Source organism: Arachis hypogaea, chromosome 11, assembly GCF_003086295.3.
Source record: "Arachis hypogaea cultivar Tifrunner chromosome 11, arahy.Tifrunner.gnm2.J5K5, whole genome shotgun sequence".
NCBI classification, from domain to species: domain Eukaryota; kingdom Viridiplantae; phylum Streptophyta; class Magnoliopsida; order Fabales; family Fabaceae; genus Arachis; species Arachis hypogaea.
In genome coordinates this window covers 130,632,962-130,705,050 of record NC_092046.1, presented here as the reverse complement: position 1 = coordinate 130,705,050, position 72,089 = coordinate 130,632,962, and the positions used below count along the sequence as shown (strand labels likewise).

Genomic DNA, 72,089 nt, shown 5'->3' with positions numbered 1-72,089 from the left:
TGAGTTTTTGCGGAGTTTTCACAAAATTTAAGAAAACTTGCAATTCAGGCAAAAACTCAAATTCAAAGAATCATCCTTATTCGAAGCATAAAACCAACAAACAACCTAGCAACCAAAACAAAACATACAAAAGAATAAAAGGAAAGAACAACCTAACGATGGCAACTCAATTCATTCATTGATTATATCTACAAGATAACAGAAAGAGTTTACCATGGTGGGGTGCTCCCACCTAACACTTTTATTTAAACTCCTTAAATTGGACATTTTGGAGAGCCCTAATCAAGGAGGCTTGTGCTTGAATTCATCCTTAAACTTCCACCAATGCTTGGACTTCAAGTGGTTGTCAGAGTTTCCAAACAAGCGCATCAACTTTTGGTGGAGTTTTCCATAAGCTTGGAGCTCCCACAATTTATCCTTATGTATGCCGGGATCCCAAATCTTATTTCTACACCCGTCTTCTAATTGATCGTCATTACTCCACTCGGGTGGCAAGCACATGGAATTCTCCTTTAGGCACCAAATTCTCCTCCTAGATCTTCTCAATTTAGTATTATGCCACCATTTATACTTAGAGCTTGAAAACTCAACCATAGTGAACCTTAAATTGCGGTGCCGAACACTAACCAACTTTCTCTTACTTCCCATTCCACAGAGAGCTCTAAGTTGACAATCCGTTTCAAACAAATCATATTCAAGTGGGATGATAAAGCTTAGAGATAAGAGGTTTACCCACTTGCATGATGTAAGGAATGATGGTGACTTAGGAAGGGGGCCTCCTCACACTTTGACAATGCAAGGTCCACTCCCTTGTGCTCTTCTTTAAATTCCTCCACCTCTTGACAAGCATCTTCAATTTCAATTCCTTGTTTACCAACTTCTTCTACACATTCCTTATTGCTTAAGTCATGTGTCGGAGGTTGTGCATTAGCCTCCTCAACATCGCTTTCTAGTCCAATGGAAGAAGGCTCAATAAGATCATCAACGGGATTGATCAATGTGGACAAAAAATCACTAATGATGGAATCCACTTCTTGATCAATTTCCCTCAACTCTTTATCCACTTTGTTAACATCAATGACCTCAACTTCCTCCTCTTAATGCAAATTCTGCTTTAGCTCCTCTTCTTCACCTTGAAGCTTCAAATTCACTCCCTCACTGTGCTCTTTGGTTGATCCTCCACATTCATCGATGAGAGTACTTAGGATGCATGAGCTTAGCCGGGAGGCCATGTGGTTAATGGCTTCCACAATGGTAGCAACCATGACTTCTAACTTCTTTAACTCCTTTTGCTTCTCTTCTTGCCTTTGGATATAAGAGCTAATATCTCTTCGTTGTTCTTGTAAGAAGGTTTGGAGAGATTCATCCATTGGAGGAGGTGGTAGAAGAGAGGGTTCATTTTTTGGGAAAAAGGGTTCATAATTGGAAGGTGGTTCATCTTGGTAAGGGTATGGAGATGGTGTATATCAAGGTGGTTCTTGGGAGTAATTGTGTTGGAATTGTTGCGGTTCTATGTATGGTTCATATGGCTCAAAAGGTGGTTTGTATGGTGGATAAGGGTTAGGGTCATATGGAGGTGTTTGGTGGTATGGGGCTTGGGAGTCAGGTTGTTGAGGCCTATATTGAGGGAAAGAATTGTATGCATGTGGTGGTTGTGGTTGACAACCACAATTAGGATCACCACATCCATTGGATTGGTAAGCATTAGGAGTTGGATTATACCCATAAGAAACCGGAGGAGGTTGTTGTCAAGAAGGTTGTCTATATGATCGAGACTCCTCCCACCTTTGATTTTCAATTCCTTGATGCATGTTGTCATTGTAGCTTCCATTCCCTACAACATAGTTAGAACCAAACTCATAGCCAAAGGGGTTATAATTCATAGTAGCAAGGAAAAATGGAAACAAAAACTAACAAGAAACAAAGAAAGCAAAGTCCTACATATTCACAATATTCACATATATACAGTAACCAATAACAAGCACACATTGCAATTCCCCAGTAACGACGCCAAAAAACTTAAAAGAACAGAACCGTCGGCTAAGAATTTCTTCTCGGTTAAAGAGGAATTAACTTCGTTGCAAGTATAGTTCCAAGCCAACAAGTAATGCTAATTCAAAATTTAATTTGTTTGTCATGAGTGCAAACCAATAAAAATACCGAGAGTATCAGATCTCGGATCGTCTCTCAAAGGAATCGCAGTGAGGTATGCACATTATTGGTTATGGTGTCCAAGGGGGTGGTTTGCAAATAAGGGGACAAGAAAAGTAAAGCAAACAATTAAAGAAAGCAATTAATAAAGAGAGACATTCATGGTAAGGATTGAGAACATAGGCTTTCTATCCTAGTCATTAATTATGATACAATGATTAACAAGAGCTAATCCTATTTAGTCATCTCCAACAATGGAAGAAGGTATAATGTTATCTTCACATGAGAGAAAGTCAAATAAGACTAGTTAATCCCAATCCAAAAGTCCTAATCAGCTTACTAATTGAATTAGCAAGACATTAGAGTCCATGGAAACAATATTAACTAACAACTCTAGATCACCAATCTAAATTGGGTATTAATGACTCAAGATTGCCTAATTTCTCTTTCCAAGCCAAGAATGCTAAAAAGAAATTACTCTAACATCCAACCAACCATTTTGTCAAACACTTGAAAGGCATAAAAGGAAAGCATGTTAAATTGCAAGAAATATAAATTCTACAACTACCCAATTGCCACAACAACTCAATTAAACAATAAAGGAACATAAACATGAATTGCATTAAAAGAAAATCCAAATCCAACAAGAGTTCATCAACACAAAATGGGTATAAAAGAAAAATTAACAAAAGAACTAAGAGAGCAAATATGTAATAACAAGAAATTGAAAGGAAAACAAGATGTAAACAAGAAATTAACCTAGATCTAAGAGAAATTAACCTAATCCTAACCTAATTCTAGAGAGAAGAGGGAGCTTCTCTCTCTAGAAACTACCTAAAGCATGATTCCTAAGCTAATCTAACTGCCCCCCTTGATTAATCTTAAATTCTGCATGAAATAGCCTCATAAATGAGGTGGAATTGGGCCTAGGCAGCTCAGAAATCGCCCCCAGCAAATTCACTTTAATGGGTCACGTGCTGGCTGTGACGCGTACGCATGAGTCACCCGTACACGTCGTCTAGCTTTTTCTTATCACGCGTACGCGCAGTGACGGACCCAGAAAATTTATGGTGGGGGGGCAAAAATAATACACATTATTATCAAAATATATATTAATTTAAATTTAAAAATATAAAAGTGCACATTAATTATTCGAATACAAAAAAAAACCAAAAATTACATTAGCTGCTAACTTTCTTCGCTTCAAATCTTGAAGGTACTTCTCTTCTTGTTTTCATATTTTGAAAATGTTGAATAATTGTTTCATTATCAACTTGATTGAATGTCTCTCTTTCTATATATGTAACCAAACAATCATTCAACCACTCATCTCCCATTCGATTACGAAGTCGACTCTTTATGATATTCATAGCAGAAAATGTTCTCTCAACTGATGCTGTTGCCACAGGTAGAATCAAAGCTAATTTCAACAGAAGAAATACCAATGGATAAACAATATGCTTTTTTGTCTCAACTAACTTTTGAGATAGTCCACTGATTCCATTTATATTTGAGAATTGATCATCAAGACGCATATCCAATATAAAATTCTCAAGTTGACTATCAAGTGCCAAAATTTGAGTAGAAGAGAATTCATGTGGATAAAATTCAGCTAAACGAAGCAACTTCTCCTTATCAAATGCAAAAAATGAGTCACTTGGATTCAAACAAGCTATACAAAGAAGTAGCTCAGTATTTACCTCTGTAAAACGATTGTTAAGCTCTTGAAGTTGTCTATCAATCACTTGATAAAATAATTCAACTTGAAAATGATGCAAGTTTGAGACCTTTTGGATTTTGCGCCTTGATCTTCCTTGTGTTACAAATATATCATTCATATTTGGAGCAAGAATATTGTGACTATCACAAAATAGTAAAACTTCGTTGAGCAAAGAGGACCAACCATCGTCTCTTATACTTTGCAATCGTTGCTTGGACACTTTAACCAATGTCATAGCATTTATAATGTCTTGATCACTTCTTTGTAGAGCTTGAGACAACTCATTAGTAACTCCTAATATACTTTTCATCAAATGTAAATTGAATACAAATTCAAAAGATTGAATATGATTCAATAATTGGCATGCTTCAGCTCTTTGTTCAGGATTATTTCCATCTTCCTCAATAACTTCAAGAACTTCTACCACGGAAGAAAAAATAGAAATCAAGCTAAGTATTGTACCATAATGTGAGCCCCATCGAGTATCACCTGCCCTTTTCAATGTTGTTTCTTGATTTAAGCCACGCCCACTAGAAACATCTCCATTTTGTAATGCAACAATTGTCTTTTGCATTTGACTTTCACGAAGCATGTCTTTACGTTTACAAGAAGCTCCAACAATATTGCACAAACTAGCAAGCAAATTAAAAAGTAGTGCAATTTCGACCTGTTTCTTTGCAACAACCACAAGTGCTAATTGAAGTTGGTGAGCAAAACAATGAACATAAAAAGCACAAGCATTTTCTTTCAAGATCAAACTTTTTAAGCCATTAAATTCTCCCTGCATATTAGTAGCTCCATCGTAACCTTGTCCACGTATTCTTGCTAAACTTAAATTATGCTTTGTTAATAAAGATTCCAAAGCTACTTTTAATGACAACGCATTTGTGCTAGAAACATGGACAAGGCCAAGAAATCGCTCCATTACAATCCCTTCTTTGTTCACATACCGCAAACAAACAGCCATTTGCTCTTTAACAGAGATGTCTCGAGCTTCATCAACTAAAACAGCAAATAAATCATCTCCAAGATCATCAATAATAACTTTAGTAGTTTCACTTGCAGCAGCTCTAACAATATCTTTTTGAATTTTAGGTGCTACTAGCTTAAGGTTTCCACGAGCATTTTTGAAAACACGATCAATCTCTGTATTATGTTGAGCAAGAAAGTCAAGAAGCTCCAAAAAATTACCTTGATTATTTGAATTGTGCGATTCATCATCACCACGAAAGGCCAATCCTTGTCGCAATAAGAACCTAATGCACTCAATTGTTGCTGTTAAGTGAGTTCGGTAATCTCTTTTAGCTTGGTCTGAATGCTTTTGAAAAACAACTTCAATATGTTGTTTTTGCTTCATGAGTGCTTCGCATTTTCTTCGAGCTTGATTATGAGCACTATCATGATTTCCAACATGTGTTTGTAATCGCTCCTTCTTTTTCCAATTTGAAAAGCCCTCTTTTACAAAAGCATCACCACTCGCACCATCAGGTTTCATAAGATAGCAACAAAGACAAAATACAGCATCTTTTGAAATACTATATTCCAACCAATTGCCAAATTCATCAAACCAATCAGCATTAAATCTACGGAGAGAAGTTCCAAAATATGTTTGTGGAAAATCATGTTCTCTTGGTTGACAAGGACCTTTTTGCAAATAAGCTCGTCTAACTTCATCTCTGTCATTTGGATCATAATTTGAAATTTTGGGTCGTTGTCCAGGATCAGCTACCAGACTTTCCACATTGAATTCTAAGAACTTTTTATTAGAAGAGACTAATGGAGTGACTTCAGATTCTAGTGGTAGCTTTCTTTTGAAATATTTCTCCATTACTATTTCTAAAAATAAAAATATATATTCTAAATTAGTAAATTGATCAATTCACTTTAAAAATTTATATGCAATCTAATTACATATAATAGAATAGAACGAAAGATAAACAAATAAATAATAAGGATCACTAAATTGAGAATAAAATAAAATATATAAATTCATGAAAAGAATAAAAAATAGATTAATACTTAAACTATAATTGTTTGAATTAAAATTTGCAATTGAAAATATCAAAAAGAGAAACAATGAAATTGAAAGATACATAGAGTCATAGAGAGCTATATAAAATAAAATAGAGAATTTAAAATTTACCTTTTGATGAAGAGAAGATGACCACTAGACAAGGAATAGAAAAAGAAGATTGAAAATATGAAACTAAGAAAAGGGTTTAAGAGAATAAATGAGTGACGGCTAGGATTTAAAAACAGAAGAAGACTAAATTTAATTAGGTTAACTAATAGTCAAAATTATAAAAAGATAAAATGGACTTAGACTTTTAATAATTGGGCTTAGTTTATTTGTAGTGGGGTCATTTAAAATTTAAAGTGGGGGCATATTATATATATATATATATATTTTTTTTTTTTTGGGTTTAAAAATATCAAATGTCACTGGGGGCAAGTGCCCCCCCATTCATGAAGGTGGGTCCGTGCCTGCGTACGCGTCATGTCACGCGTACGCGTCGCCTGGATGATGCACCTCTTCACGCGTGCGCGTCTGTCACGCGTGCGCGTCGCTCTGAATGCTCCAAATCCTTGTTTTTCCATGAATTCTCCACTTTGTATGCTTTTCTCTTCACCTCTTCTATCCAATACTTACTTTATGAATCTCAAATCACTCAACAAACATATTAAGGCATCGAATAGAATTAAAGTGAATTAAATTTAGATATTTTAAGGCCTAAAAAGCATGTTTTCACACTTAAGCACAAAATTAGGGAAAATTACAAAATCATACTATTTCATTGAATAAATGTGAGATAAGTTAATAAAATCTCCCAAATTAAATACAAAATAAACCACAAAATTAAGTTTTATCAATTACCATATACGTAACTATACCATTTACAAATTTTTAATTTTTTTTAAATTTAAAATTCAAAATCATTAAAAATTATTTAAATTAATTATCATCATATTTTAATTTTTTTTTTTAAATTCTATTATTCATATTATTCACTAAACTCATTACCTCCCTATACTTTTTGTACTTAGCTTTTTATATATACATGCCGGGACCAGTGAGACAATGTTTCATAATTTACCGTATAATTCAATTTTTAATCAGCACTACTATCAATTATATAAATCCACCCAGCCTTTTGCTGCATCCATATAATTGAACAATTTAATAGAATTTGATATGTAAAGCATAACTAATGATTGAGATCTTCGTTATAAAAAATTATATATTCAAACTAAATTAACAACTATACTAGAAAAGTGCATTGCATTACAGATGAATTATATTTTAGAAACGTCACGTTCTATATAGCATCTTTTCTTTTTCTTTTCTCTAGTTAAAATAATATGATAATGTAATTCATCCGGCACTAAAGTTAGTATATCATTAAAGAATAGTTAAGCCGGTATCATCAAATATTTATAAAATAAATTGTGATTATAAGTTATGGATCATGCACGACGCGAAGAAGGAGGTGTTTAAGCAATTCAATTATAATTTTATGTTCAGGAAACATCGTTTGTATCCTGCGTACATGAACTTGGTATGCTCTTTATGTATCAGAATCTTTACTTTTTCTAATGTTATAAATATAAATATAAAACGCACGCCATTTAATTATACTTTGAATAGTGCTATAGCGTGATAAATCATAAATGTACTAGCCTCAACCAACATTAACATTGGTTATTATTATAAAAAGAGTTTAACTAAGAAGCTAATTTTTCTCAGTCAATATCAACTAAATTTTATCATTTTAAATTATAAATTTTATATTTTAATTTTTAAATCTTAATTTTTATATTTTAGATTTTAAATTTTAAGTTTCCCAAAATAAAGATTAAAAAAATAATTTGACAATAAAAAATGGTTAATGTTACTTAAAAGTTAATTTCATATATTTTTTCTTATAAAAATAACAAAAATCAACCAATAAATAGTTAACAAATAAAAGCTACACAACTAAAGTTCATGTTAATTGATTTTTATTATTTACCTACATTTATCTAAAAACCTATATATACACTATCAATGTATTTAGATTAAATCATGAAGTTTATGGTATACAATATTTACTAATTAAAATTTTGGAAGAGATTATTTGGAAATGTAATTAAGCTTGGCATGCATGATGAAGCAGCATGTGCAAAGCCGCGTATGAAAGTGTCAATTAGGAGGGTTTATACAACTAATAAATGTTACATTTATCATAGATGTGCAAATTTTTGTTCTTTATTTTCTAAGCAACCATGTAGACGACAAAGTTTTATCCCTTGGAATCCTTTTGTGGTGTGTGGTCCTTGCCGTTTTGGAGATAGATACCGCAAATAAAACTTCAACAGTCAATTTCTTTGCTTGCATTTGTCAATCATATAGAAACAATATGGAAATAAAACATATGTCCAATAAGATGGATTATATATATATTTAAGAAACAAAAAAATGTTTACAAAGATGTCTCCTACAAATAATGATTAATCTCGTTTCTCGAATGTTAAAATGTTCTGGAAAAAATAAAGAATAGTGTTTTATAAATTATAAATTTTGAATTCTATATTAAATTTTAATTTGAACTATTTATATAAAATATTAAATTTTTTTTAATTAATAAAAAATGAAACACTCCTTATTACTTAATAATGAGGGTTGATGAGCCATCATACTGATCCACCAAGACGATCAGTATTAGTATTTTATACATGGTTAATGTTCAAACCGATCGTTATATATGAATCAAATTAATCATTTTAAAAAAATTTGTAATAATGTATCAACGATAAAAGACACATTTCACATTAAGAACGTGACACGTCAGTAATTTAGGTAGCGTTTGCTTTCGGAGACATGACACAGAGACATGGACAGTACATATTTAAAATATGTTTGGAAGCAGAGACATGGACACGGAACACATTGTCTCCAAGACAGTTTTTTATATTTTTGTGTCCACTCTTTTACGGAGGACAATGATGGACACAGAATTTAGAAGAGTAGACACAGACTTTTTTATAAATTTTATTTTCCTTTTTGTCCATAGATATTTTTTATTATTCCACTATTATTCTTTCTTATTTTTTCTATAATTAGTCTTGAAACTTTTAAAAGATAAATATTATTAAAGGTAAAATTGATCTTTTAAAATGTTAAAAAATAATTTATAAGTTGTAATTGATTTTATATAATTTAAAAAAAAATCAGTTTTTAGATAAAAAAATTGATTTTCTAAATAAAAATAGATTTTTATGTGCAAAAACTTTTTTTTTTCATGTAAAAACGGATTCTTTTTTAAAACTGATTTTTTATTTAAAATAAATTTGAATTATTAACCTAAACAAATTTTTTTATTAATCAAACTCAGATCTATTTTTTTATTAATTTTAACCATATGTATTTTTACATATTAATAATAAATTTAAAAATAAAATAAATATATTTATAATTTTTATTTTAATATAAATATTATTATATATTTGTTATTAAAATTGTTGGTCTCTTCAAATATTTTTTTAAGTTTCGTTTGTACTCCTACGTATTCTCATGGTCTATTAAATTAGTTTGTACTTGATGTATAAAATTTGAAATCATATGGTTATTTTAGTAATTTCATATAATATTTTAGTCTTGTCCATGTGTATCCAAACATAATACTGGACATTACATTAGTGTCTTGTACATCATATCCAAACACAATACATAAACAATAATTTTTAGTGTCTCAGTGCCATGTTCTTTCCTGTCTTTGAAAACAAACGCAGCCTTAGTGATGAACAGGATCAGATCGGATTGGATATGACTAAATTCGATCTGATCCGCACTAAAATCATCGGATCGGATTCAATATCCGTCGTTTTTAAGTTTGGATCCAATCCGATCAGCACATATGTAGATTGGATCGGATCGGATATATCCGCAAAACATAAAAATATTTTTAAGAGCTTATTTTTATTAAAAAATATTAATAAAATTCTTTTTTTCTATTCTTTTAAATATGTTTACTCTTGCCAATGAGTAATAACTCAAATGGCATAGTCTCCTCATACTCAATTAAGAAGTTGCGGGTTTGAGTCTCATAACTTTGGTATATATATATATATATGTTTACTCTTAAAATAATATTAAACATACTTTTCTTAAGTCACAAAAAAAAAAAACATACTTTTCTTAAATAATAAAATTAAAATAATACAACATATATTATAATTATTAATTGAAATAAAACATAAGAAGAATATTTAATTATTTTTTATTTATTTTGCAGATTTGTAAATATGAGGATACCTACATAAAATTCGTAATCCAATCCAATAGCCTTGTAGATCATATTTATATTCGCAATTTTCGAATCAGATTCCAATAAATACCACAAATATGCGGATCGAATCTGATCCATGAATATCCCTACATCAGTTAGTAGTGACACATTAATAAAATGTAAATGAAATGAGAAATTTGACTAATATTTTTGGAAACTAAATTGAATTGGTAAATTTTCCAATTGATTTACACATGATTTTTTAAGACAATTTTAAATATTATCCTTAAAAATATATAAAATAGGCTCATATATACACAAAGATATCTGTTCCAAAGTGTTTACTCAAGCTTCTTGTGGAGATTGGATTTGAGTTGATGGAAGTCCAAATTTCTAAAGTGCTTCTCCATATGTGTTTGAATGGTAGTTGGAAATATCTGTAAAGGACTCTCTGATACCAAAATCACTTAGTATCTTAATAGAGTGTGGTTCTAGATTAAATTTACGTGCTGTATGGAGGTATTTATAAAGTAATTGAAATAATAACTAACCATTTCAAAGTGGGGGCTTTTTCCCAAGTTTAATGCAAGGGTATTTTTGCATGGTGTAGAATACTCCTCTTACATGAGTAGAATTTATAATAGTGAAAAACTTTAAGCTTTGCTCCTCAAGTTGGATTACAACAAGACTTAAAAGGATAGATGATATGTTATTCACTTTGAATATTATTTTTAATATTTTATTTTTTTTTAATTTAAATGTTGGAATATCTTTATAAGTGTCTATTGTCATTGTTTTTTGAAGAATCGATTTGTATTTCGTTTTACTCGAAAATAAGCGAGTTTAAACACGAGTAGAACGAGTTATATCTCGAAACTAGTTAATTTATACCGGAACAGAAACAATATTATTAAGTTTTTTAATTTTTTATGATATTTTTTATTCTGACAAGTAAATAATTAATTTATCACGAATCTGAATTTCATTAAAAATTTTGAGTTGACTAATAAGTTATTATATGTATAAAGTGAGATTTAAATTTTTAATGCTTACTTAAACGAACTCAAGTTAGCTGGAACAATATTATTTTAACTACCTTTCCAATTTAACCTTGCTAAATGTTTAAGTGGAAAAAAAAAAAACGATATAAATATTTATAGTGAAATTAACATCTATATATGATAGTGTGGAACCTAAGCTTGGTCTTAAAACTTCCTATTGGGGAGGCAGCAGTAATTTTGTATGTGGAATGGCGTTGTTATATATTTGTATGAAGGAGAAAATAACTGGAAAATTGTGGGGACCCGTGACTTAGTCTATGATAGATGTATTTTCGCAATTGCAAGTACAGTGTTAAACACAAGAGGGTACTACCGGTTAGGGTTAGGTTATGCCGCTTCGTGATATGCACAGTCCTTTCTTTCTTTCTGCACGTGATCTGGGGGGTCAACTCACGTGGCCCCCATACCTTACCAGCTTACCTACACTCACTCACTCACACAAACCCACCCTTTATCACCTTTTCACGTTTTATTTTAACGTTTTATCCTTCATTCTCGTCAAATTCATTAGTGATACCTATTCCAATCATGGCATGCCACAGTATAAGTATTATATTTAGATTTTATATCAACTAGTTTGAATATTAGTTTGTCAGATATATGTCATCATATTGATTTGATTATTGAAATAAATTCATGGCATCAATTTAATTTTTGAAAATCGTAATTTTATGTATCATTAATTTCGTCTTTACAATTTTTTAATATATATATATATATATATATATATATATATATATATATATATATATATATATATATATAACTTTGGTTATTCTTAAAAGATTTATGTGATATTAAATATAAATTACTAAAGTCATATCTTTTTCTTTTTTTAATAACTACAGCTAAAGTGACAAAAAAATATTCTAGAAAGTGGGATCAATTAAACTAATTTTTAAAAACTAAATTAATATCATGTGTATTTTTTTTATGTTTTAAACAGTTAATATGTATTAGCCTAATATGTAAAACAGGAGAAAAAATTTGCAGAAAAGTAAATACAGGTGAATAAATTAAAGCATTATATTAATTAGATAATATCATTTGCATAAGTATAATACGGATTCTTTTTCATTGGGAACTACTTTTTTTCAAAATATATTTTTATAAACTAAATTATTACACCGTATATTTTTTAATTTAACTAAAAATAAAGGTGAGATTGACCCTGTTTTTATTAAAAAAAATTTTAAAATAGTAATTTTTAGTAGTTTTAGTCATTATTTAATTTTTCATAAATATTAAATTATTTTTAATAAATAAAATTTATTAATTCATGTTATAAATTCTAAAAATTATGAGTGTAAATTATATTAATTAATGTATATAAGACTAATAAATATAATTATAAATTATATATTTTTTACGTATAAAATATTTATAAATATAAATATAAATTATTATTGACTAATAATAAATATTAATAAAAAATAATAATATTTGTTAATTATCTAATATTACTCTTTTATTAATTTTATATTATAGTGTACAAGTTTTGACCGGTTCAATTTGAATTAGTTTATTTTGTATGTAGGGGAAAAAATATCTACAATTGAAATGTTTAAAATAACTAAAGCGAAAACATCTTCTAAATAAAAAATGTGAACAAAATCAAAGACTTGTGATTCACTTGCTTAATTATATTATTTTTGGAAATTGAGGGTATATTAATGACTCCAGGGAAGATGTATTCCTTTTTCTTCTTTCTCTCACAGGTCTCTTTGGTGGCCACGCCAACAAGGAACTTCAATATGCTTGCCTTTGCAATCAAAATGAAGTATGATTTAGATCTGCCCCAAAATAAAGATAAAATATTACTCATATATTTATAGAATTTAAATTCACATATTTATCACGTAAAACCGTTTTATATAAACAGTTAGTCGAGTAGCCGAATATTATCACATTAATTGAAATAAATAATTTTTAAATTTAGTATTTGTTAGTATTTTTATCCGTAATAACATTACGGAAATATAAATATTTGGATTAAGTTCGATTTTGGTTCCCAACGTAGAGGCCGAAAATCAGAATCGTCCCTAACCTTTTTTTGTCACAAAATGATCCCCAAAGTTTCAGTTTGTTTTAAAATCGTCATTTTTACCAATTTTATTTTTTTATTACTAAATTACTCCTCAATAAAAAAATTATAAAATAAAATAAATATAAAATAAATAAAAAAAAGAAAGAAATGGATAACAGAAGCCCGGGGGTGAGGAGAGAGAAGGGGGGTGAGAAAAGAGGAGGGGGAGGACGGGGAGGAGGGGGGAGAGAAGGGGGACTGCCGCCCTGCCGCGCTGCTGTCCTATCGCTTGCCGCACTGCACCGAACCACCACCGCCCTGCCGCCTGCCGCATCGCACAGCACCACCACCAGCTTCTTCTCCGCCACTACTCTTCCTCCTCGCCCTCACCGCCCACCGCTTCTTCTTCTTCTGTGAACTAGATTTTTTGTAGAATTTCTGAATTTTTTGTGAAATATTGTTGTTACTGAATTTGGCTTGAATTTGGAATACTGTTGGATTGGGGGGAGGGGGAGGAAAGGGAAGAAGGGGGAGGGAGGGGGTGTTGAGGAAGAAGAGGGGAGGGGTTTTATGCGTAAAGTAAAGGGAAAAAGGGGAAGGGGTTATGCGAAGGGAGAAGGGGGGAGGGGGGAGGGGGTTCGGGAAGAAGAGAGGGAAGGGTCTTCGCCGCCGCCACCGCTGCACTTCTCTGCTTCTGCTTCCATCATTCTTCTTCTTCTTCTTTCATTCTGCTTCTATTATATTTGTTGATTTTTTATTATTGTTGTTTCTGGTTGATTCTGATTCTGATTGATTATATTGTTTCATTGTTATTGTTGTTCTTCTTCTATTTCTACTTGATTCCATTGTTGAATTATTGGTGATTTATTGTTGTTGTTGTCCTGTTGCTGCTTCTGTTTGATTAATTGTTGTTGTTGCTTTTGGATCTGTTTCTGCTTATGCTTCTGCTGGTGCTTCTGCATAATTTTGGAAAAGAAGGGGAAGAAGAGGGCAGGGAGGTGCTTCTGCTGGTGCTTTTGCATAATTTTGGGGAAGAAGGGGAAGAAGAGGGGAGGGAGGGGTATTTTCGTCCGAGGGACGATTTTAAAACAAACTGAAACTTTGGAGACTATTTTGTAGCAAATAAAAGTTAGGGACGATTCCGATTTTCGACATCTGCGTTGGAGACCAAAATCGAACTTAACCCTAAATATTTTGAAATTATGGTCTATTTTTTATTCTGATAGCATAGATTATATATGGCACGAAATATTTATAAAATCAAATTATTTTTACAACAAAAATTGTAGGTTGGCAAAAGTCTCTAACTAAGAAGACCAAGATATCTGTAGATAAAAAATCAAATAATAAGACTTTTAGTTATTATTTTTATATGAAAAAGTCTAATTTTATTTAAAATGGTGGAGTGCATCTGGTTTTATATGCGACAAAAAAGTACCTTTAAAACTTAAAGGTAAATTCTATCGCACCGCTATAAGACCGGCTATGCTTTATGGTACGGAGTGTTGGGCGGCTAAAGAGAGCACGAACATAAGCTGAGTGTGGCAGAGATGAAGATGTTGAGATGAATGAGTGGTCATACGCGATTGGATAAAATAAGGAACGAATATATATGGGAGAGAGTTGGGGTAGCTCCCATTGTGGAAAAGATGGTTGAATCGCGTCTCATGCGGTTTGGACATGTGAGAAGAAGACCGATAGAACATCCAGTCAGGAGGGTGGATGAGATGGAAGATGGACAAGGGGCGAAAGGCAGAGGAAGACCTAAGAAGACCATCTATGAGATGGTCAAACGAGATCTACATGTAAACGGTCTCTCTGTAGACATGATACATGACAGAGCATAATGGCGTCGTTTGATTCATGTAGTCGACCCCACTTAGTGGGACAAGGCTTTGTTGTTGTTGTTGTTGTTGTTGTTGTTGTTGTTTGTTATTTAAAATTTAAAACAATTTAACGTGTATAAATTTACATTTAATTAGGTATTAAATCTGTTGCACAAATAGAAATAATTAATTTTTATACTTGCTATTCAAAAATAATATTTTTTCTCTCTATGTATATAAAAATATAATTAGATATTAATATAAAAAAATTATACTGATAGTTATAAAATTAACTCAAAATTAATTTTTTTTAAAACAATTGAATCTTGATTCTAACTTTTAATTATAATATTAGTATACTCTTCAAATTATATGTAATAAATATTTGAAAGAAGAGAAATGAAAATATAGATTAGAAAGATAAGCAGTGAAAATTTAAAACTAAATAAAAAACTAAAAAATTATATAATAATAATATTTTTTATTTGAATTATATTATTTTGTTAATTTTGTTTTCTGTAGAACAGAAAGATAGAAAAAATAGAGAATGAGAGAAAAGAGAGAAAGATAAAGATGAAGAATGAGAATGAGAGTGAGAATTTGTTAATTTTGGAAGAAAATTTTTTATTTTAATTGTAAAAAAATATCGGATGACATATTTTGATTTGTCAAATTACTAATATAAAATATAAATTATATATAGAGTAAAAATAGTAGAGAGAAATAGAAAAAATGGAGAGAGGTAGATGAGAGAATTTAGGAAGGGAGTTTATTAATTAAAAAAAATATTTTCTCTCAATTTTAATAAAAGAGTGTTATGTAACACATTTAATTATTAAACTAGATAATAATATATGATACATAATATAGGTATATTTTAATTTTAATTTTAATATTTCAATTTTAATTTTAATGCAATTAAAGAATGACATGTTACACATTTTAATAGTCAAATTAGTAATTAATCATTGATATTGATAACGATATATAAAACAGATAAAGTGGTTGAAGGAATGAGAGAAATAGAGAAAGGAAGAGGGAGGATGGGAGAACTCTTTAATTTTGGAAGGAAAGATTTGATTTCAATTGTAATGAGGGAGTGATATCTGACATGGTTGTAAAATTAGTAAAGAGGAGAAAAGAACTCTTTAGTTTTAGAAGGAAGGAAATATTTAATTTCAATTACAATGAAAGAGTGACATGTGGTACATTTTGGTTGTAAAATTAGTAAGGAAGAGAGAAAAATTCCTTAATTTTGGAGGAAAAATTTTGATTCTAATTGCAATAAAAAAAATGACATGTGGTACATGTTGGTTGTAAAATTAGAGATATATAATAGATTTAAAAAGAATGCTAAAAAATCATCAAAATTTATTATTTTTGACCATCAATTAATTAATTATTAATATTTAAAAATATAGAATAAAATATATTATTAAATTATTATTAAATTAAAAGAATTAAATTTAAAAAAATTAAATTAATAATTAAGTGATAATTAAAAATAATAAATTCTATTAATTTTATAATATTTATTATTTAAAATATAAATTTAATTATATAATCATGTAAAATTTTTTAATTAGTGATATGGTAGAAGAAATTACATATTTTAATTCAAAAAAATCATATGAAATTATTTTTATATAAAATTGACATAATTATTAAATAATTTTAATATATTTAATAAAAATTATTATCTAACCATTTTTAACTATTAATTTTAGATAACGAACACTGTACGTAAAATTTTATCATTTAAAATTGTGTTATACCAGCTTGGCCACTTGTTTAATATATAGTTATGGAAATTAAAAGCGAAGTGATGGGTCGAAATTTGAGTAATTATGTTTAGTGGAATATAAGGAGAATTAGAGGGGGACGTGTCGCTTTCGCTCTTGCAAGGGATTATTTAATCAGGAGATATATTTTAGGGTTACATAATTAAAAGTACATTTATGGATAAATAAATAAATAGAGAGAAGCATATATGGGTGAAAAAATTATATATTCCGAAAAGAGAAAGAAGAAAGTTAAAGATATCGTCACGCCAAGCTGTCTCATTGTATCTTTGCATTACAATGTAAATGCTTGCCATGATTGTCGGAGTGCGAAAGAATCCTTTCATTAATAAATCAATATCGAACTAATTGTTTAGTTTTGAGTGTTAGTAATTATAACAAATCACGCTTAATTAATTAAATTAAGCTACTAATAATACAAAACAAATTTAAAGAAGGTAGGGGGAAGCTGCTGCCCATGGAAAGTACATACATTGTAATTAAACTCACATGCCAGGAGGACATATTAAACTTAAGAACGTGACAAATTTGTAAATTTCCCGTTAATTGCAGATCATATAATGAATTATATTTTATGGGCGTATCAAAAAGCATTTTTCTTATTATGACCATGAGTTAATGTTCCTATATTCTGAATTATTATACCAATTCAATTACCATTGTCAGTATATAAATATAAATTTAAAAATATTATTTATATATTAAAATTAATCATTAAAATTAATCACTGTAAATTTATATATAAATATATGTATTATTTAATTTATTTTTAATATATATTTTATATTTTAATAAATTTTTTATATTAATAATTAATTTTAGTAATTAATTTTAATATATATCCGATATAATTGATATAAATTAGTATATAGTCCATGTATATGTATATGTACATAAAATTAATGGATAGGTTGTATATATAAGCGACCAAAACAAAAACTGAAGAATTTAAGCAAGCATGTTTGTAAAATTTTATTGGCCAGCTATTAATACTATAGGGCAAGAACAGTTGGTGGAAGTATATATATCATAAAATAAAATGTAAAATAAAATAGTTTTTGACTAAAAATGGTTGATGTGGGTGTTAGGAGAGAGAATCTTGAAGGAGCATGCACAATGCACATGGAGAGAGGGCATGACATGATAAAAGAAAAGAGTAAAGAGCAAAGAGATTAAAAAAAAAAAAAAAGAAACCATAAAATAATTCCGCGTTTTCCGGCACAGCTCAAAAGTTCACTTCCACGGTATTCACAATTTCAGACGAGAGAGCTCGCGCCGCACGTGACATTTCCTCCCTTACCCCCAGCACCAATTTTCTACTCTCTCTCTTTTGTTTTAAAAAAATATTTGTTAACAAAATAGAAATAGAAAAAATAATATTCTTATCTTTTTAATGTGATGTTCATTAGTGGGGAGAAAAACAAGGAAAAGAATTGTAAATATGTTTTGTGGAGATTAAAAAAGGGAAGAGTTTCAGTTGAGTGTAATTTGGTCAGATAATATTGCTAGGGATCTGTGCACTAATCATCAGCTCCGTATTTATTCCCTTTCTTAATTTCATGGCTAATGCCGTCGTCAACTGCCTACTGTTCCTATGTCAACGCTCTCCTTACTATTCCCATTCCTCTCGTAGTCACGTGACCTTTTTTCCCCACGCGACACTCTTTTTTTTTTTTTTAAATTTTAAAACTCTACAATCTACTGTTTCGACTTTTACACCGTAAAATTATGTAGCAAGTTACTGAAATTGAAGAGGAAAAGTGATTTTTTTCCTTGTAGAACTTTGTGTTACCCCAAGCTATAGATAATAGATAACAATTTCCGAGTTCTCTACATGTCAATTATGTTCTTTTTCGCTTTCATTTCTAAAAGTAGCAAAGCTGGTGATTACGCTCATACAGTAACATAATATATCTTTATCTGCATCTCTCTTATAGGTGCGGGGAGGAATTTTAGCTGTTAATTTTAATTATATAATATATTAATTAAAATTAAAATACTAATATTTTAAGAATATTTAAAGAGGTTTTATAAATATTTAGGAAAAAAGTGTTTTTTTAAACAGTGTTTGAATTATATAACTAACTTTTAGTTGGCAAAAAGGTAATTTAACATTTATATTCTTTAAATAAAATCTTAAATTTATAATAGAAAAGACTAACCTGAAAATTTTTATTCGAATAATGGACTGGCTTAATTAGTTTAAGTCTTCGAGCAGAAAAAAATAGGTTAGACAAAAAAAAAGTTTTTTTCCTGGTAGAATTTATTTTGAGTAATTAAAATATCCATATGTGATTACAATTCCTACTACTCTATTAATTAATATTTTCATTTTTTAACTTTTCATTAATTGCCTTAAAAATTTTAAGTAGGTGGAAAAAATAAAATATTTATACACTAAAATTAATCATTAAAATTATATATATGTTATTTAATTTATTTTTAATATATATTTTATATTAATAATTAATTTTGATATACACAAAATATGATTAGTAAAAAAATATTTGATTACATATTTTTTAAGAATAATATTAAAGAGTTAGTATAATTTATTATTTTTAGTTAGTAATTAATTAATAATATTTAAAGTATTGATTAAAAGAATAATGTTAGACTAATAGACTAAAAATATTAGATTTATAATTAAAAATACTTGTATAATGTTTTTATTTTTTTATATTTAAAAAACAATAAATGGAGTATATTGAGTAGTACGTGATCAGCTGCTGTCCTTAATTACCGTATAAAAACGGCGACGTGTGGCACTGCATAAACCGTTTACATTGGGGTGGGAACTAACGGCGTTACCCGCCGCAACGACGTTTGTAAACGGAGTTTGCAAGTTGACGGATTAGAAAACCAAAAGCAAAATAAAGGAGATGAAAATGGATGGAGAAAACACAGAGAAGGCGGAACAAAACTATATATAAAAACAACTTTCATCTCAAATTCTCAAATCAACAGACACACAAGAGAGAGAAAGAGAAAGAGAAAGTGAAAGAGGAGGGTCCGACCCGAAGCCTTCTCTTTCGCCGCAGTGCTTGTTTTCAGAGCTAACAAAGGAATCCACGGAGAAAAAGGAAAGAAAGAAAGAAGATATCTCTCTCTCTCTCTCTCTCTTCTGTTTCGACGCTCTAAGATTCTTATTCTTCACTTCAGGTGTGCTATTTTACACCGGATTCCACTTCAGGTGCTATTCCAATTCATCCTTAGCTTTGATTCTTTCACTGTTACACTCCACAGTTTTGTTTATGGCGATTCTTACTTGAAATTAATTTGAATGTATTTTTTTTCCTGTTTCGTCTTGTTAAAGTTGCTGATTTCTTAATTTTGGTGTGTTATAAGCTGAATTGTGGTAGCTTGCAAGTTTAATTTCTTCAGCGACAGTTACTTTTCTCGGAAATTGAATTTATGTGTAGTTCTGATTTCAGATTCGCTAAATTCTCATCACGATTGACGATTTTGGAGCCAAACCGCTTAATTCTTCAAGTTTCTTTTTACGGAAATCAATCATGCGAGTTTCCTTTGATGTAAACAAGCTAAGCCATCTATCGTCTCGTGCAGAATTGTGATTGTTGATTACGAACGGAGAGCTTAGATTAATATAGGAACTTGGAGAAGAAAATTGAGTAGGTGCGATTGTGATCTTAAGCTTGCTTTGGACTTGAATCTAAACCAAGGAGCGAAGAAAACAACGGTTTCTGTTAAATTCGGATCTGAGGATCTTCCATCAGCGAGATAGTGAGATCGAAGCTTGAAGCTCTCAATTCCAGCGCTGTCTTACGAATTCAAGCCTTTTTCACGTGGTAACGGAATTGGATTCTATGTGAATTGAGATTCTGGAAGATTGAAATTCAAAATTCCGTTGAATTACCAGGAAGGAATAAGAGGACGACACGAAAGAGACGGAAAAGAATAGCAATATTTTTCTGGTTTTGATGATGGAACTTCCTCAAGCGCGGTCATTTGGAACCGAAGGTATTTAATATTTATTTCCACATGGAAACTGATCCTTACTATATTTTTTTCGTTAATTTTGTTTTCTGAATTTCCGTTCGATATGTATGACTGTGTGAGATAGTCTGATTTATTTTTCTTTTTTCTTTTTTTCTCTCCCTTGCTGAAAAACGAGCAGGAAGAAAACCTACGCATGACTTTCTGTCACTCTACAGTAATTCAACTTCCCAACAAGATCCACGACCACCTTCTCAAGGTACTCCCGCTTTTTTCATATTTTTTTATTTTTATTTTCTGATAATTATGAAGGGGGAAAAAGATGATATACAGTGAGTGTTTCTCGGTTTTGGTTTAGCCATGTTTTTTTTTTTGACGTGGGATCGTGGTGGCGTAAATATCGTATGAAATTATGCATCACGGTGTGTTTTTGAAAAATAATTGAATTTTTGAAAGCGGTTGTGTATACATCATGGTTGTTCGCGCACGTGACTGCTATTTAATCAGGGATCTGGGCCATGAATCTTATGGCCTATGGCATTTATTAATTTAACAAAATTTCCTATGGTCCTTTTAATTCGTATTTGGAACCCGATCGATGCTTTCACGATCCATTGGAAAAGTGTCAGTCACGATGTAATTAACACCGTCAGATAACGGGGCCCAGTTCGGAATTGGACTTGCAGCTGATTTGACGTTTCACATCAGGCCAAGCCACATAGCATTCCTGTTTCTGTTTTGTTTACCTTTCCTTTTTTCTTTTTTCTCCATTTCATGAATCACGATTCACTAACACATCACCCTCAGCTCCAGGTAGCTTTTTTAACCTTTGAAATTTAAAACGAGAGACTTTGTTACGTTTTTATGTTCGTTCTTTGGGCGCTGTATATTTCTTTCACTTTCGGTTTACTCAAAGAGGAAGGTTCGTCTTTTTGCTGAGATAAATGTGTAGCCTTGATTTTGGAAGAGTCTGGTAGCATGCAATGTATTTGGGACCTCTGGGCTCTGGTTTTGCTTTCTCTCAGTTTTGTCCTGGTGTACATCTCTCTTCCTCTATCATACACTGACGCAAGTAGCTTTTACCTACTTTTAAGTTGCATGCGATAAACTTCGTTATGAATAATGCAGTTTTTTTTTTGGTGTCTCTGAATAATGCAGTTTGGTACTTTGGTTGGCCTTAATTATTTCTCCTTTTAGAATAAGTGATAATTTAACAATATGTTCGGGCTGATACTATATTAAAGAAAAGAAAACGGTTGTAGTAATTTATTTTATTCTATTCTCACGTATATTTAAACTTTTACTACACAGTTTAACAGATCGAGTCGTCCTCTCCAAAAAAAAAAAAAAAAAAAACAAAAATAGATCGAGTCGTAGACAGGACTTAAAAAATTATCAAAACTAGCTTTGGATAAGTGAGAAAAGTAGTAAAATAAAAATATCAAAGTCTAATAATCTTTATTATTATTTTATAATTTTATTTATTTTGAAAGATTTTTTTCTGTAATTTTTCATCCGAAGTACAACTAGGTAATAGCTAAAATACAAGTGATCCATATTATTATTATTATTATTATTATTATTACTATTATTATTATTATTGTTATTATTATTTCATTTTCTATCCCTTTTTAATAGTTTCTCGGATAAACTCAACGATAATATGGATTCTTATGTTTTTATTAACTTTCTGTAAACAGGAAAGAACTTTCATTTTCTGCTTTTGCCTTTGAAGTAGTACTAATATTTTTCTTCAGTTAAAAGTACTTTTTAAAACGTAAGAGAAGCCGGCTTATATTAGTTATGGCTATTGTGTTCAGTTATCTGTACTTGGTTCTAGCTCCATTATTGCTTGCCAAAATAACCATAATAGAAGCCCTTAAGAAGAAATGAATACGATATATAAGAGTTTTCATCATAATCTTCTTTAAGCTCTAGTTCTTTGCTATGACATTCGCTTTGTTTAAAATTTATCGTGAATGCGGGAACGAGTTACAGCCTTGTGAAAATTCACGCATAGGAATTACTCTTAACACTTCCTTCAAAATAAACCAACTTTATTATGAGGGTATCTTAAATACTAAATTGTTAAACATGAGTTTATTTATTGGATACTTTTTTACTCTTTTAGACAAGGAAAGTTAAGAAAGCTTACTTTTAACACATTTTAATAGCCCAGTGTCCTAATAAATTGCCTCCTTCATGTGAACAGGAAGCTACCTCAAGACCCATGATTTCTTGCGAGTAGAAACGAAAGCCAATACAAAGGAAGAAGCCTCGGACGAGACATCATCGACGGTTCAAAAGCTACCACCTGCAGCACCACAACCGCCACCTTCTGTTGAGCACCACCAGCACCTCTTGCCTGGAGGGATTGGAACTTACAGTATTAGCCACATTTCTTATTTTAATAATAATAATAATAATAATAATAATAATAATAATAATAATAATAATCAAAGGGTTCCAAAGCCAGAGGCACCCCTTTTCACTGTGCGTCAAGCAACTAGCACGGATAGAAACGATGAAAACTCCAACTGCAGTTCTTATACCTCAAGTGGTTTCACTCTATGGGATGAGTCTGCAGTTAAGAAGGGAAAGACAGGGAAGGAGAATAATATTGTGGGCGACAAGCTTATTCCCGGAGGTAAACCATAAAGTTTCCTTCTATTATACGTGTCTTATATTAAATGTTTCCCACCAATTTCCTGAGAATAATTTCCCCCCGGGGGTTGGGGCTCTGTACAATGTAACTGCCATTTACACGTGCATGAAACCTAACCCCGGCCCATATTTTTACGTTAAAACAAGAATCAATTCAACCAACCACCTTTCTTTCTCAATTTTGTTCATTTATAATATGAGGAGTACTAGGGGTCAACAATTTTTGTGATTTGTAGCCATCAAATAATTATCAATGATGTTTTTAATGGTGTAAGATTTCATCTAATGATATAAGAATACTTATTTTTCTTTTACTGGTTACACGGCCAGAATTTAATAAAATTATTTACCTTTGATTTTTTCTTATAATATTATATACCGTAGTTAATGAAGTGCATGTTGTCGTTGTGTACTGTATGTTAACTGAAAAATTTGTATATTATTACTCAGACAAAAATGTTTCTCGCCTATGTGCTTTCGCATTTATTGTTGAAGAAAACAACTAGGCCAAAACTCATATATAATTTAGGTAATAATTTAGTCAAATATATTAAATAATTTTAAGGTTCTCAATTATTTATCACTCATTCAAAAATTATTATGTAATATAAATTTTTCGAAACGTTGACTTCTAATTCAATAATATGATTCCAAAGATACAAAATTAGGTAGAGTAATAATTGTCTTTATTTATATCCATAACTTGAAATGTTCCTAATGAATAATTAATATATTTCTTTTCAATTTTAGTTGTTCATTACTTGAAATTTTGCATACTTACTTTCGGTATAAACTGGGTAAATCAGGTTACATTGTTTCAAGGTTTTTAGAGGAGATACAGTTTTCAAGTGTAATGGTTTGGCTAATAGTACTTGTCTTCATATAGAAACAATCATCACTTTCCACTTTGTGTGTATATATATAGGCATCACCTAGAGCTGATGGATCTATTAATCTTGGTAAAATAGTATACTAAATATCAAGTTCTATATATGAAATAATGGTATTAATGCTTGACCACTTTTCTCTCAGAGACACAGTCTGCCAAGCAAGGGCATTGGACGTCCACGGAGGGAACGCCACAGTCCTTTTCTAACAATCGTCACAACAGCTTCAACTCTCGCTCTTCCTCTCAGTAAGTCATTATGTCTCTGCCTCTTCTCCCATGATTTTGAGTTTCTATTACTAACACTATTTGAAAAAGATTATTGAATAATATATACTTGGCTTTGTAACTTGAGTTGTTAATATTTGTTGTACTGGATTTATGGGTTATGATTCAATAGGACAACGGGACAGAGGAATCAGAGTTTCATAGAAATGATGAAGTCAGCAAAAGATTGTGCCCAAGATGAAGAGCTAGACAATGAAGAAACATACTTTCTTAAGAAAGAGTCCTCGAATCCTGAAAGAGGTATGTATATAACTTGGAATACTTTAGCTGGCCCAGTTATTGTTTGTGTTGAATTTCTCCTATTAGCTAATACAACTAACGTAATACTTTGTAAGTACTCGAAAATAATGTTGATGTGTGCTTTGAATTGAAGAAATAAAGAAAGGAAAAATGTATACAGTACTCGAAAATAATGGTCCGCCGCTGTCTATCTTCAAATTTCTGAACAGTAGTGTTTCTTTCTTCTTCTTGGGACTATAAAAGACTGCTTGGCTGATTTCTTAGAACTCAATTGAGTAATTGACAATTAAAATTAGGTGATGGCTTCCGTTGAATCTCTGTGACGGCAACAATTTTCTGTTTTCAGAATAGATTTTATGATATAGATTTAATTAATATGTGCTCTGAAAACCATTCTTAGTAAAAGTTTTACATTTTATTTTAATAAATACACAATAAACATATTAAAAATTTAAATTATATATTTTTTATTATAAAAAATTTATTAATCAATAACCTTAACATGTGTCCTCCTTAAACCCCTGTTTTAATACAATTATACTTCTTGTTTTTTCCATTATTGTCCCAGGTAATGGGATACGGCTTTGTTTTTGTGTTGTTATGTATGCCATGCATTTTCGTTGTTTCTGATTTTTATATTACTGCTTACAATCATAAGTAAGTAAGAAGGAATGATCAATTGACAATTGCACACAGCTACATTTTATTGTCCACATATATGTCTGCTTTGGTTTGAAATTTTCTGACTAGGGGATTAACGTAAGCTGTTGTTTACAGCAGAACTCAGGGTGAAAGTTGATGGAAAGAGTAGTGATCAAAAGCCAAACACACCAAGGTCAAAACATTCAGCAACAGAACAGCGGAGGAGGAGCAAAATTAATGACAGGCGAGTATTACCTATCTTGCATAAGATGTCTACCTCTATAATAACAATAATAATCTCATGGAACAACTGAATTCAAAATGCAGATTCCAGATGCTACGAGAGTTAATTCCACACAGTGACCAAAAGAGAGACAAAGCATCTTTTTTGCTCGAGGTGCATTCACATTCACATTCTTATGTATGTTATGACAGATTTTTCTTATTTATGTGTTCTATTTATTATTAATGCTTTATTTGAACTATATGTAGGTCATTGAGTATATTCATTTCTTACAAGAGAAGGTGCATAAGTATGAAGGTTCATTCCAAGGATGGAACCACGAGCCAGAAAAACTGATGCCATGGGTAAATAACATACGAACTGCTCTTATATGGTGTGAGGGATTTTAATTTTTGACCATGGTTGTTTGTTTTCCAGTGGATAGAGTCATTAGTATCATATAGGCAGTTTAATGCATATGCTTCTGAATTCAGAAATAACCATAATGATCGTCACATCTTTTATCCAAAAACTGATTTTCAATTCTTCATTCAACATAACGCAGAGGAATAATGACAAGCCAGCAGAGAGTTTTGAAGCTTGTGGCACAAATAGCGGGTCAGGTCCATCACCAACCTTGCTCTTTGCTTCAAAGATCGATGAGAAAAATATCACTCTCTCCCCACCAATTACTGGTAGTTCTCAGAAACTAGAACCTGGCTTGAACACAGCAACTCCCTTCAAGAACATGGATCATCCTCCTGGAATAACAAACAACACTTTCCCAATTCCTATTTCTTCACCGCCAAACTTCTTCCCTCCTAGAAAAAGCATTGGTCTAGGCGAAATGCCTCACGTCACACATAGACTTCCATCTGATGCAGGGAATGGCATATACCAACCTTCAGTGGAGTGTCAGACTGTGACTGCTACTAATGAAAAGTTGAAAGAGAAAGAGCTCGCTATTGAAGGTGGTGCCATTAGCATATCAAGTGTATACTCAAAAGGGTGAGTATTTACATTATTATTTGATTGTGTTCATGGATAGAGATTGGATGACTGTATAAACCTTCAACCACAGCTAAAATTACACTTGACTCTGGCACGGGACCAAATAAATGATTAGCAAGAGTTATATTTTACAACCATAATTTGGACTTATTTCATGTCTGTTATGTGATGAAATTTTACACTGTATAATTTCACTTTGATGTGGTGCTGCATTTTTTTTATATAATATATTAAAGGAAGTATATTGAACATGGGCCAGGTTGTTGGATACACTTACACATGCACTACAGAGTTCGGGAGTGGATTTGTCACAGGCTAGCATCTCAGTGCAAATTGAGCTTCGTAAGCAAGAAAACATTATCAGACCAACTCTGCCAATGTCAATGTGTGGCATTAAGGTAAAGCTCACTCTCCAGTTCCCCTTTCCATTTTCTAATTTGAGTTCCATACTTCCATATTTCTAATTTTAATGATTTTTCTGTCTAGGGCGATGAAGTTCCTTCTAACAATCAAAGGATGATGCGCTCTAGAGTTGCTACCTCTGGGAAATCTGACCAACCAGTAAAGAAGCTAAAGTCTTGCAAAACCTAATTCTGCCCTCATATTATTCATTCTTTCCTTATTATAATAATCTTTATATTAATTATTATTTGGGGTAACTTTTTCTAAAATTAATTTTTGGAAGGGGGATCAAATGATTTATGTCTTACTGCTGGCTTATTATCCAGCAAGGGTGAGATAGACTGTACATGTCGTGTCTTGTTAGTTTGATGGGATCCATAGGCTCCCCCCCCAAAGGAGAAATAATATCGCATTATTTTACTATCTAAAATTATATCAATTTCAGAGGCTTCCATACTAATTGAGAAGCTGCTTTTTTAATCAAGGCTTCGATTCATGTAAAGTTTGTAAACCTTTGGTCCTTTATCTGTTGTGTATTTCTTTAACTTCGATATTTGTGGTCCAGTGGTCTGGTTATGATAAAGAAACTTATTGTACTCTGATCTTTTTACTTTTAGAATATTTCTGTAGTAACGTAGGGTACAAAGCTTTGTAAAATTGTACATGACATTTACAATTGTGTAAAATATAAATAACTTAAGCATAAAATTTGAAGAAAAAAGCCCTTCCTTCTCATGTCTACATCCTACAAGCAGGCAGAACCGCAGAATTTTTCTCCCACCTTCCCCTCCCCCTCTATTTTAAATATTCATAATTAATATTCTATTGATATTCTGTTTTGTGTTTACAGCTTTAACCTTATGTCGTGGGAAGATTGCTAATTAATCTTCAAGCACCAAACATTTTTGTAAACAACTTGTATATTTAAATGAAAATTTAATTTTCTACAATATATGCAATTATGCATCATAAAAAGGTATAACTTGATTAACTTAATGTTAGTGAGCAAACCTTTTCGCGAAAAAAAAAAAAGAAGAATCGCATTGGCTTTGCGGCACTACTTATGATTACTTTAATAATTAGTACTCAAATTACAGGAGGTAACATGTCAGAGAACCATCATCAATTCATCACTAACTACTAAACTTAAGTACTTTCTAAGTAAAAGGAAGATATAGTATATATTAACGTCAACCGTACCATCACCGTCAGATTAAGGTAAACAAGATTGTCACTACTCGATTTAAGAAACGCTTGGAACTGAGCAACATTCAATCGCTTTAAGATCAAGCATTTGAAGTTTGAACAGAAAACCATTAGTATTATGGTGAGTGGTGACACTATTTCCTGATTCCTAAGTGAGGTTTCTTGGATCACTCAAGCTGATTATAGTTGTTGAAATTTTTATTGGGATCTACTTCAGATTCAATTTCCCAAATAGATTATTCTCTCGCGTTCGACTCCATTGTTCTCTGTCCGAAATGCGTTGATTTGACAAAATCCATTAATTGGCACACGTGCTCAAATAATATAGTTCCAAACTCCAAAGTTTTATTGCCTCAATTTTAATTCAATCTTTCTTATTGAATGTGTAAATCCTAATTTGGCAACCACCTACTGGATTCTCAGTTTCGGGTGGTGGTGGTTGTCTGCCCACCTTTTGCCTGTTCAAAAATTAGGAGTTGGAATTATTCTAGTAGATTGTTTGATCTGGTGATCCACTAGTACTACTAAATGAAAATAAATACAATGGACTACAAACAATGAAAATGACTTGAATTTGCTACTTTCAATTGTGCTGCTAACAGGAAGGTAGAGCGCAACAAATGACTCATTTACTTTTTCTCGGTTATTTGGAACATTTGGTTCGAGAGAAACAGACGAATCTTTAATAACAAGGAGGCAACTGCAGAGGTGGTATTTCAGGAATCTTTAAACAGTTATAGAAAATGGAATAGTCTAGATCCTTTTTGTTGTTGATGGCAATGTCGGAGATGACATTAAGGAGATTTTTGTCTTTATTTTCTTATTCTTGTTGAATTGTTGACTTATTTGTCGCTCCACTTTATTGTGTTGAGCTCTCTTATTCAAAAAAAATTTGACTATGTTCAAAATGGGAGAATTGTAGAGAGTTTCCGTAATTACATAAAATATGAGTTTAATTTTGATTCGTTTTAACATTTTTAACTCTTACCATATATCAAACAAAGGATATGATCTTTGTAGTAACATATGAAAATAAGGGAATTAGATATTTTAAAATAGAAATGGAAGGAACATTAGAAAATTATCAAAAATTTATTATTTTTTATCATCAGTTAACTATCAATATTTAAAAGTATGAGATAAGATACGTTGTTAGATTATTAGACTAAAAGCAAGGTTAAGAAAACTGAATCAGTCATCGAACCATTCTAACTATTAATTTAATAATTTATTGGTTCAACCAATTCGATCGTGGTTCAACAAAAAAAATCGTTTTATAATAAAATAATAAAAATATAAATAAACCCCCTAAAACATAAACCAATAGTATCATCTCATTTAAATACAAACTATAAATATGCCTACAGAGAAGATAAAAAATACATGCATACCTCTCCAATTGAAACAATGACATGATTCTTCATCAATTCAAGAGAAACAAGACATCGAAAATCATCAAGATAACAGGCGTCTGATGATTCTTTTCATTTGCGACTTGTTTGCTGGATTTTGAAGAATGACCCTTTCCTCCTACAGTATCATACACAACTAGTTTTTCAATTTGAACATAATTTTTTATCTTCTTCAATAGCATGGACATCTTTTGAACTGAGCAAGAACTAGCTCAACCTTGATTCATAGGTAGAATTAAACAACATGAGCAAATAGTGGCATTGATTGAGTTGAGTAATGAGTAAGATCACTATGATGCAAATATATACAAACCTGCTCTTTAACTTCATCGTTTTTGTGCATTAATATAATACCATATATGATGATATTATTTTAATCAGAAGGCTCTCGAACCTTTATTTTAATGTGTTACTAATTATTATTATTTTATATAGTCTAAGCTTCCCACCTCCTCAATTTCGAAGTACTTAGTCATAATTTGGTCCCTTTCAAGAACTTGCAAAAGATTAAGCCTCTCTCTGAAAATTGATGGATTATTTGGGAAAAAAAATAAATTGAATTAAAGGGGAGATTAGAATAACAAACCATGAAAATCTTACTACAATCAGCAACGAAGGTGAGGAAATCCTTGGCGGCTTGAAGAGTGTCCCTTAAGTGAAGCGTGGCTTTGAAAGTGTTGCGAGGGATAAGAGCATGATTCAAGTCTCAACAACAATTATAGTTTAAAAAAAATTAATACCTAGAACAAGATGCTAGAGCAGCGCAGATCAGCAGCAAGAAGGGGAGACGGGGATAGGGCACGACCAAAGGACTGAGGCGGTGGAACAGAGCTGGCACCGGCAGGACAATGGCTGCGCGACGGAGGCAGGAGGCGAGGCTGGTGGTTTCAAAGCTCAAGCATGGCTGCACGATGGAGGGGAACCACGTTGCGACGGTGGCTTCGAAGCTCCAAGCTGCGATGACGGCGATGGCTTGCCGGTGGCTGGACGGAAGTGAGGGAGGAGCTCGATGACGATGAGAGGAAGGGGGATGGCCTAATGGGAGTGCTGTTTTGGAGAGTTAGGGATGGGACGTTGGGTAGGGTTCCTCAACCCAAACGATGGCGATTTGGTGAAATTCAGAAAACCGGCCGAGTTGCGATTCAGTTTGACCGACCGGTTCTTAGCCGATTCGACAGGTCAATGACGATTTTTAAATTTTTCGATTTTGACATTTATCTGAACCGTTTTTTCTATTGGTTCAACCGACCGATTCGACTAATCAGTTCGAATCGGTTTTCATAACCTTAACTAAAAAAACTAAACTAAAAAAATTAAATTGATTACTAAATAATAACAAAAAAATAATAAATTTTAATGACACTGTCATTTTTCAAAAAAACAATTGCCAGCGGTGGAACTCCTTCAAGGTCCAGCTCAAAAGGAGACTAGGTGGAGAATAAAATAAAATAAAATAAAATAGCCAACGGAAGGGTGATATGCCGATATGCCGCATAAAAATAGTCAGATACTGAAATACCAGTATATCATGCTTCAAACTTCAATAAAAATAGCCATCTCGATAATACGTCAAAAGCAATTGTAACTAAGCATTATTCCTCCATCCACACATCCAATCATCAATGGAGGTATAATGGAATAAATCAAACGCCCAATTGGACCACTTTTTAACTAGTGGCTGCCTCTGGTTGTTTTTTCACCCCTCTCTGGGGATGGTGGGGGTTCATATAGTGTCTAAGGAATGAAACAATTTTAACCATACACCAAGGTCCATCTTATCAAAATTCAATATGCTATAGAATCCCAATACATGAGTTCCATATCCAAGGGCCATAGCCATAAGTATTAGACATTTAGGAAGTTATCAAATTACTAGAGTTTGAGGCATAAGATGGCATTTAGGAAATTATCCAATTAAGAATCTATTCGAAATGCCAATCTAGTAATCAATGTCAACGTAAACATAGGCTTACAGAGAATACCAAAAAGAAAAAAAAAAGGATCATGGTCCCTGAATAGACAAAACAAAAGAATATCAAATTAGCGGGAATAATACATCAACAAACAAATTTTATAGTGTGAATGATGGCAGGATAAAGAGAAAGGAGGCAAAGGAAAAAGCAAAAAAAAAAAAAAAAAGAAGAAAAAAATGGGAACAAAACTTATATATTTATATCCTAAAAACAGAGGCAAGTACCAATGTATTAAGCTTTCCACGAACGGCAGTTCCAGTAAATCCAAATTTGTATATGAATTCAATTCCTCCGTGTACAATGCAGTATAAACTGCTCTCACCCCGTAATGGCAGGGTAGCTTCTATACATGAATGTGATGGATGATTATTTGCATATGTAAAATATAAAGTATTCCCCGGCTTGCTTTGCTTCCCTTGACTAGAGCTGTCATGAATGTTATAGATCCCTCCCCAAACCCAACCATCTCTCTTTTTCGAGTCACCATGACTGACTCTTTGATACAAAAGCCGTCATCTTTGCTAAAACTGCATAGAGAACTAATTCACTATCTGTGGTAGAGAACCAAGTGCACCAGGAGGTGATGGCACAAGTGAATTCCAGCGTTTTTCTGGATGCATTACTACTACGTACTACTCAGCAGATCAACTGATGATTCTAAACACTCCTGTGGGTTCGCATAAAAATAATCCTCTTCTTTGGGCTTGTCGAGGATTACCAACCTTTTGGTTGGACTACCCATACGATCAGCGTGAGCTCTCTTTACGGCTGAAGAGAATGTATCCCAGTCCAGTACTCCATTATGGTACTGATCTATCAGATCAACTAGGAGCTTTCTGTTCAACAATATCGTCTTCTTGAACCCAAGGTATCTGCACATGCATTGGAGGTACAAGTCATGTCAATTGGCAGAGAAGTTCTGAGAATCATAAGAATCGGAACAAAACAATGGTACTAGAAAATTATGCCAGAAAGAAAAAGCTGTTTGCATCATCTCTCATCAAGTCCGATTTGTCTCCCAGAAGACGCAGATACAAAAATTGTTATTCACTACAAAGAAATCTTTATTCCTAGGATTTTAACAGCAACAGATATTCCTAGAGAAGAAATAATCTTGGAAATCACATTGCTTCAGCAGAATGTACCTGCGATGGCCCTCAACTACTTTGGCCATATTTCCATCGTATGTGGGGACAAATATATCACTCTCTAATGAGACAAGATAATCCAATGCCGCCATTTGAGATGAATGATTCTGGAAGAACTGAAGGTCAGATGGTTCCAACAGTGTTTCCTTCCTGACCTGTTTCAACAAAGAACAAAGGCAAACTTAGCATCATTAAACAATAAGAAACGTTCCAATTACCATGTTTGAACTTCAAATTTACCAATTTTGGGTAGTCCTTTGCAAGACTAGCCATTCTCCTTTCCCCGCCATATATTTCTCCAGCTGCAATGTAGATTTGAATGTTCCGATCAATGTCAAGAGCCCTAAGCGTTAGAGCAGTCTCCTCGGGTGTCAAAGGGCATAGGCCATCTTTTCTTTTCAAATCAGAGTTGATTATTTTTTCTTTCCACCAGGGATAAGCATATCTGTCAATGCATAGAAAATTGAAAATGTTTGAGACTTGCATCAATTCTCCTATGTCCTATTGATCTGCACATTAGTTAGTTGAAAATGAAATCTGAATTGAGAATTACAAAACAAATGAAGTATGCAAGTTACTGCTCACCTCATCCTTGTCAACTCTTCCACCTCATCACTGTTGCAACCTTGAGTACAGCCAGAAAACGCCAACATATCCATTTCATACCTCAGATGAAGCACCATAAATGGACCATTTTGCCTCAGAAGCTTGATGACCTTTCTGCCCAACTCCTCTATCTGAGGAGTAAATCTCAGAGCACTAAAATTAACACGGCATCGCAGCTTCTGAAGGTCCAGAGGTTGACCGTTATTTGCCAGCCTAGCATCGGTTCGATTTAAATGCACAACTTTGTACTTTTGTATCAGGGGCAGAATCTATAACAACAAATATGCCATTTGCTTTAGACTAACTGACCATAGAACAGAAAAAAACATAATCAAGTCACAAAAACATGCTATCTGGTAATGTTTAGGATAACATATGTTTCTGACCCCAACTTATAGTACCAGGGATGGTATAAGCTGACCTGATTCTTATAGTAAGAAATGTCAGACCAACTAATTGGGGGCATGGTGTAAACCATTCCTCTTTCCACTCTCAGCTTGAGTCTAGGAGGCAACTCTTTCAATATCCTGACCTCATCTCTCAAGGATGTAATAAAATGATCAACATCAAATATGTCTTGGAACTCACTACGAAATCAAAGTAAAAGGAAGAGTTATTAAGAAGTCATCCCTGTAAAGAAGCAAGCAACCCAAACAGCATTCAAAGAAAGAATGGAAGAGTCACCTAGGGTCAGCCCAGAAGGAAGTTTTATCGAGTTCAGGGACGATAAGCGTGACATTTAGATATCTGGCAATGGCCACCATGTCACATATCTGTAAAACGCAGTTATACATTAGAGGAAATCCAATGAGCAAATGGGATCAGTGCAAAAACATAGAAAGAAGAACAGTCACCGCTGCTCTCATTTGGTTGAGTCCTCCATTGCACGACACCATCAAGTATCCATTGTTCTTATAAACTCCTGCAGAAAAGAAAAGATCAATTGAGATGAATGGAAGTGATGAAAGAAGAGAAAGAGAGAGAGAGAGAGAAAGAGAAAAAGAAAAGATACTCTTGGGAGGGAGAAGAACGGGACGCGGAGACGGAAGTAGTTGGGAATCGAAATCAAGGGCACTGACAGCAGAAGAAGAAGAAGAATCATGAGTGAAACAAGAAGGCCAACCCTTCAAGACTCTTGGACCCCACATCTCACCCAGCGTCGTCAACTGCACCACGCAGGTCCAGACAAGCACCGACGTCGTCGCCCTAATCATCCACATCTTCATCCTCGATCTCGACGCTGCCGCCACCGACGACGACGAACCGTTAGAAGAGCCTCTCCCTCCCTTCTCCACCCTCACACCCATCCACACTAAATCTTGGCAATTGCTGCTGCTGCTGCTGCTGCTGGTCCTCTCCGGCCTGCACATCTCACAATGCCTCCTCCTCTTCCTCCCCCTTCATAACCCTAAAATGCCAGATTCAATCCAAGATCCGTCGTCCTTGCCTGTAACGGCCACGAATCCACCAGCATCCGCCACAATGTCACGCAACTAACAAGATCGATCTTCGAATGAATGTCTGCAGGATGCGTCGTTTAGTGATCGGCGGGAATGGCCGGCGAGTGTGTGAGAGAAAAAAAAAAGAGAAAAAATGAAATGAATTAGCGTAGGTGTGTGAGGGTGTAGGTGTGGGGTGTCCAGCGTGTGAGAGAGAGAATAAAACGCTACGCTCTTCAAAACGCATAAACGACATTTGCCATTGGTCATTGACACATGCTTAACCATGGTTCAGTTTAAAAGCCCTTCTCAGGTTGGCTGCTCTATCACTGTCTACGTGTCCTCATCTTCACTATGACACGTGTGCCTTTATCATTCTGGGCTTTCTTTCGTGTGGAGCGGCGGTAGGTGCTCCCCATTTATTCGCGTCCCTTCTAAATGTGCCGACACTATATTCTATTTTTCTACCAATTCAATGTCATAACTACTCTAATTTTTAGTTTTAACAGAAAAATATTTACATGCACTTGGGTAGAGATTTGAGAGTATATAGTAGAGCAAGGTTTTGCTACAATATATTTTCACTTTAAAGCTTGATTCCCCAAAAATAGAAAGAAATAAATGTGCGATAAATTGGGCGGAATAGCGGGAAATGGTACATTGACGATAAGGTAAATTCACAAAAAGATATGAGTCAGCACCAGACGACCGAGTCGTACATGTTGACAAGACTCGCCGTTAAGCTTCCGTCAGCCAGAGTGTCGGTTCCGCCGTTAAGATGTAGCGGATTCCATTTCCGAACGGTTCATTAATTTGGGGCCATAGGATAGGGGGTGCTGGGCCAGGTGTCAGTATCTTAAATGACCCTCTTTGAGGACCCCACTCTTTCTACGGTGAGTGCTCGATTGCTATCTTAGACTGCAATTGCTCTTGGGTCCCATTCAGATACACACCCCTTTTTAGTTTTTTCCCTTCCACTTAGTAAAAGTTATGTTATGGCCTCATGGGACATCATATTTAATTAGGTATAAACTGATAGAAATTAAATTACAATTTTTATGAGAAGCTCTAGTGAAAAATAATATTAAACATATTTTTTTAAAATTATTTTTACTATAAGATACAAAATGATATTGAGATTTAATTTCTAATTTTTAACATATATTTATATTCAATAATGTATGTACTGTAAGATTAACAAAATATTTAACTTAATTGGCTATTTCTTAAAAAAAGGATAAAAAATCTAATTAATTGGATAAAATCATAGTACAATAGTTAAAGTCATATTATTAATACTAGTGTATTACCTATAATCCACCTTTTATTATAAATTAAGTGTATGAAATATCAATATAAAATTAGCCAAAATGGTAATGTAATTTATATTCTAAATTAAAAGTCTTGAGTTCGAATTACATACCATTATATATTATATAGATATAAATATAGATCTATAAACGCATCCTGATATATATCACTTTTATTCCAAGATACTTTTAAAAGTAACACACTGTACATTAATAATAATAATAATAATAATAATAATAATAATAATAATAATAATAATAATAAAGGGTTAGCCTTACTTTCAATTTCTCTTTGTCCACTTTTATAAAATCTTTAAAGATACAAACTAAAATATCGATTAAAATGTAATGTGAACCAATGTTTAAAGAAGACGTTGTAATAAATCGTACAAACAAGATATGTATTTTTTTTTTGTTTCCTACGGTATGCTCCAATTCGATACATTAAGAATTAATTCGTCTAATTGGTTGTTGCATACACAAAGCAGGATTCAAACCTTCAACACTTACTTAAAGAGACGAGTGAACAATTCAAATTGATTTTTCTTTATTATACTAATTTGAGAATGCATGCACTTAGCCTCGTGGAAGTTGAAAGCATGATCCATCAAAATTCATTCTTGCGGTGCCATCCTTGGCTCTTGCACGTCATTTGCGTGTGATATTCTTGCCTCATTAATTTATATAGGCCATAATCTTATGCATACCCATTTCCCACTACTAAACTCTGTTATTAATATTCTCTGTGTCCGTCCTTCTTAGTATATCTTTTTATTAAATTTATTTTTGAGATATTATAATAACAAAAATTTAAAAATTACAACATTAATTTATTGATTAACTATATGTTTTAAATCATAAATAATATTTTTTTAAAATAATTAGGTCAATAATAATATATAAGGTAATATGATTGATAATGCAAAATTTGTAATTTTTAAAAGAACAAATTATATTTTTTCCTTAACATTTGGAATAAATTTTAAAATTATCTCATGTTTAAATTGTTTTATTTAAGTTTTTAACATTTCAGTCACAAAAAAAAAAGTTTTTAACATTTTAATACTAGTTCAATGTTATTCTATTGTTAGTGATTTGATAATAGAGTTACATGGTAAAACAATATTAAGACATTTTAAAATGTTAGAAATTTAAATAAGATAAAAATATTGGGACAAATAAAATATAATGAAAGTAATTTTTAATGGAATAAATTACATTACGAATTTAAAATTTTTACTCATTAGTAGATAGACTTTTGGAAAAAGTAAAAAAAGAACATGCTATATATACAGTAATGAATTATACCATTTTATCTCTAATATATTAATTAAATTTTTTTAATATTTAATTTAAATAAATTTTATTTAAATAATTTTTTTTATGATACATAATTATTCAATTATTTTTTAATCACATCTAAGTAAATTATTCTTAATCACATTATTTTTATTCTAAGTAATTTTTTTTTAATTTTATTTTTGTAGAATGGCTAGTAGATATATTTTCGAAAAAAAAAACATAGTACATGTATAATAAAGTACAAATTATGCAATTTTTTGTTTCTAATGTACCAAATTTTTTAATATTTAATTTAATTAAACTTGATTTTTATCTTTAAAATTAATTTTAATTTTACCTTTTAATAATATTAATTTTTATGATAGATAATTATTTAATTATTTTTTGTTACATCTAAGTATATTATTTTTAACTATATTATTTTTGTTTTAAGTAAATTTATTTTTTATTAAGAGTAAAATTTAAATTGAATAATTATCTATTATAAAAAATTAATATTATTAAATAATTTTGAGACTTATCTTAAACATATAAAAATAAAAATGATATTTTACTCATTTTTAAAATTAGAATGTTTTAAATTTAACTTTAAATAATAAAATAAAACAATTTTTTCATACACATGCATCAATAGAATGCAATAATGCATTAGTTATTTTATAAAACTATAGCTCATTTGCATACCTATATAGTTGGCTACTAACTTACACGCATTCTTGGCTTATATAAATTTGTTTTTATCTCATTAAAATTTTACAAGTCTAGGAAATTTCGAGCAAATAATAACTATAATAAAACAAAAAAAAAAAAAAAATGGAGCCATAGATCAGAAAGAAGAAGATGGGTATGGCTCATAATGCAATCATCTGCGTGGCAATATTAAAAGATTTCCCTTGTCCCTATTGGTACATTGTTGTGTCCTTTGGAGGAAACAATTATACTTTTTTGTTGAATGAAAAATAAAACGAGTTTTCAAGTTGATGGTAAAATATATGTCACAGTTTGGTCACACTAACCCTCTTCTAGGGATAGTACATCCAGTTCATTTGATTTGAGGGTGCTGCGTGCTCCTTCTATGATTAATTTTGCATGCATAAATTCATTTATCACGATCATGCTATGGTATAAATATATGTGCTTAATTAAGAGGGTTAGTGTGATTAAAAAATGAGTTATAACTCAAATGACATAGACTCCCCATACTCAATTAAGAGGTAGCGGGTTCGAGTCACATATCTTTTCAAATTTTAAAAGAGCCAAGAAGCAATAGCTCAAGTGGCATAGTCTCCCCATACTCAATTAAGAGGTTGCGGATTCGAGTCTCCATATCTTCGGTAAAAATAAATAAATAAATAAATATTTGTGCTTAATGTTGTAAAATAAATAAATATGGAAGAAGAAATAAATATAAAATAAAAAAATATAGATAGAATATAAAAGATTTTAATATTAATATTTATTAATATTATTATCTCAATATAGTAAATATTATATATTTGTGGTATGTATAGAGAGATAAAGAAAGAAAAGTATTTTATATTTGTGGTAGTGTATTTATTGTCTTAGTCTTTGTCCATATTTATACACATGCAATGTTAATTTTTTTAATTTTGAAAATCTTGTACCGCCTACCATTTAATGTTTGTACCGCCTAAAAATATTTGATTAGAGGAATAAGTTATGCTGAATGGACACTGAGTAGATATCTATATGGTAACATTCTCCTTGGATGTCTATTAAGAATATGCCTCATCAAAATCTTATTAAACAAAAATCCAATAGGAAAAAATTTTAGTGAATGAAAAATAGTATAATATCCTTTGTGATTAAAGCTAGCTCACTAAAAATCTTGTCAAGAAAAACTCATCAGGGACAAAAACCTGACCAAAGAAAAAAGAGTACAGCCTCCCCCTCTTATCGATATTATTTAATATCTCGAAATCGGCGCACCCCAATCTGATGTACCAATCTTTCAAAGGAAGATTTTGGAAGTGACTTTGTAAATAAATCTGCCAGATTATCGCTTAAGCAGATCTGTTAGACATCAATTGTTCCTTGATTTTGAATGTCATGAGTGAAGAATAATTTGGGAGAAATATACTTTGTTCTATCACCTTTGATGTATCCACCCTTAAGTTGAGCAATGCATGCTGTATTATCTTCAAACAAAACAGTTGGAGTTATTTTATGGTCAATCAGTCCACATGATGACAAAATATATTGGATTAAACTCCTGAGCTAAAACACTCGCGACTTGCCTCATGTATCGCGAGTATTTCAGCATGATTAGAGGATGTTGCTGCTATTGTTTGTTTTATGGACCTCCATGACATAGCTGTATCACCATATATGAATAGGTATCTTGTTTGAGATCTTCCTTTGTGTGGATTAGACAAGTATCCTGCATTTGCATAGCCAACTAATTGTGACTTGGATTCATATGGATAAAACAGTCTCATATGACTGTTCCATGAAGATATCGAAAGATTTATTTGATCCCATTCCAATGTCTTTTGGTCGGAGAGAAACTATACCTTACTAGTAAATTCACAGCAAATGATATGTCAGGTCGTGTATTATTAGCAAGGTACATTAGTACTCCAATGGCACTAAGATATGGTACTTCATGACCAAGGATATCTTCATTTTATTCTTTAGGACGGAATGATCCTTTTCCACATCCAAAGACCTTATGATCATTGGGGTAATTAATGAATGTGACTTATCCATATAAAATCTCTTCAAGATCTTTTCTGTGTATGTTGTTTGATGAATAAAGGTGTCATGGAGTTGGATGCCTTGGATGCTATTTTGGCTCAGAACAAAGCTATGTCTCAATAGATTGCCGCCATCACTCAACATTTGGGGGTATGTAAGTATCATCTGTTGCTACCCAAGATTCTTCTTTTGATATGAGTGGTGGAGTGTTTCAATTTGGAAGCTATGGTTATGAGCAATCCCCTCTTGAGCAAGTTAATTACATGGGTAATTCTTCAAAATCGGCTAATAATGATCCCTTTTTCAAGACATATAACCCGAGATAGAGAAATCACCCGAATTTTGGCTGGTAAAATCAAAACCAGAATCGAAGGTAGTCCAACTTCAACAACAACAACCCACCAAAACCAGTTCAACCGGCAAAATCCTTTCAACCAGCAACATCAATTCTTCTAATCACACAATCCAACCCAGCTGCTCAGGATACCTCAGCATTGGAAGCATCATTAGCAGAACTCTCCAAGACCACTCATAGTTTCATACAGAAAACTAGAGCTTCAATTCAAAATTTAGAGGTGCAGATAGGACAGTTGAGCAAGCAAAATGCTGAAAGACCTCCTAGTACATTCTCCAGTGATACAATTCCAAATTCGAGAAAGAAATATAAGACCATCTATGTGATGAGTGAAAAAGAGATGGAGACTCAACCTTCTCGCGAGGAAGAGCCCAGCTGGAGAAAGCATGAAAGAAGCCAAAGACTTTGGGGAGTCTACTCCCTCTCTCCCTGCACATACCATGATTGATCAACCCAAAGTGGAGAACTTAGTTGCTGAACACAAGGACGAGCAAGCCTCTAAATTCTTGGAGGAACAGGAAGATCCCCATTGAAGATTTTTCTCCTGGATTGAAAGTCGTGTTGACTCACCATTCAACATTGCTCTATACAGTGAACAAGATTCTCTCTCTGGAGCATGTCGAGTTAATTCATAAGGATACAAGGAGAAGATTCACTGTGAGAGGAGAAGAATTGAATCAATATGATCAATCTCCTCCTTAACGGCAGGGGTGAACCATCAAGCTAGTGACATTAAAGAAGCGCTTGTTGGAAGACAACCCAACACCTTTAGTATCCTTTAGTTATGTTTTATTCTTCGCATTTTAATGGTTTCAATTTCATCTCTCATAGTTTTCCTTATTTTTAACATTATTCAAGTTATGCATTTTGACCAGAACAGGAGCAGGTGTGTTTGGGATGGAGCAGAGAGCTCCGTGATGGAGGAATTTGGTTTTGATGGTTGGATGTTAAATGCCAGATCTGGGCGTTTAGCACTAGAAGGCACGCAATTTGGGAAATTGCCACTGCCTCCCTAGTGTTTAACGCCAGTTTTGGGCGTCTAGCGCCAGGGTGCAAGCAGCTAAAGGGAATTGGCCTCTAGAACCCTGGCGTCTAGTGCCAGGGGTGAAAAAAAAGAGGTTGGCACTAAACGCTAGAGGTTTGGTATTTAGCGCCGAATGCACGTGAACAAATAAATTTCATTCGGGTGGAGTGGCGGTAAACGCCCACAACCTGGCGTTTAGCGCCTAGTACGCTGCAACCAGCTCCACCACTCTTTTTGAATTCAAATCCCCACCAACTCCCCCCTAATTCTCTCCCACTTCTTCGTTTCCCATACCCTCTCCCTATCCCATCAAATCTCTCCTTTTTCCCATACCTATCTTACCAATTCCATCATTCCCCAAGATTTTCTCCTCTTTCCAATACACCCCACCAACCCCTCCATAAACCCCCCCAACCGTTTCCACTTCTCTCTCCCTTTTCCCCTTTTCCTTTTTTCCTCTTCCCTATAAATACCCTCCCACCCCACCTTATCTTCCACACAACAACCATATTCCTTCATCATTTTCTTCTTTTTTTTCTATCCTCCACATACACGTCCCTTACTCTCTCTCTCACCCCTTCTTTATCTTCTCTTTCTATTCCCACCACACCCACTCCCCTTCCACAAACCCAACCTCCGCTCCTTTTTCTTCTTCTTCCTCTATCTTCTTCTTTCTCCTTTTTTTCCACACCACTTTTCCCCTTCTAAGCCATAAACGAACCTCCCTCCCCTCTTAGCTCTTTTCTTTTTTTTTGTTCAAGTACAAGCAAACTTTTAAGTTTGGTGTTGTCGCAACCACTCTCTTTTTATTTTTTTATCAATGAAACCAAATGGAAGCGAATCTTCTTCAAGGAAGAAAAAGGGAAAGGCACCACAATCCGGAAATTTTGAAGGTTCTCCTCCAAGTTACATGAGGAGTACTTTTTTAAGATCATAATAAAAAAAGAAGGTGATCCCAAAAGTGAATTTTGACCTCAAGCCGAATGAATATTCGGAAATTCGGCAACAAATAGAGAGGAGAGGTTGGCAATTTCTGAGGTAATGTATGAATTACCTACAAGGATATTGTTCGTGGGGTAAATGAGAAGGACTATCAAACCTATATGAGGGAGAAGGTCTTGGACTTCAATCCAAGAATGGTTAGGGCAGCCTTTCGACTACCACCTCCAAATTGTGGTTTGGAGACTTACAGTGAGAGGATGAGCTGAGACCGGAGGTATGACCAAGTGCTTGCTGACATTTGCCTTCCGGGAGCTTAGTGGAGGTTGAGTTCAGATGGACAGCTGAACCAGTTGAGCCGGCATGACCTTAAGCCAGTTGCTAGGAGATTGTTGGAGTTCATCCAACGCTCTATTATCCCGACTAGCAACCGATCTGAGTGCACAGTGGATAGAGCCATCATGATCCACTGTATCATGATCGGTTATGAGGTGGTGGTGGTGGAGGACATTATTCCACAACAACTCTATAGCATTGCCTCCAACTCCTCCACGCATGCGAAGCTAGCCTTCACCCACCTTATTTTCTGGCTTTGTGAGGTCACGGAGGTCCGATTGGATAATAATTTTCCTATTCCCATTGAGTGGCTGATTTCAAGGAAGACTATGGAGCATGAAAGAGAGTATGCTAGGGTCCCAAGGGGAGGACAAGCCAAAGAAGAAACTCAACAAGCTCCTCCACCACCTTTTGTGCCTCAAGAGCACTAATTCGCACCTCAGGAATACTGGCAGCAGCTGATCTCCTCACTTGAGCAGATGCAGGTCAGTCAGGATAGCTACGACACCTTCCTCCATCAGATTGTGGTTGAGTAAGAGAGCCAGTACCACAAGCTTCGCCAAGTGAGGCAAGACACAAGGCGTCTGAGAGGACCATATAGAGCACAACCTAAGGAGGGAGATGGCCACCGCCATGACTGAGGTGGTTGAGTTCTTTTCATCTTATTTCCATTTTCGTTATGCTTATGTTATTTTTCTATTTTCTGTTTCTGATATTTATTATTTAGTGCATGGCTCTTAGTTTCTATTTCCTTTAGTTTTTAGTTTATTGTTGGTTTTGTATTTTTATTTTCAATGAGCTTATGTAGTATCCTCAAGAAGTATTTAAAAAAGAAAAAGAAGTGGTATTTATGGTTAAAATTTGAGTTTTTTTTACTATTGTCTTGTTACATTGTATGTAGTGGTATTTATAATTGTGATTATGATGGCATTAAGAGAATAATGTGTAAAGTTCCTTAAATAAAGAGGAATGTTGAATCTTGAGGAACAAGAATTTAGAGAAGTGTTATGAAACCTCCACAAATGAGCAAGAGGTTAATCCTTGAACCAAAAGAAGTAAAAAGAAAAATAAGAAAAAGAGAGAAAAAGAAAGAACAAGAAAAAAATGATGACAAGATCAGAAGAAAGCTAAGTTTCAAAGCTCTGAGTATCAATAACTGAGACCCAAATATGTTCCTGTAGTGTTTATTGTTCAAGGACGGATTGGGTGATTAAATCCGAGGGTGTTTCATCACCTGACAACTTGGACTAACTAGTCCGGGATTATCGATTAAAAATCCGTTACACAAGCCACCTTGAGACAAGACATTTAGCAGTCCAAAGAGGCTTTGGACATCGATGTTTGGAATCAAAATCTCAGTTATATGCTTGTGGTGCGAATGTGTCAAAGAGAGGCTTAAGTAAGTAGATCTGCGGGGTGCTATATCACCCGATAACTTGAACCAACTGGTCTGGAATTACCGATCGAACACTCACTATTAAGAGTTGCCTTGAGACGGAGCATTTAGAGTTGTCAACAGAAATGTTATCTCTAAGTTCACAAGAAAGGAATTCAAAGATCAATATAGACTTAATGGGAGTGAGATTTCATAACATCATCCAGGTTTTAGTTCCTTTGAGGTGTTGATATTCCCAAATTTTAAGAAATAATGATAAGTAAGGATGCACTCATGATCACAATGATTGAAAAACCTCACTTTTAGGACAAGCATGAGCTTCAATGGAACTTCAACTTCTAACCAAACCAATTCTTAGTTTTCATTATTCAAGTTGTTTGAGGACAAACAACACTTCGAGTTTGGTGTTGTGATGCAAGAACATCATTAGTATCTTTTCTATATATTTTATACAGTCTTCTGTTAATTTGTTAGAGGATTTTAGTGGATTATCCCCCATTAGATGCTACTTTGAGTTTTGTGGTTTTTGATTAATTTTCGGTAGAATTCTGATGAAAAATTGATAGAAAAGTGCATGAAGAAGTAAAGGAGCCTCATGTGTACGCATCATGCATGCGTACGCATCACTGGAGCAACAAGGAAAGTCATGCGTACTGGTGCACGAAACTGACTCCGCACATTTCGCACAGATAGACCGGCAAGTATACTGGGTCGTCCAAATAATACCTCAGGTGAGTGAGGATCGATCCCACGGAGATTGTTGGTTTGAGCAAGCAATGGATACCTTGCAGATCTTAGTCAAGCGGATAGAAATATAGTTGTCACAAGAAAACGCGTAAAACAGATAAATAAATAAAACGTTACTAGATAGGTGTGAAATCAATGGTATGAGAACGGTTGAGGCTTCGGAGATACTTCATCCTTCTGAATCAACTTTTCTCATCATCCACTCCAACTTCTAATTAATTCATTCCATGGCAGGCTGTATATGATTAATGCCGGGTCAGGGTCATTCAATCTGAATGGGGGTGAAGCTCTAGCAGTCCATTCCCTTGGTGATCCTACTCAAAATACCACAGACAAGGTCGGATCTTTCGGATCAGGAAATGCTGCTCCTTTGGTTATAGTCTATACCACAAAGGCCCTAATCGTCCTGCACCTTGGCTGTACTAATGTCTCGATAAGTACCCAACGAAGCTGTGGATTAGCCGTCTAAGAGATGTATAATCAAGCTGGTGGTTCAATACTATCCCGTCAAGGACTCGCAAGAACCCATGTGGAATTGGGATGACGGTCAGGTTACACTCCCAATCCATTAGGATGAAGAACGAAGATACATCTTAGAATAGAATCAAGCATAGATTGAAGTGGAATATTGATATTATTAATTCATAAGAATCAGCAGAGCTTCTAACCTTAACCTAGGAGGTTAGTGACTCATACTGTACATAGAATAGTATTCGAATAAAAGTGGGGGAAGAAGATTGGCGGTACTCCCAAACAAGGGTGATATTCTTCTATAAATACTAATATGATAACTAAGAATTACAGAAATAAGATAAACTAGTCCTATAGTGTGAAAATTCACTTTCTGGACCCACTTGGTGAGTGTTTGGGCTGACCTTGACTGAAGCCACGAGCTAGTGCTCCCTTCTGGGTGTTGGACGCCAGGACTGGGGCTGGTGACTGGCGTTGAACGCCAGTTTTGGGCCTTCGTTTCCAAAGAAAAGTATGAACTATTATATATTTTCTGGAAAGCCTTGGATGTTAGCTTTCCATAGCTATTGAGAGCGTACCATTTGGACTTCTGTAGCTCCAGAAATGCTCCTTCAAGTGCACAGAGGTCAGAATCCGACAACATCTGCAGTCCTTTCTCTGTCTCTGAATCAGAATTTGCTAAAACTCCTCAGTTTCAGCTAGAAAATACCTGAAATTATCATAAAACATAACAAATCAAAGTAGAATCCAAAAATATGAATTTTGCACTAAAACTTATGAAAATATAATAAAACTTAAACAAAACATAATAAAAACTATATGAAAATGCTGCCAAAAAGCGTATAAAATATCCGCTCATCACGTACCCATGTGCTATGCGTACGCACGGCTGCAAGAGCTTAAACGAGAAAATTCTCTTTTGGACTGATGGCGCTAAATGCCACAACTTGGCGTTTAGTGCCGGGAGCTTCGTAAATCGTGCCAAGCATTCTGGGTAGCTGGCGCTAAACGGCCAGCCACCGGCGTTTAGCACCGAGGATCAAATTTTGCGAACAAGGTTTGCTGCTTGGCCAGTGCTAAATGCCCAGTACCTGGCGTTTAGTGCCAATAGCATGGAATCAAGTGGGGACCATATGTGAAACAAATCAACATAGCTTTCTTTTATCCTAATTTTCATTACGCACTTTTATACTTTTTTCTCTACTAGGGTTTTCTACACCATGAGCAACTAAACCTCCATTGTTAAGGTTAGAAGCTCTATTTACATTGATGGATTGATAATTATATGTTTTTCTACTCTTGGTTAATGCATTGATTATTGTTTAAGAATTGGTTTCGTTCTTCATCCTCCGGATTAGTGAGTATTGGAAAATAACTCTAATCTAACTTGAATTCTATCAAATCTTAGAAAAGCTATATCATTTGAATTACATCTTGAAACCACTTTCTCATAAATTGTTAATTATCTGGGTTTAATGTGGTACGTGACATATAACTGTATCATTCTTGGGTTCATAGGATTTGTGTGGCTTTAAATAAGAAATTGGACTTAACCCTTTAATACAATTGACTGATCAAGGAATTGACGGTTGGTTGAATTAGAGGAGATTGGATTTCTTAGTTTAATGCTTTTTAATCCGTTTGATCTTCAAAACTCTCATTTCATTTTGTCTAACTAGAATAGCTAATCAACCATTGCTTGCTTAGTCTGTTAATCCTTGTGGGATCGACAATCACTCACCATGAGTTATTACTTGGTACGACCCGGTGCACTTACTGGTAAGTTGTGCTTAGAAATTTCACACCAATGGGCAGATATCATCATTTTGAAATCCATTTTTGACCAAATACTCAGTAAGACGATTATACCACATTCATCCAGATTGCTTTAGACCATATAAAGATCTTTGTAATTTTACTGAGTATAACCCCTGTGAATATTCATGAGATGGTTTAGATATCTTTAGTCATTCAGGAACTTTCATATAGATATCACGATTTAATGATCTGTATAACTAAGTTGTTACCATGTCCATTAGATGTATATGTATTTTATGGTATGTAGATAAACTGACCAAATAACGTAATGTTATTGCATCTACTACAGGAAAATATGTTTTTTCATAATCTATATTGGGCTTTTGTGAAAAACCTTATGGCACAAGTCGAGATTTGTAGTGTACAACTTCATTTTTCTCATTTTTTTTTCTCACAAATATCCATCTATATCCAACAGGTTTTACATCTTCTGGTATACGGACTAAAGGTCCAAAGACTTCATGTTTTGCAAGTAAGTCTAATTCAGCCTTCATAGCTTCTTCCCATTTTGGCCAATTACCCCTTTGTCGACATTCTTTGACTATTATTGGCTCAAGATCCTTACTTTCATGCATGATGTGTAATGCCACATTATATGCAAATATTTCATTGACAATGATTTTATTTTGGTTCTATTTTTCTCTTATAAAGACATAATGTATCGAGATCTCATCATTTTTACAATTTTCAGGTACCTGAACGTCTTCTGGCGTCAAAACTATATCAGAATTTTGGACAACTGCAGGTGTCTTTACTATGTCTTTAACTTTTTTAACAGGAATAATATTTACCTCTTTTCTTTTTCAAAGATTTTTGTCTTTAGAACCGATAGAGCTACCACGCTTTTGACATGAATTTATTTTGGTGGCCATCTGTTCGACTAGGACATCAAATTCGAATTGGAGCATTTTCAGCTGGTATATAAAATTTAGTAATCCTTTTCGTATCAAAAAATGTATCAGGTAATTCATTTTTTATTCTTTACAAATGTAGAATCTTTTAAATTTCTAGTTCACATTGCCCTTATCGAGGATCTAAATGCATCAAGGATGATGCATTCTAATTAAGTTCTTTTTCAAGAAGCTTATTCTCTCCCCCTAATGTTGAAAATTTTAATTCATCAAAATGACAATCTGCAAATCAAGCTTTAAACATATCTCTTATTTGTATATCAAGATACCTCACTATAGAGGGAGAATCATATCCCACATAAATTCTCAATTTTCTTTGGGGTCCTATTTTAGTGCGAGAAAGTGGGGCAATTAGAACATATATCGCACACCAAAAAATCCTCAAATGAAAAATATTTGGCTGCTGGCCAAAAGCTAATTGTAGAGGAGAAAATTGATGCTAACTTATTGGCCTCAAACGAATAAGTGATGCAACATGTAAAATTGCATACCCCAAATAAAAGTTGGGAGATTTGTTCTCATAAATAAGAGTCTAACAATTAATTGGAGGTATTTAATAAGTAATTCTGCTAACCCATTTTGTGTGTGAACATAAGCTACTAGATGTTCAACACTTATTCTGTCAGCCATACAATAAACATTAAAGGCTTGAGAAGTGAATTCACCAGCATTATCAAGACGAATTGTGTTGATTGGATTTTCTGAAAACTGTGTCTTTAATTGAATAATTTGAGCAAGTAATCTTGCAACATCAGGCTGCGAGAAGACAATAAACACACATGTGACCATCTCGAAAATATGTCTATTAGAACCATAAAATATCTAAAAGATCCACATGATGGATGAATAGGTCCACATATATCACCTTGAATCCTTTTAAAGAATTCAGGAGACTCAAATCCAATCTTTAATGGTGATGGCCTTAAAATTAGTTTTTCCTGAGAACATGCACCACAATAAAATACACTAGATTTAAGAATCTTCTGGTTCTTTAGTGAATGTCCATTGAAGTTTTCAATAATTCTCCACATCATTGTTGTTCCAGGATGCCCCAATCGATTATGCCAAATTATGAATTCATTTGAACTGGTAAACTTCTGAATTAAAATGGCATGTGATTCAATTGTACCAATTTTAGTATAATATAACCCAGATGAAAGTGAAGGTAACTTTTCTAATATAACTTTTTTATTTGAATCATGAGTTGTGATACATAAGTACTCATGATTTTTCTCATTCATTGTTTCAATATGATATCCATTTCGGTGAATATCTTTAAAACTTAACAAGTTTCTTAGAAACTTAGTAGACAATAGTGCATTATTTATTATGAATTTTGTTCATCTGAAAAATAAAATTATAACTCTTCCGGAGCCTTCTACCATATTGCTTGAGCCAATAATGGTATTAACACATTTTTCTTTTGGTACAAGATGAGTAAAATATATATTACTTCTGAGAAAGGCATGCGAACTTGCACTATTCACAAGGCAAATATCTTCATTATATATCCTTATCATTTTCTTTAAAGACAAATAATAATAATAATAAAATGAGTAGTAGTACATGCACAGTAAAATTGTATTCCTAATTGAAATTATTTTTCTAAAAAGAACTATAAATAAAAATAGTATCATATACTAAGATTTTATTATTATTACTATTGTGATTAGTTTAGAACTTGACACATTTAATGATTTTGAACTTCATATACATAAACATAAATATTTTATTAAACATTATTTATATACATCATACTTGAAATTCAAATACATAGGGAATAAAACTTAACAAGAAGCTTTTTACATTATTTATTTACATAAATACTTAACGAACCTAAATATTAAACTTTCATCATTGATCAAATGGCCAATATTTCTTTCAGAATTCTCAAAAAATTAGATACTTCATAATGAGTGGTGTAATTTTTAGCATCTTTTGAAACAAAATTTGTCTCCTTTCTTTTGTCATCCTTTTTCAAATATACTTGATAAAAATCAATTAAGTGCCTTGGGGTATGACAGGTACGTGACCAATGACCCTTTCCACCACAATAGAAATATTTATGCTCTGTTGATTTATTTTGCCAATTATTTCTTTCTTTATCCCACTTCTGGTTAAATTTTTTCTTGTGAACATAATTTTTCTTCCTTCCATAATTTTTCTTGTTACCAAAACCTTGCCATTTACCTCTTCTGGGGTTATGATTTGCCGCATTTGCTTCAGAAAATGGGACGGCGCCAGCTGGAGGCGCTTTATAATTTCTTAAAAGTAATTTATTGTTATGTTCAGTAACAGCAAGGCAAGAAATTAGCTTATAATATTTTTTAAATTCTTTTTCTTGATATTGCTACTGTAGGAGCACATTTGAGACATGGAAGGTCGAGAAAATTTTCTCTAACATGTCATTATCAGTTATCCTTTCCCCACATAATTTCATTCGTGAGGTAATTTGGAACATTGCTAAATTGTATTCATTTATGAATTTAAAATCTTGTAGACGCAAGTGTGTCCACTCATATCGGGCTTGAGAAAGTATTACTTTCTTTTGATGATTATACCTTTCTTCAAGGTTTTTTCACAGATCTGTAGGATCTTTTAGTGTGAGATATTCATTTTTCAATTATTCGTCAAGATGACGACGAAGGAAGATCATGACTTTGGGTTTATCCTTCTGGGATGCATTATTTTCAGCCTTAATAGTATCTCCAGGATCCATTCAATCAAGATGAATTTTGCCATCTAATATCCATGATAAGTAGTTGTTTCCAGATATACCATGATTATAAAAATCCAAGATGAAAGAGTTTTGACATAATGAAAATTTATTACTTGAGTCTTTCTAAAAATTTTATCAGAGTCTCATGTTGATAACGTGTTGTAAAATAAATAAATAAGAAAAAAAATAAATATAAAATAAAGAAGTATAGATAGAAAACTTTAGTATTAATATTCACCAATATTATTATCTCAATATAATAGAAATTATATATATATACAAAGTAAAAGGAGTATTTTATATTCGTAGTAGTGTATCCATTGCCTCAGCCTATGCCCTTATTTATACGTGTGCAATGTTAACTTTTTCAAATTTTGAAAATCTTGCACCGCCTACCATTCAATGTTTGTACCGCCCAAAAGTATTTGGTTGGAAGAATAAGTCATGTTGAGTAGACACTAAGTAGACATCCATATTGTAACACTTAATAATATCTTTAATTATTCCAAAATTTTATTCAAATCTATTAAATAAAATTAAATATTATGTAATATATAAACTGTTAGAATATATTAGGATAAATTATCTTTCATTAGAATTATTTAGCATATCTAAATATTTATTATAGGATATTACGTCTTTATGATTTTTGATTCTCTAAACACCTATAAATATCCTTCTATATTGTATCATTCAATACAATTTGAATATACACAAATATTTTTTCTACTGCTCTCTCTTACCCATTCTAACATGGTATCAGAGCCATGGTATAGGTTATTTTTCTTCTAGTGAAATCACCGTATTTTTCATACATTTCTTCCATGCCAGTTTTTTCTTCTCTTTTGTCAATGTTTTGATGCTTTCTCACCTAACCGATTAGCTCATTCACTACTTGCTTATTCTCTTGAAGAAATCATATATATTTTTTGTCACCTTCTGATAGTTTGCCATCTCCTTGCATTTTGTCATTTTTCAGCAGTTTTTCGGTAGTTTGCCATATTTTCAGCAGTTTTTCGGTAGTTGGCCACTCTTGCGGCAGTTCTATCTGCACTTTCCTTGTGGCAGTTTCGTCGGCGTTTCTTTGTGGCAGTTCTGCCTGTGTTTCTTTATGACAGTTTTGTCTACGCTTCCTTGTGGTAGTTCCATCTACGCTTCCTTGTGGCAATTCCGTCTGCGCTTCTTTCCGGCGGTTTCGTCTACGCTTCCTTCTGGCAGTTCCATCTGTGCTTTCTTCTAGCAGTTCTGTCTGCACCTGTTCTATTAGTTTATTCATTTTTTATTTCATTGTTTTAAATAAGTTTCAAACTCAAGTTGTCACTTGAGTTTGAGGGGGATGTTAGAATATATTAGGATTAATTTGCTTTCATTAGAACTATTTAGCATATTTGAATATTTATTATAGGATATTACGTTTTTATGATTTCGATTCTCTAAATACCTATAAATATTCTTTTATATTGTATCATTCGATACAACTTGAATACACACAAACCTTTTCTCTACTACTCTCTTACCCTCTCTAACATAAACTATTATAACTTATGCTATTATAATAAATAGAATTTTGAGGTAGACAAGAAAATGTAACAATACTAAAATATATTTTTGGTGACCAAAGAAAAAAAAAGGAAACCTTAAATAGGATTGCATTGCCTCGCGAGGCTAATACCTTAACATATATAGATTCTCGTAAATCACTTGAGTTTGAATCCACTCAGAATAGTTCTCATTGTTGAGAGCACTTTTTTTAGTTAAAGAACCAGCAATACCATTTGCTTTCTTAGGACGTGGTTCATTTTCACTTTTGACTTTTCACTCTCTACACATGAGCTCCTTAATTTTGGCAAGCAAATCATCATCGTTATCATCATTTCCCAAACCTAAAGCATTGAGCTGGAAGGTGCGCATCTTCATTTGGAGTCAGTCTCACAAATCACTTTCCTTGCGCCACTGTCCCAGGCCAACATTAAACTCCTCCATATTGCAAAAAGTTCACAACGGTGGACATCCAAACCAGTAGAGGCCCAGAACAGCCACTGATCTACACTCCCTAGTGGTCCTAAATCTCACACCTAAAGCTAGCGCACTGTTGCTCCATAAAGACACTAGCATCGTAGTTCACTTTTGTCCAATCAAACATCAGTTTTAACTACACAGAACAGTAGATTTGACTTTGAAAATATTGTAACCTATTATTAGATGCCACAATATATTGAATCACCCTTCGAATGTTGAGAATCACTGTCACTAGTGACCACACATCACTAGAATCAAAGATCTCTTGATTCCTATAGTCTCTAAACCCACCATAGATCTACGGCGGTGACTGTTTCATTCTTCATCGTCAACTCTTGAACCCAAATTTTGAACTCTATATCCTGCAGCAGAGGAAAAGACATGACGTGGCTCCAATCTCTAGCTTTGGTACAAGTTAAAAGGCAATGAGAAATCGACTCCACTTCATCCCCACACCTGGGGCATAGCTTGTTGTTCTTCATGCTTTGGCGGAACCGAAATGATATTATTGGCAGCACATCGTGAATCCCTAACCAAATAAGAAGTTTCACCTTCTCAGGCACATTGCGACACCAAAGCCAGAGATAATTAGAATGATGAATTCCTTGACTTTCTCGTTTAATTAGTCACTGGTAGCCATCTTTCACTGTGTAAGTTTTGGATGAGTTTGTTCTCCAATTCCAACTTAGATGATTATTAATAGATCGAGATGTGTTTAATGTTAAAATAAAGTCCATCACTTCAACGGGTATAGGAGTGGCAAGGATGTTTAAATTTCATCTTCCATTATTCCATACATCACTAATAGATATATCAAGTTCAGTAATATGGACATAAAGAATTAGATCACATAGTTTTCCATAAAGAATCCAATGATCATACCAAAAAGATTATAGTAGAGATCCAGTTTCTCAATGATAGCTCCCTTTTAAACAGATAATGCAATTCCTATACTCTTCTAGCAAGGAAAAACAATATTAGGGGTTGAAAAGTCCAAGTTACAACAATTCTTCATGTACTTATGCATAAGAATTTGAACCTAGAGCTTCTTTTTATGAGATAAAATTTGCCAAACTAACTTGTCCAACGAAGCATTATTGACATAACCAATGTCCCGTATCCCTAAGCATCCATCCTTCTTTGAATTAATCAGAGTGCTCCACTTAACTAGAGATAAATATCTACCTTCATGTGAATTATTACCCTTCCATAAAAATGTCTAAAATAATAGAATTAATCTTATTACAAGCATATGAAGGAAAGTGATAGACTTGCATTTGATAAATGAAAATAAAAGAAACTACCGATTTTATCAAACACAGTTTACCTAGTTTATTTAGAAGATGCCTTTTCCAAATGGCCAAACAACTTTGTATCTTTGTAATCATCTCTTGGGCACATTTTCTTCTCACACGATGGTATCTTAGATTCACTCCCAAGTATTTACCCAGATTTTGGGTAAAGCGGATGGAAGAGACCCTAGTAAAGATATCCCTTCTAGCATTGGAGATAGAATTCGAACATATAGCCTTAAACTTCTCACAATTAACTTTTATTCAGGATACCTTGCAAAACGAATTAAGAACATTCATAATAGTTTTTACCTGACTTTTTTGAGCTTTACAAAACAAAAAAAGATCATCTGCAAATATGAGATGAGAAACTTTTGGGCCATCTCTGGATACTACAACCAAATTTCATTCCTCAAGAGAAGACTTATGAGCAGTTAAGAAGACTAACCTCTCCATGTAGAGCACAAAAAGATACGGAGACATAGGATCCCTTTATCTCAAACCTTTCTTTGGGATAAATTTTTCTAGCTTGATTCCATTCCAAAGAATGGCAAGAGAAGATGAGCAAACACAATTCATTATCAATTCAGTAATGATACCAGAGAAACCAAATCTTCGAAGAGTATGTCTAAAAAAACTCCACTCTACTCTATTATAAGTCTTCTCCAAGTCAATCTTGAAGGCCATAAAGCCCATTTTAAATTTTGATTATTTTTTCATAAAGTGGAGGATTTCCTAAGAAATAATGATATTTTCCGTTGTTCCCCTTCTAAGAATGAAACCTCCTTGCAAACCACCACCTCAATAAGAAAAGGACAAAATCTATTCACAAAAATCTTGGTGATGATCTTATAAACCACATTGCATAAACTGATGAGCCAAAATTTTTTAAAAGAAGTGGGAGTCTCTACTTTTGGAATGAGCACTATGAGTGTTTCAAACACAAATGGATCAATAAGACCCCCGAAAAAGCCATACTCACAATCTTATGAATGTCCTCTTTAATTATATTCCAAAATTTTTATAGAAGAAAGCCTGAAAGCCATCAGGGCCTGGAGCTTTAAAGGAATTCATGGCCATCACTGCTATCTTGACTTCTTCGATAGAAATAGGACCTGTAAGCTTTTGATAGGCCTCAAGACTCAATTTAAGTAGAGGAATGTCACCAAAAGCATCAACATTCACATCATCAGTTGCACAAAAAACCTTCTGAAAGAAAAAAGTTAGCTTTTGATTTAATGATCTCATCATTAGTTGACCAAGTCTATCTTTAATAAAAATACCATGAATCTTATTTCTTCATCTTCTGATCAGGGTCTGAAGATGAAAAAATTGTGTTTCTATTTTTGAAATTTACCCACTACTCCCTTAACTTCTAGTACTAGAGATGTTCTTGTAAGAGAATGATGTTATATTCCTCATTTAGGATCTTCTCTTTTACTTTTAACTTTGGGTCATCAAATACTTCCAAAGCATGCTGGAGATGATGAATCATATCTTCAAGCTGTTTTTCTTCACAAAGACATTGCTAAACACTTTTTTTTATTGAATTTTAAAGTACCTACTGCACCTTCCTAAGGCATTTAATCACATTTGGTGCACCATCTTTCCAAGCATCATGAATTATACCCTATGGAAAGACGGGTGGTGTAATAACCCAAGTTTTCAAAAAATTAAATGATGAACATTTACGATTTATTATAATTATTGAGAATTTTATTTTAAGAAAATTATTTTACTGAGAATAATTAAATAGAGTTTTCATGATAATTGAAGTTTAAATTAATTAGAATTTTATTATCATCTTTATTATAATTGAATATTTCACATAATTTCAATAATTAAAAAATAAAAAAATGTATCATTCAATTTAAATAACTTTTATTATGAATAATTTATGATTTAATTCGAGTTCCTTATTTTTAGAAAATAATCTGTTAAGAATGATTAAATTGATTTTATAAGTACTGAGTTTAAGTTAATTAATATTCTTGTATAATTTTATTATAATTAGTTTTGATGGTTGTCAATGTTGATTCATGATTAATTAGAATTAAGTTTGAAAACTGTTAAAAGATTAAAGTTTGATTATCGAATTATTTTCTTGAAATCTGACTTTTAAAAGAAAATAGTAACTTTGCTAATGATTAAATGACTTTAAAATAACTAGAATTATGGAAGGTTGATTTTTGGGATTACTAGTTGATTGAGTTTAATTTTGAAGAGATTCTATGATATGTAAAAAGTAGTTATGAATTGATGAAATTGGAGCTGGATTGATGGAATACGTGAGAATTACGGAGTATGATTGATTTGTTAATTATTATGAATTGTGAATTTCTGATTGATTGAGAATCTTCTGTTTGATAACTGTTAAAAAAAATTGATGAGACGTTGAGAAAGAAGAAACTCCTAAGGGTGGCTAAATCCTATTTTTAGAGGAGGTTATGTATGAATTTTTATAAAAATATCAGGATTTAATTAAAATGCCCTATGTAAAATGTGCTTTGGATTTATAAACTATAAATTCAATGTTTGACAACTGGAAATACATGTTCAAGGTACTTGGAAGTGGTTTGAATTAAGCTTGTTAAAGTAATACTTATGAAATAAATTTGTCGGTGAATTAAGCTCGTTAAAGTAATACTTATGAAATAAATTTGTCGGTTGAAGTTCGAGGAAAAAAGTGCTTAAAAAAGATAAGTTATTGCTTAACATATGCCATAGAAGAGCAAAGTAATATTTGTTTGATTTTTGCCACAGTAGTACAGATACTGCCACAGTAGAGCCGTCTGTTTTCTGTCCACTTATTTTTCTGCCACAGTAGAGCAGAGGCTGCCACAGTAGAGTAGCTATTTATTTGTGCACGGGTTGAAAAATCATATTCGGAATAACGTGGATTCGTGATTGGATAATGTCGGGATGCGGGTAGACAACCGACACATTAGCTCATGGCCTGCTTAGAACATACATGCATCAAAATGTTTGCGCATTTGCATTTGGTTGTGTTTGCTAGTTTTATTTCTCTGTGATTGTGTTGTTTGTCTTATTGTGACTTATTTGCGTGTTAGTTTGAATCTCTTATTTGTGCTATTAGTTTGCGGATGTAGTTTATGTATTGAGGTGACTGAGAATGAATGTTGTGATTGAGATTTTGTTTTAAGTTCAGAAATTTAAAGAAAGTAAGTAATTATCTAAAGTTAAAAAGTATTTTCAAAGGGTTAATAAAAATATAGTTTTCGTGAGTAAATTAATTATTTGCATTTTAATCATTACTTTTACGGCATTTTCATTCCCTACTAAGAACGTATGGTTTGTTCTCACTCTAAATTTTTTCACCCTTTCAGGGACACAGGTTTGAGGACTCAGTATGAAACTACGGACAATTAGTAGATTTTATTTATGAATTACTGTTGCTTTTATAGAATCCCCTCGCTCATGTTGCTTAGAAATTTATTTTATACAGAGGGGTAGAGTTGTATCTAAGTTTTATTTTTTTATTTCACTTATATAATATTTAATATTATTAGTACTTATGTGATTATTATTACTTGGAGATCTTTGATATATGATTTTAATTAATAAAAATAATTTTTTTGGCATTTTCTTAAAAATTGAAATGCTATATCGAACTAAAGGCTTAATATTAAATAGTTAATAAGGATATCAGGTTAGTAACGCCTTACTTTTGGTATGATCATGACGTACTGGAAGTTGGGTCGTTACAGGTGGGTAGTCTAAGATGCCTGGAATCTGAAAGCCCTCTAAATATGCCTAGAGAGAGTTGGCTTCATGCACCTAACTTAACGTGGACAATGACCAGAATGCAGCCTGCTTAACACCTCTGTGAAAGCTTTTGGAAAAAGAAAGAACCATTGTTGATTAGTACAGGTCATGTCTAACCTCTTTACAACATCTCTGTTCCCAACAACTCTTTTATACTAAGTGAAAAGTCTTCCTATAGATCCCAAGTCAAGAAGATCACATCTATCTAGAGTGTCAGCAAAAACCACTACGCTCCTTTCATTAAAAGTACCACCCTTGACCTCACTTGGTTGAATTATCTCATTAAAATTACCCACTACCAACCAAGATAAACTACAATTATTAGCTTGGTCGGATAAATGATTCCAAAGCTCTTGCCTCTTTACAACATTAGGAATACCATAAATAGCAATACAATTTCACATTTGACTCCCCAAAAAGATCTTAATAGTCACATATTGCTCCATAATGCTAAGAATCGTGCAACTATTCTCAAAAATAGAAGACAATATCCAAATGCCCCCGCTATGCCCCGGAGTCTCATAAACACCAATAGCATCATAACCCAAACCATTCCAAAAAGTTTCAATTTGTCAAACATCACATGAGTTTGAAAAATAAACATAAAGAAAGGATGATATTTACTAATTAATTCTTTATAATGTACCCAAACCATCTTATTAGATGCTCCTTTATCATTCGAAGCCAAAATAAATATATCACTACTATCCATAATAATAAACAGTAGAAAAAAAAGTAAAGCACGACTTGAAATTTTCCGAAATACCTCAAGGCTTCTCTGCCTCCTTTTGTAAGGAGATGTCCACACTCTGCTCATTCTTTTTGTTAGTAGATTGTTCATTATCACTAGGCGAGCTCGGAAGAGAATTAGAACTGGATCGTTTATGGTAAGAAAAACCCAAAGGAGTGTTATTAGAAAAGAGGTTTCTTAATGCTGATCCATTGCTTGCTTTTCTTTGATTTTGTTTGAGAACAAAATCGTGCTTTTTAATGGGCTTAGTGTAACACCCTACCACACAGAACTTTACGCTTAAGCTGTAAAACAGAGGTGGTGTGGTATATATATATATATATATATATATATATATATATATATATATATATATATATATATATATATATATATATATATATATAATATTAAAAAAAGATGTAGTATACGAGGAGCCTAGAAAATGGATAAAACAAAATCGCAAAATAAAAAGTGCAACGCTCAGGAAACAAGGTTACTTGCGTGTGAAGAAAAATAAGGTTCATAAGTATAACTAAACAGAAAGTAGGAATAGAGAGTCAAGGGTACAAAATAACAAGCTCCTGACTCTGCCTGCGAAGCCAAGGCTGGCCGGAGAATATCTACATATATACATATATACATAACCCAAATTCCAAAATACATTTATAAAATTCTAGTTCTCCATAAACCTCTAAGAGGTACAATAGTAAAGCGCACATACACACACACACACATACACACACACACACACACACACACACATATATACATGAGGAGAGTCTACACATATATAGCAAAAGATCAAAAGTAAAGCCCCAAAATGAAACCACTTCGCTGTAGAAGCTCCAAATGCCTACCGAGGTGCCTCTCGACATGCTTCTGAAAAATAACAACATAGCATGGGATGAGAATCGGAGGTTCTCAGCATGGTAGAGGTACCACACACATAAGATATAAAGTCCTAGGAATGCCAGAGGCAATACTAGAATACCGTCACTCATATTATAAACTTAAAGAACTAAAATAGAAACCATGAATCATGGTAGTTTTCTAAGGCTTTCTAAATTTAACCAATTCCTTAAATCTAACTAAAATTTAACTAGAACACTAAATCTTTCCCACCTTTTCTCCGTACCTCCATCTCCAGTTAAATTGCACAGACAGACAAGCAAACAAAGGCAACCACAAGTAGAATATAAATAATACAAATAGCAAGTATAACAATTAGTATATTATAATCACTTAGGCAATCCCAATTATTGCATAATCAAACAGAATCATACAAATGCATATGATGCATGCCGTTTCACTGGCCGTGAGCTCACGTGTCGGTTAACTGCCAGAACCCGACACACCCGGTAGCTAACCCGGATACCGTCTCTCGACTGCGCATCTCCAGGAGGTATAAGATTGGGGGATTAGTGCCCTACCACCTTCTCCTGGAGGCATACACTAGGAAAAAATAAATTGGGGTATTCATGTCCTACCACCTTTTTCTAGTGAGGCCTTGCCATACCAGTTGGGATTAGTGTCCTACCACCTTACAGACAGAGAGAGAAAGAATGTGAGAGAATACGTCGGGGGATTAGTGCCCTACCACCTTCCTCACATCCCGTAAAACACCATCACAATAAATGCGGGAAAATAAATCGAGGGATTAGCACCCTACCGCCTTCCCCACATTTCACAAAACACAAACACAAGGAATACGTGGGAATAAGATCAAGGGATTAGCGCCCTACCACCTTCCCTACACCCAACACATCAAATATCATCTCTATGTCCATTTATTCTCAAAATTCATCATCATTATTCCTTTACATTCATTCATTATAACCATGGTCTCACACATATATCTCATATCTTTGCATTTTTATACATAATTCATTATTTAAAAATCTTACTTCACCCCCAAGTTATCACCATTTCCTAGCTTCATCCCATTACTAGGCCTAATACTGAGGTCAAGGGGGTAAAAGAGTAAAATTAGAGGTTTAGAGGTTTAAATTCATGTTTAAAATGCAAAAATCTCATTTGCTGAAAACAAGGGTCACGCGTATGCGAGATACCCAACCCGAATAGGTTGGTCACGTCGCGTACAGTAGTCGCGTACGCAAGTTATGCAGAACAGCAAAAATGTTGAATGCTACAGAATTTTCAACTTTGCACTCCAAACTTCTGACGCGCATAACTTTTTCATTTTAAAATATTTTTCATCCGTTCTTTGAACGACGTAAACTTCACGGACCTAATTTTTATTTGAAACAACTTTAAAATAATTTGGGGGTCCAGAAGCCAAGTTATGGCTAGACAAAGTTTGGTCAAAAATCAGTTTTTCACAAACACCTCAAACCTCAAATTTCATTACAAACCAAACTCAAATCCTGCTTCTTATACATATATTCAGCTTAACAGCATATTATAACACACTAACACAGCACTAAAACTCGCACTTCATACCACATTCAATTATACTTCAATATATCACAATTTCACACATAAATTTCCCATTTTAAACCAACAACATTCCCATCCACTTACTCAATATATATTCATATTATCATGTTTCAATTTATATTGATATCATTATGTTGTTCATCATCAACTCATCACTTAACATCCTATTATCATCATAAACCACAATCATCCAACAAATACTCAATTTTTATCAAAATCATCATTAAAGGTACTAAGCATCAAACATATTTTTGTATTTCCAACTTATCCTATGGTCATCTAGCATAAATTTTCACAGAACATTATATATTAAATACGAGAAACCTAAACCATACCTTGGCCGATTTCTACGTATTACCCAAGACAACCCACAAGACAAACTCACAAGCCTTCCTCACCACAATTCGGCCTCCCAAGCTTCCAACCAAGCCTCCAATACCCACAAATCAAACTCCAATATATATATATATATATACCTAAATTCACATTACCCCACACACACACACACACACACACACACACACACACACACACACATATATATATCCAAAGCTTAATACCCAAAACAAAAATTCAAAGAATTAGCTAGAGTTCTAGGATTCTCACCTTACCCGAGCGTCAAATAAGCAAGAGTAAATGTTTTTCTCAAGCTAATCGGGTACTATAACATCAAAGAAGCAAAACCTTACTACCACTCTTAATAATTTTCGAAAATAAGAAGGGTAGAGAAAATAGGGATGAGAATGAGGTTTATCTATGAAATTGTTCTGATAGGTTCGTAGAGTTCGACGCGGTGGTCGCGTGGCCGCAAACGGTGCGGCAATCGGATTCGGAGCTCGAAGTGAGGAGATATGGAGGTTGGAAGGTGAGGTTAGGGTTTTGTTTTTCTTCTTCTTTTCTCCAACAATGTGCAGCGTGAATGAGGAGAGAAGGGGAAAGAAAACTGTGTTTTGTTTAAGTGTGATGGGTTGGATTGGGCCTTGGGTCCATTTTGGGCCTGATTCGCCCGGTTTGGTCCGTTCGGCCCAATCTTGGGCCAAATTCTTTAAAATTAATGTCAAAATTCTCATTTTAATTAGCTCTATCTTATTTTACATTAAAATTTATATTTCTAATTTTCATTATTAAAATTTAATTTATTGATTAATTATTCGCTAATTTCATGGGGTTTACACTTAGGTGTGTGCTTCTTTGACAGACCCACTTCATCACGAGCATGATCCACCTTCTTATTTTTTTTTCTTGTGCATGACTTTGGTCCGTTCACCTTCACTCTCATGTGGTCCTTCATTAGAGTTCAACATGGTCCCATGCAAAGTGGGTGCCGCAAATCCCTCATTTCCCTACATATCTTCATGCATGAAATTAAAAAACTTGAAAATCCCTCCTTGCCTTGATTAACTAATTAATTATTTCCGAATTCAAAAGGTGTTTAAATTCGAATTTCAATTCCTAGAGATGCACCATCTCTCTTGATTTCTAGCACTTCCTCCTTATGCACCAAAAACCCTTCTTTCTTTCCACAATGCTTAGGGCAATCAACTTGTGAATGTCCATAGCAGCTGCATTCCTCACAAATGAGGTCCAAATTATCATACTCAATCTGGTATAATATACTATCGATCTTAACTCTCTTCACCACCGGAAGCCCAAGGTCAATCTGTACACAAGCCCACGCAACTTTTCCATGCTTTGCTTCCTTCCTAGCTAGATCAACCTTGATTGGGGTTCCAATAGCAGACGCGATTCTTCGCATAGCTTGCTCATGATATTATAAAATATTTAGCCTAGCAATACAGACACAAACTGTAGTTGCACCAAAGGAGTGTTTGCACAATATAAAAGAAGCAGATGACGATTTAATAACCAAATAGAATTTGCCAAGTTTTTATGACCTTCCCAACAGAATTCTATCCATATCTTCCAATAAGTCACATTTCACAAGGAAGTAACCAAATCTCACGTCCAGAATCTCGTAGCCTCCTTTCAACCTCCATATGCCTTTTAGCCTATGAACTAATGTAGTGTAACTTACATGTTTCCCAAGTAATTTGATCACAATGCTTTCTTTATAGGACTCAACAAGGATTCTCCTTTCTTCTTCTAAGAAGGTCATGCAAGGTGGCTCAGCATCACCTTGTTTACCAGTAACAATAGTCAAATTGTCCCTGTCAAGAACTGCATTCATGACAAGAGATTTCGAATTTGAGGCTCCAACTACTTTATCCCTGAAAGATATCCTAAAACCCTTCTTCACCTCCTTATGCCCTGAAGCAAACCTCCTAATGTTCTGCCCCTTATTTTTGCAAGTTGACTGAGCCGGTGTCCTCCCCGTGTTTCCCTCTCTGAATCCCTCGAATAGCCTCGCTCTCACCATGCTCGCTTGCTCTCCTAAGCCTTCACACAAATTTTTATCACATTATCACGCTGATTAATATGTTTATTATTATTATTATTATTATTAGTAAGACATACATTGATAATATTCTATCTTTAATTAATATAAGGTTTTAATAGAGATTTTAACAAAATAAATAGATTTTAATTTTATAGATCTAATAAAAAATTTTATACAATTATCTAATCAAATTTCATGTGTTTAAATTATTTTTTAAACCGTAAATTTGAAAATTAATTTATCTATTTTTGTTTTTTTTTCTTTTGGTACGTTGAAAATTTCGAATTCAGGAGATAAGGGAATAACATACTAGCCTAAAGAACAACAACAATTGAGCTAACTTCAGTTGATAATTAGTTATTTTTGTTGATGTGCCAATATACTATTAGATGTCTATGTAAAACTATATTAAATTATTCTAGAGAGATGATAATTCAAAGTTATTTTATTTAACTTAACATTCATAATTACACACTTATTACATCTAATAGTATTTAATTATTTCAGCAAAAATTAAAAAATACAAAAGAAAATAATTAATAAGTAGAAAATACAAAATAAGATAAATTTAGATTACTTTTTACTAATTTTTTTATTATCTTTCAAATATTTTTAATAATTATTTTGTTAGTGTATAAAAATTAAGTTCAATTAACTATTCATTAGGTAATCCTTGAAACATTGATACCGTTGCTGGGGACCTGAAAGTCTAGATCTACGTATGACAGACAACCAATATAAAGACGGTCACACGGCGTCTGAGTCGGAACTAGAACCTTATCATGACGACCTGACGTTAGCATTACCTCCACCTCTAGAAAGAACGAATCCCCCTACAGGGAAAGAATTTCAGAAAATTCTCAATCGTGGTGGATTCATTTAGAGGTCCACCCGCCTGAAGATGAAGAACCTCCCCATCCGATGGAAATACTAGAATTAGTTCACAGCCACCGAGGACGGTTAGAACTGAACGATAACGAGAAGCAGAACGAAAATTACAAAGAGAAGTATGACAACGAAAAAAGTTAGAAGAAAAGCTCTTGAGATTGGAAGTCGATCTCCGAAGACGAAGTAATCGCACAGATCAGGAGAAAAACCCTCTTGGAGGTGAAGATCCATTTGTTGAAATGATTATGTGAGCTAGGGTTCCCAGAAATTTCAAAATTCCCGACATGGATCTTTACGATGGAACGACCGATCCAAGGTATCACCTCAGCAATTTTAAAAGTCAGATGTACCTAACCAATGCCTTTGATGCAACTTGTTGCAAAGCCTTCCCGGCAACTTTGACCAAAACTGCAATAAAGTGGTTCGATAACTTACCTCCTAGGTTGGTACCTTGCTTTAATGACCTGGCAAGGAAGTTCCTTACCAGATTTTCAATATAGAAAGAAAAAGTGAGGCATGCTCTGAGCCTGCTAGGGGTCAAACAAGAAGTCGAAGAGATACTCCGAGACTATATAGAGAGATTTAACAAAGTCTGCTTGGAAATACAAAACTTACCTACTGGAACAGTGATAATGAGGTTGGTTAATGGCCTTAAAGAAGGGCCGTTCTCCCAATCTATATCGAAGCGACACCCGACTTCCTTGTATGAAGTACAAGACCGGAAAGAAAAGTATATCAACATGGAAAAAAATTTCCGACTTAGAGAGCCTCCCTCGAAACCCAACCTATCCTATCCAACTCAGGATAAGGAGGAGGAAGCTAAGAAAATGAAACAGTACAACTCGAAAAAATGTTGAAAGTATCATAACTATACCCTACTCTGAGTTTTTCTTGTAGATGTTTACAGGGGATATGATACACCAAAAGCATCCAACTCCTCAGCCTATCAAGCATAAAAAGGCCAAAAGTCAAATAGAATATTGCGAGTACCACAAGCTGTATGGGCATTCTACCAATGATTGTTATGACTTAAAGAATGTCATAAAAAAATTGGCCAGGAAAGGCCAGTTAGAAATGTACCTGGCCGATAGATTAGATGATCCAATAAAGAGGAAAAAAGATGAAGACAGAGGATGGCAAGAACGTCCCCTGCAAACTCCTACACGACACATACATATGATAAATGGAGGGTTTGCTGCAAGAGGAATCTCAAAATTCTCACGTAAATGATATCTTAAAGAGGTATTGAAGAACAAAATTCTCGCGCGATCTAGAATTTTCATAAATAAATTTCCATTGTAAGTATAGCTTCTAGATCGACAAGAATTCCTTTCTTACAAAAGTTTAGTTGTCACAAGTAACAAAACCCAATAAAATTTATAACCGAAGTATTTAAACCTCGGGTCGTCTTCTCAAGGAATTGCAGGGAGGTATGGTTTATTATTGGTTATGTAAAACAGTATATTTTTGGGTTTTTGAAATAAAGAACAAGTAATTTAAATGGCAGGAAAAATAAATTAATAATAATAAAAACCCCTTGGCAAGATATAAGAAATTGGAAATCCTATCCTAGTTATCCTTATCAGGTGTGATGAGAATTGTTGTTGCTTTCACTTAAATTAACCTTTGCTAAACAAAAGAAAGTCAAGTGAACAAATTGATTTGATCCTCAGATCCTAGTCAAATCCTTACGGAAAGACTAGAGTTATTGGAATTCAAATCAATAAGCAATTTACAAACCTCAATCAAATGCTGAGTCTGATAATTCAAGTGTTTACCAATTATTTAACCAAAACCAAAAGGAAAAAATAAATTTAAAAGCAATCGTAAATAGAATAAAACAATCATAAATCTGAAATACCTCAAGTTGCATTTAAACATAAATTCAAGTCCTAACATGGAAAGGTTCATAAGCCAATTGGGTAACATAAATCAAATACAAATAAAAGTATTAGAGTAAATAAAAGTAGAAAATAAATATTGAAGGAACATAGAACCTGGAATGAAGAAGCAATCCTAAAATTAAGAGAAATCCTAATCCTAAAACCTAAGAGAGAGGAGAGAGCCTCTCTCTCTAAAAACTACATCTAAAACCTAAAAAGTGTGAATTATGAATGTTATTTTTTGAATGGATGCATTCTCCCACTTTATAGCCTCTAATCTGTATTTTTTGGGCTGAAAATTGGGTCAAAAACAGCCCAAAAATCTCCCCCAGCGATTTTTGGTATGTACAGGTTGCGGCAAAGTGACGCGGAAGCGTCGTCCACGCGTTTGCGTGGATTGCATTTTTGCCAGGTCACGCGTCCGCGTGACCCACGCGTTTGAATCACTTGGCTTTGAGGCAGCTATGACAAATTATATATCGTTGCGAAGCTCCGGACGTCAGCTTTCCAACGCAACTGGAACCGTCTCATTTGGATCTCTGTAGCTCAAATTATGATTGTTTGAGTGCGAAGAGGTCAGGCTGGACAGCTTAGCAGTTTCTTCAACTTCTTGTATTCCTTCCATTTTTGCATGCTTCCTTTCCATTCTCCAAGCCATTCCTGCCCTGTAATCCCTGAAATCACTTAACGCACATGTCACGGCATTGAATAGTAATAAGAGAGGATTAATATTAGCAAATATAAGGCCCAGGAAACATGTTTTCAATCATAGCACAAAATCAGGAAGAAAAATGTAAAACCATGCAATTTATATGAATAAGTGAGTAAAGAGTTGATAAAAACTACTCAATTGAGTATAAGATAAACCATAAAATAGTGGTTTATCAACCTCCCCACACTTAAACATTAGCATGTCCTCATGCTAAGCTCAAGAGACGCTATAAGAGAGTGAAGAGGAATGGTAGAATGTATGAAATGCAACCTATCTATATGAATGCAACTACATGCTAAGATGTTTCTATCTACTTGGTTAAAAGTAAATAAGCTCTTCAAGACAAACATAAATCAGATTTTACTAATTCAAATTATACAATAAAAGACAAGTAAACTTGTAAGAAGATAGCTCATGAAAGTAGGGAACATAGAATCAAGCATTGAAACCTCACTGGTAGTGTATATCACTCTAACTCTCAAGTGTCTAGGGTTAATTTCTCTACTCTTCTCTATTCATGCTTTCTAAAATTTTGTTCTTCATCTAACCAATCAACAAATATCTAGTATATCAATGCAAACATCATGAGGTCTTTTCAAGGTTGTAATGGGGCTAAGGTAAGGGTGAGGATATATGTATGGCCAAGTGAGCTAAAAATCGAATCTTTGACTGACCTAAGTTCTCACCTTAACATACACATACTCTATGTAATTCTAAAATTATACCTAGCTACCCATAATTCCTACTTTTGCAGTACATACTCATGCATCAACCTTTATTTTAATTTTATCACATATGCATTGATCTTTTTATTAACTTAACCTTGCATTGGGATAATTTTGTCCCCTTATTTATTTACTTATTTATTGAATATTTTTAGATTTTTTTTAAATATAAAAGTAAACGTAACATATCAATGCACATGGATTTTTAATTTTTCTAGTCTCACATGAGTAGGTACCCAAATTCCCAATATTTTATCAAAGTAAAAAACATAACACATTCCCTTATTAACCCATGTTCCCATAGTTTCCCCACACTTAGTTGATACACAATCTCTATCTTAAGCTAACCAAAGATTCAATTGGGGTATTTAATTGTTTTTCCGCTTAAGGCTAGTGATGTGGTAAAATATAGAATAAATGGGATTAAAAGGCTCAAAGTGGCTAACAAGGGTGACATAAAAGGGTAGGCTTATTTGGGAGAAGTGAGCTAAGACAAGTAATGGCCTCAATCATATGCAAGCATGTAAATACACTAAATAGTGGACATATAGAATGGAACAAAATAAAGATTGTAATCATAGAGAAGAAAACACACAAGAATAAAAATTTATGGTTAAATAATGTAACCATATAATTAGGCTCAAAATCTTACGGGTTGTGTGTTCTTAGCTTTTTAAACTATGTTCCAAATACAACTTCAAACAAATTTAACAAAAATTTTTCAATTTAAATTAGTGAAATATTATAAAAATTTATTGAAAAAGAAAATATTACTTCAACCAAGTGGTAAAATATGTACAAAATCAAATAAACATGCAATTAAATATGCAAATGCAACAATGAATTAACAAAGAAAATAAAACATTGGTGTTGGAAAGAAAATAACTAACCCATGGAGATCAGTATCGACCTCCCTACACTTAAGATTGCACCGTCCTCGGTGCATGCTGAGATGTACAAGTGGACGGGTTGCTACAACTGACGCTTGTAGATGGAGGCGCCTTAGTTGGAGGTCTCTTAATTCCTCTCCTTGCTGGTGTATTGGGAGCAGCTTTCTCTTTACCTTTCTTGGTGGCCATCCTAAAAAAGGAAAGAGGTAAGTACATGGAAAGTTAAGGGTTCGAGCAAGGGAGCGAATATTATGAGTGGTACTCAATGCATGGTAAAGAGGGATGTCGTTAACACATGGTCTAGACTACATGTGAAAAGTTCATCAAAGGTAAGATAGTAAATGCACGTGATGGTAATTAAATGCAAGATGTTTATTGGCATGCCGGCAAAGGCATGAGTAGCATAGATCAAGCATTCAATGTCCAAGTTAGATTACCACATCATTCAAACTAACAACCTGTTTGTAATGACAATTATATTTTAATCAATAAAATATAAAAGGGGTTTTGTGAAAAGCAGACATTAAAGTAGTGGAATAGAATAAATTAAAATAATGTGCAATGCCATACGGGCTATTTCAAAAACACTTGGCATGCATGATGAAGATGTTATAGAAAGTAGGAAATTTGAACATGCAAATAACCCTTGTGAAAAGTAATATATAAGTGTCAAACAAATCCATGATAATACACAAGTAAAATATGGAAAATAAAGACTGAAATAAATTTCAACACCAATAAGAAGGGATAAGAAGAAAGAAAAATAAGGGAAAATATAGATAATGAAGGTAAAAAAATCTAAAACATAAATAAAATTGATAACAGAAGGTAGAAAGGAAAGAAAGAAGGAAAAAAACCTTGATGATGGGTGTGAAATATAAGGAAGGAGAATGTAAAAAGTGAGAATGAGTAGAGGGAGAAGAAGGGGGAAGAAAGAAATAACAAAGGAAAAGAAAAATAAGGATTTGGGGAAGAAAATATAAGATATTTTGGCTGATCTGAATATTCTGTGCGCTGCATGCGACGCGGACGTGTGGGTCACGCGGTCGCGTGGCATGTAAATGTGTCAAGTGACGCAGACGCGTGGGTCACGCGGTCGCGTGACTTGAATTGTGCGAATGGCGCAAGAGCAGCCGCGCGTTCGCGCGACTCTCTGTTTCAAACTCTTTTTGCCAAAATTTTAAGGTGACGCGATCGCGTGGATGGCGATGTTTTGAAAACGATGCGGCCGCATGGAGCACGCGGTTGCGTGATGTAGCTGGTGCTTCTAGCATTAGTCCAGCCCAGCTCCATCGCAACATGCTGCCATACACCTATTTACGTCGATTTTACAGGGCCACGCGTTCGCGTGGGTGACGCGGACGCATGAGGAGGCTATTTCGCAAATGACGCGGCCGCATGATTGACGCGGACGCGTGGGCATGGTTGTGCCTAAGGCACGCCTCCAGCCACGCTTTCGCGTGACTCTCTGTTCACTTTTCTTTTCTTCCTAATGCACCTGTGACGCGGACGCGTCAGCGACGCTTACGCGTCACGTGCATGTGTTTTTTTAATGCAATTATGCAGTATGCAATATGCAATGCTAATGTAGATGCTATGAATAATTCCAGGTTCAATGAAAAATAAAATAAAATAAAGATAAACAAAACGAAATAAAATTAAAAAAGGAACGATCATACCATGGTGGGTTGTCTCCCACCTAGCACTTTTAGTTAAAGTTCTTAAGTTGGACATTTGGGGAGTCTTTTGTTATGGTGGCTTGTGCTTGAATTCATCCAAAAATCTCCACCACTGTTTGGAATGCCAACAGCCTCCGGGGTCCCAAACTAGTTGCATAAAGCCTTCAAGCAAGTTAAAGCAAGTGACAAGGCCCCATGAGTGTTGATTACTGGAATGAATCCCGGGGTCCCAAACCTTGCTTTTGCACCCGTCTTCTTGTTGATCATCACTGTTCCAACCGGGTGACATGCTATTTGAATTCTCTACGGAGTACCAAACTCTTCTTTTAGATCTAACCAAATTATCACCAGTTGAGCCCTTACATCTTTCTCTTGAAGTATCAACCTTGAGAAGCCTTGATTTACAACTCCAACCACTAAACATTCTTCTCTTACGCTTAATGCCACAAAGGTTCCTAAGTTGGCCGTCCGTTTCAAGAATACCGTACTCAAGTGGGATAGGAAGACGAAAAGAGATAAGTTTTACCCACTCAAGTGAAGGAGTAGACGACAACCTAGGTGGAGAAGTCTCCAACGTTCTTGACAAAGCGTACTCAACTCCCGTCCATCCTTTTCGAAGGACTTCTACTTCCACATCATTTGCGGACTCAATCAGAGAATAGTCTTTATACTCAAGGAGTTCGTTTGTGGATGTAGATTTATCATTAGGAGGACTTGATGCATGATTCTCATTACCAAGAGAACTTACTTCTTGACCTATCCCATCTAAGTCTTCATAAGGAATATGTCATGGAGGTTGTGCACTGGCCTTCTTGACATCAATTTCAATCTTATTGGAGGGGTACTCTACAATTCTAGATTCCCATGGAGGTTCAGCATCCCCTAAATCTTCAACCACTTCTTCCTCTGCAACTGTTATGGCTTCCTCCACTTGTTCCAATACAAAACCATGTTCCTCATTGTCCACCGGAGTTTCTAGTGTCTCTTTCATGCTACGCTCTTCTTTTGATTCTCCACATGTAGCCATGGAAGTACTTTGAGTGCTCAGATATTGGAAAGCTAATTTATTTACTACCTTGGTGAAGGTAGTCACGAATTCTAGTACTCCCTGTTTCATCTCTTCTTGCCCTTGAAGAAGAACACCAATAGTATCATGCATTGAAGGTTGAGGTGGATGTGAGGGCTCATTATTTGGGAGGAAAAGTTCACGATAAGAGGGTGGTTCATCACTCTCCATCTTTTCCACTTGTTTCACAGCACACTTCAATTTCTTGCTCTCAAATTGAGATTCTTTAGCCATGAAAGCTTCGGGTGCTGTTCGGCTTATCGCTCGGTCCAATTGGCGAAGGGTTGCATGAAATTTATCCACTGTTTCCTTGAGACGATCCCTTGATTCTTGTCCAGCTTGAATAACATGATTAGGATCATAAGGCTCTTGGATTGATGGATATGGATGTGGTGAATATGGAGGTGGTGGTTCTTGAGAATAATTGGGTTGGAATTGGGGTGGATCTATGTATGGCTCATCTGGCTCATAGGGTGGTTGATATGGTGGATAAAGGTTAGAATCATGTGATGATGTTTGGTAGTAGGGGGCTTGTGAGTATGGTGGTCCAGAGTTGTGTTGAGGAG

At 33.6% G+C, this 72,089-nt stretch overlaps 3 protein-coding genes and 1 long non-coding RNA gene across 10 annotated transcripts; 1 reads left to right on the top strand and 3 right to left on the bottom strand.

Annotated features, from left to right (window-relative positions):
* Positions 1-3,332: 3,332 nt before the first annotated feature.
* LOC112721803 (uncharacterized) lies at positions 3,333-5,699 on the bottom strand. Its single transcript, XM_025772832.3, has one exon. The coding sequence runs from the start codon at positions 5,697-5,699 to the stop codon at positions 3,333-3,335; it is 2,367 nt and encodes a 788-aa protein (XP_025628617.3).
* A 14,040-nt stretch (positions 5,700-19,739) lies between these two features.
* LOC112722628 (transcription factor BIM1) lies at positions 19,740-27,761 on the top strand. Of its 6 annotated transcripts, none has more exons than XM_025773723.3 (12): positions 19,740-20,045; positions 20,287-20,833; positions 20,991-21,068; positions 23,022-23,456; positions 24,506-24,608; positions 24,760-24,887; positions 25,665-25,773; positions 25,857-25,926; positions 26,022-26,117; positions 26,318-26,760; positions 27,023-27,161; positions 27,250-27,761. In XM_025773723.3, exons 2-12 carry the CDS (start codon positions 20,794-20,796, stop codon positions 27,352-27,354), a joined length of 1,746 nt encoding a protein of 581 aa, XP_025629508.1. In that variant the 5' UTR covers positions 19,740-20,045; positions 20,287-20,793; the 3' UTR covers positions 27,355-27,761. The 6 variants fall into 6 exon arrangements, with proteins under 6 accessions (XP_025629508.1, XP_025629511.1, XP_072063391.1 ...); XM_025773726.3 differs by having other exon boundaries at positions 19,743-20,045; positions 25,668-25,773; XM_072207290.1 differs by having other exon boundaries at positions 19,747-20,045; positions 20,420-20,833; positions 25,668-25,773.
* A 1,816-nt stretch (positions 27,762-29,577) lies between these two features.
* Positions 29,578-31,531, bottom strand: LOC140176401 (uncharacterized). Its single transcript, XR_011867751.1, has 3 exons — positions 30,524-31,531; positions 30,370-30,449; positions 29,578-29,901 (listed from the first exon to the last, which is right to left on the bottom strand). It is a non-coding gene; the product is annotated as an uncharacterized lncRNA (long non-coding RNA).
* Positions 31,532-31,533: 2 nt separating this feature from the next.
* On the bottom strand, positions 31,534-35,574 carry LOC112722626 (rhamnogalacturonan I rhamnosyltransferase 1). 2 transcript variants are annotated; one of them, XR_003162756.2, is made up of 9 exons: positions 34,523-35,574; positions 34,365-34,432; positions 34,195-34,283; positions 33,932-34,097; positions 33,490-33,779; positions 33,145-33,349; positions 32,902-33,059; positions 31,981-32,628; positions 31,534-31,794 (listed from the first exon to the last, which is right to left on the bottom strand). XR_003162756.2 is itself a non-coding variant. In XM_025773722.3 (8 exons), the coding sequence occupies exons 1-8, from the start codon at positions 34,878-34,880 to the stop codon at positions 32,382-32,384; spliced, it is 1,581 nt and encodes a 526-aa protein (XP_025629507.1). In that variant the 5' UTR covers positions 34,881-35,574; the 3' UTR covers positions 31,800-32,381. The 2 variants fall into 2 exon arrangements, 1 of the variants encoding a protein (XP_025629507.1); XM_025773722.3 differs by lacking the exon at positions 31,534-31,794 and having other exon boundaries at positions 31,800-32,628.
* Positions 35,575-72,089: the final 36,515 nt, after the last annotated feature.

Bases quoted from the DNA above. Each gene is read 5' to 3' on its own strand.
- LOC112721803 (XM_025772832.3), bottom strand. From the start codon at position 5,699: ATGGAGAAATATTTCAAAAGAAAGCTACCACTAGAATCTGAAGTCACT.
- LOC112722628 (XM_025773723.3), top strand. From the start codon at position 20,794: ATGATGGAACTTCCTCAAGCGCGGTCATTTGGAACCGAAG. The intron at 25,927-26,021 runs GTGCATTCACAT...AACTATATGTAG, and splicing joins AAGCATCTTTTTTGCTCGAG to GTCATTGAGTATATTCATTT. The intron at 26,118-26,317 runs GTAAATAACATA...AACATAACGCAG, and splicing joins CAGAAAAACTGATGCCATGG to AGGAATAATGACAAGCCAGC.
- LOC112722626 (XM_025773722.3), bottom strand. From the start codon at position 34,880: ATGTGCAGGCCGGAGAGGACCAGCAGCAGCAGCAGCAGCAGCAATTGC. The intron at 34,284-34,364 runs GTGACTGTTCTT...TGCGTTTTACAG, and splicing joins TCAACCAAATGAGAGCAGCG to ATATGTGACATGGTGGCCAT. The intron at 33,060-33,144 runs GTAAATTTGAAG...TTGTTGAAACAG, and splicing joins CAAAGGACTACCCAAAATTG to GTCAGGAAGGAAACACTGTT.